Source organism: Sminthopsis crassicaudata, chromosome 5 (assembly GCF_048593235.1).
Source record: "Sminthopsis crassicaudata isolate SCR6 chromosome 5, ASM4859323v1, whole genome shotgun sequence".
Classification (NCBI taxonomy): Eukaryota; Metazoa; Chordata; class Mammalia; order Dasyuromorphia; family Dasyuridae; genus Sminthopsis; species Sminthopsis crassicaudata.
In genome coordinates this window covers 91578833-91646801 of record NC_133621.1, presented here as the reverse complement: position 1 = coordinate 91646801, position 67969 = coordinate 91578833, and the positions used below count along the sequence as shown (strand labels likewise).

The 67969-nt window shown below is 42.8% G+C and overlaps 2 protein-coding genes and 1 long non-coding RNA gene across 5 annotated transcripts in view; 2 read left to right on the top strand and 1 right to left on the bottom strand.

Annotated features, from left to right (window-relative positions):
* The window catches only part of LOC141542885 (SCO-spondin-like), an 83996-nt gene extending 55847 nt beyond the window's left edge, over positions 1 to 28149 (top strand). Inside the window, exons 70-105 of the mRNA XM_074267569.1 lie at positions 272 to 463; positions 620 to 790; positions 1037 to 1237; positions 1528 to 1624; positions 1760 to 1959; positions 2454 to 2620; positions 6141 to 6301; positions 6577 to 6797; positions 7060 to 7101; positions 7282 to 7437; positions 7932 to 8141; positions 8469 to 8636; positions 9207 to 9338; positions 9447 to 9693; positions 11488 to 11640; positions 11846 to 11892; positions 12177 to 12521; positions 13143 to 13310; positions 13679 to 13809; positions 14151 to 14281; positions 14650 to 14696; positions 14901 to 15179; positions 15492 to 15650; positions 16054 to 16170; positions 17214 to 17352; positions 17821 to 18023; positions 18126 to 18287; positions 18697 to 18824; positions 19105 to 19247; positions 19672 to 19718; positions 21654 to 21874; positions 22240 to 22335; positions 22526 to 22586; positions 22957 to 23087; positions 27348 to 27498; positions 27830 to 28149. Coding sequence (XP_074123670.1) covers positions 272 to 463; positions 620 to 790; positions 1037 to 1237; positions 1528 to 1624; positions 1760 to 1959; positions 2454 to 2620; positions 6141 to 6301; positions 6577 to 6797; positions 7060 to 7101; positions 7282 to 7437; positions 7932 to 8141; positions 8469 to 8636; positions 9207 to 9338; positions 9447 to 9693; positions 11488 to 11640; positions 11846 to 11892; positions 12177 to 12521; positions 13143 to 13310; positions 13679 to 13809; positions 14151 to 14281; positions 14650 to 14696; positions 14901 to 15179; positions 15492 to 15650; positions 16054 to 16170; positions 17214 to 17352; positions 17821 to 18023; positions 18126 to 18287; positions 18697 to 18824; positions 19105 to 19247; positions 19672 to 19718; positions 21654 to 21874; positions 22240 to 22335; positions 22526 to 22586; positions 22957 to 23087; positions 27348 to 27498; positions 27830 to 27852 — 5447 coding nt within the window. The 3' untranslated portion in view covers positions 27853 to 28149. The remainder of the gene's footprint in view (positions 1 to 271; positions 464 to 619; positions 791 to 1036; positions 1238 to 1527; positions 1625 to 1759; positions 1960 to 2453; positions 2621 to 6140; positions 6302 to 6576; positions 6798 to 7059; positions 7102 to 7281; positions 7438 to 7931; positions 8142 to 8468; positions 8637 to 9206; positions 9339 to 9446; positions 9694 to 11487; positions 11641 to 11845; positions 11893 to 12176; positions 12522 to 13142; positions 13311 to 13678; positions 13810 to 14150; positions 14282 to 14649; positions 14697 to 14900; positions 15180 to 15491; positions 15651 to 16053; positions 16171 to 17213; positions 17353 to 17820; positions 18024 to 18125; positions 18288 to 18696; positions 18825 to 19104; positions 19248 to 19671; positions 19719 to 21653; positions 21875 to 22239; positions 22336 to 22525; positions 22587 to 22956; positions 23088 to 27347; positions 27499 to 27829) is intronic.
* Positions 28150 to 35313: 7164 nt separating this feature from the next.
* Positions 35314 to 37269, bottom strand: LOC141542884 (uncharacterized). The gene is made up of 2 exons (XR_012482265.1): positions 37159 to 37269; positions 35314 to 36649 (listed from the first exon to the last, which is right to left on the bottom strand). It is a non-coding gene; the product is annotated as an uncharacterized LOC141542884 (long non-coding RNA).
* ZNF862 (zinc finger protein 862) lies at positions 36817 to 67733 on the top strand. 3 transcript variants are annotated; one of them, XM_074267568.1, is made up of 8 exons: positions 36817 to 37104; positions 44789 to 44900; positions 48050 to 48154; positions 50491 to 51191; positions 53269 to 53446; positions 60448 to 60552; positions 61604 to 63716; positions 64524 to 64645. In XM_074267568.1, the coding sequence occupies exons 1-8, from the start codon at positions 37081 to 37083 to the stop codon at positions 64528 to 64530; spliced, it is 3345 nt and encodes a 1114-aa protein (XP_074123669.1). In that variant the 5' UTR covers positions 36817 to 37080; the 3' UTR covers positions 64531 to 64645. The 3 variants fall into 3 exon arrangements, with proteins under 3 accessions (XP_074123669.1, XP_074123666.1, XP_074123667.1); XM_074267565.1 differs by having other exon boundaries at positions 36818 to 37104; positions 61604 to 63712; positions 64524 to 67733; XM_074267566.1 differs by lacking the exon at positions 36817 to 37104 and adding an exon at positions 37362 to 37480 and having other exon boundaries at positions 61604 to 63712; positions 64524 to 67733.
* Positions 67734 to 67969: the final 236 nt, after the last annotated feature.

The following is a 67969-nucleotide window of genomic DNA, read 5'->3' as shown; positions in this document are numbered from 1 at the left end:
CAGATCCGGCCGCAGCCACTTGTTAGCTGAGCGACTCAGAGCGAGTCACTCAAGCTCTGCTTGTTTGAATCGGCCGGCCCCTCCAGGGTCCTTGCCACAAAAGCCCTGAGGACAGCATGGCCCAGGGGACATGACTGAGCAGCTGGGGCCCAGGGAGGATCAGGCCCACAGCCACACCAGCAGGAAGGTGTAGGAACTCCATTCCTCTGAGTCCAAGTCCGGGCTCTCTGCAGTGTTTCCCCTCCCTTCTGCTCCTGTTCTTCCTTCACAGTCCCTGGAGACTGGTGCCCTTGGTCTGAGTGGACCCCATGCACCTTGCCATGTGGGGGAGAACATCGTGCCCGCTCCAGGGCCTGTGCCTGCCCTTCCCCTCAGCACGGAGGAGCTTCATGCCCAGGGGAGGTTGGTGAGAGCGGCGCACAGCTTCAGAGGGAGCCCTGTCCCAGGCCCATCCTGTGTCCAGGTAGGCTGGGGAGGCTCCCTTGGGTGTCCCAGATCCCCATCCTTTCCACCAGGGACCTGAGCCCTTGGTCTTGATACCTACAGTGCCCATAATGCCCTCTTGGTGCCCTGCCTGAAATGGTCCCCCTGACATGGATACCTCTGTTCCCCGGCACAGTGGATGGCGGCTGGAGCCCATGGGGACCGTGGTCTGCTTGCAATGCTTGCACCGGGGAATCGTCTCGGAGCAGGGAGTGTACCCATCCGTCTGCAGAGAGGGGGGGCCGGCCTTGTCCTGGGAGGTACCGGGAGAGCCAGCCCTGCCAGGACAACTCTACACACTGCACAGGTGAGGTCCTGAGGGCACGTCTCCAGTCCTCATTTCTCTTCTTTGCCTCTATCTCTGACCTGTGACCTCTGCTCTCCTTTTCGTCCCTCTTTCCCTCCCAGGACAGTTTTTCTGTTTTCTGAAACCAGAGTACTTTCAGCCTTTTTGTCCCACATCTCCGAGAAACGGCTTATGACCAAAAAACGTAGGTATGAGGTGAAAGCTAGGAGTAGCAACCTCCTCAGTAAGCTCATCTTTCCCCTGCAGACTGTGGGGGCGGCCAGGGACTTCTCCCTTGTGGGAAGCCCTGCCCCCGATCCTGCCAGGACCTGTCCCCAGGGACCGTGTGCCATTCTGGCCCCTCTGATTGCCAGCCCTCGTGCGGATGTCCGCTTGGCCAGCTCCTCCAAGACGGGCTGTGTGTGCCTCAGGCTCGCTGCCGCTGCCAGTTCCAGCCCAGGGCCATGGGTCAGTTTCTCCTTCGCCTTGCTCCTTCCCACCCAGCCAAAGGTCCAGTCCACGGCTGCCAGTTGGGCGTGGTTCTTCCAGACTCGTGTCCTTCCCAGGCCTTTATTTCCCCCTGGGACCCCATGTTTGTTCCTATTCCCTCGAGCCAAGGGGGCTGAGGGGGACCCCCTGGAGAAAGGGGCCGGGGGGGGGGAACAGGTAAATGAGACAAACTGATCAGGGGAACGGGGAGGCGGAGGCAGGAGACTGCCTCCACTGGGACGGCCATGCATACGAACCTTTCTTCCCAGGCATCCCTGAGAACAGAAGCCGCTCAGAGTGGGCCCCGGCCAGCTCTTGGGAGAGTTTGGAGTCTGGAGGGGCTCTCATGGGTCCTTGCGACAATTGGTGAGGCCGTTTGGGGTAGGGCTGAGAGGGAGGGCACAGGGCTTGGAGAAAGGACAGATTAGGGCATAGAGCTGGCTGGTGGGGATGCCATGAGTCCGCTGAATCTGGATTCCCTCTTCTCCCATACCTCCCCAGTACCTGTGTGGGGGGCACCCTGCAGTGCCAGGAAGTGCCCAGCTGCCCGGGGCCCGGGGGATGGACAGCGTGGGGCCCTTGGGGAGCGTGCAGCGTGTCCTGTGGTGGTGGGGAGCAGCTACGCTCCCGGAGTTGTGCTCGCCCCCCTTGCCTGGGCCCTGCCCTCCAGAGCCAGATTTGCCAAACCCAGGTCTGCAGAGGTAAGTTCTCTGAAGTTTCAGCCACTTGCACACTTCCCATGGTGCTCGGGTCCGCCTTAGCCCACCTCTGTCTTACGCCCCTTTCTTCTGCTTTGGGGATGAGTCTCTCATTCTCACCTCCACTCTGGGGAGAAGGCTGTGAAACTGGGTCTCAGCAGCTATTGAAGAAGAAGGGAGCCAACAGTGGGGGCAGAAGCCAATGGAGGGGGCATCACCTTCCTTAGGATGGAAGTGTTGCCCTGGGTAGAATGTTTTAAGGCCTGTCTGGGACTAAATGGGAAAAGCAGCGTTCATTTACTACTTATGGGGGGCTGAGAAGCACTGTTCCACGTTCGAGAGGGGGCACACAGCCTGTGCTGGGAATATGGGTGGGCATGAGTTAAATGTGTGGATGGAGACTAAAGTGGACCTGAGCCAGGCTGACAACGGGCAGCTGAGCTTTGAGGGGGGCGTGGGTGACAAGGGGTCTTGCTGAGACAGGCGTCTTCTCACAGAAGCGGGCTGCCCGGCCGGAAGGCTGTTCCGGGAGTGTGAGACGGACGACGGCTGCCCCTTCTCTTGCGCCCACGTCACCCAGCAGGTGGACTGCTTCTCTGATGGCTGTGAGGAGGGCTGTCACTGCCCACCGGGAACCTTCCAGCATGGCTCAGCCTGCCTACCGGTCAGAGCTCATTTCTTCCCCGGGAATCCTCTCTCCTCCTCTCCGGGACGTACTTCCCTTGTGTGGGCTCCTCCAACATGTCCTGAGCCCAAAGATGCGTTTTAATAATCCTTTATTTGTGGCAGACGCCCAGATATATTGTCCGCCATCCTAGAAAGTCCCACCGACCTGCCACTGCCTGTAGACTCCTGGGACTAGTAATTGTCCTAGCCTTTCCCTGGCTCCCATCCACTTTACTAGGAATGAGCCTGTTCCTCTCTAAGGGTCTGTAGTCAACATCACAAAGCTCTGCCCAGGAAATCTTAACCCTGACCCACAGGAGCACAGTCTTAGAGCTAATTGGCGGGCTTTTGAGTGAGAAATCTGATTTTTTTTTTTTTTTTTTTGTCCTGGATTCATTGATTAGGTAGTAAATCCTTTGACTTTTTTTCTCAGAATAATGTCCCCAACTGATGAAAAAAATGTTAAATTTGAGTGAAAATAAAGATATAATTTTCATTTTTCTGTCTCAGTTCAGGAGTAAGACCCCCTGAAATATATCCATAAATTCCTTGGGAAGTCCTGCTTTAGAGCTAGAAGTGATTTTTAAAGATTTTCCCTCTCACTTCACAGATGTCTTATGTCTCTTTTTGTAGCCCCAGAACTTAGCACATAGTAGGTGCTTAATAAATCCGAATTGATTGATGAGGAAATTGACACTCAGAAAGAGGAAGGTCACTTATGTAACGAGTAGCAGTGCCATTTTACAACCCAGCCCCCTGATTCAGAATCCAGCGGTGTCTTAGGAGCCCCAGGAATCCCACACTGTTCTCACTTTACCCTGCTATCTGTCCCATAAGCCCTTAGACATAGCAAGGTGGCTCAGTGGATAGAATAATGAACTTGGAGTCAGTAAGACTTGAGTTCAAATTTGACCTAGATACTAGCTGTGTGGTCCTGAGAAAGCCACTATATCACTGACTCAGTTTTCTTATCTATAAAATGGAAATAATGTGAAGATGAAATGACATAATCTTTATAAAAGCACTTAGCATAGTGTATGGTATACAATAGGTGCTTAAACATTAGTTTCCTTCCATCTGGCCCATAGTGGGCATTGAATAAATGATTCCTTCCTTAAGGATCTTCTAAGAAATTTTATTGATAGTAAAACTAGGGAATAGATAGAAGACAAACAAAAAAGAGAAGGAAAAAGGGGTTCTCTGCAGAGCAGTTGTGTTCACTCTCTACTTGTAGATTTGCTGATTAGGGCCTTAACTGGCTCAAAGCTTGAGTGCAAAAAGTTAGAGAGGGCCTTACTTCTCTCTCCTGACCACTCTCTTGGGAGACAACCTTGGGAGGTAGGTGCTAGTTTACAGTTGAGGAAACTGAGGCAAACAGCTTAAGTGATTTTTGTCCAGGACTCAAATTTCCCTGACTTCAGGCCTGATGCTCTAATTACTGAGCCACTTAGAGCCGGACTTCAGAGATTTAAAAGCTGAATTCTCTCATTTTACAAATGGGGACACTGAGAACTAGAGTTGTTCAGGTGGGTTTCTCAATGGCAGCAAATAATAGAGTAGGGATTCAAATCCAGGTCTCCGGGCTTTCAGCTTCAGAGCAAAGAAGCTATGGCACAGTGGGTGCTGGGCTTGGAATCAAGACCAAGAGCTCTTCTTCCTAAGTTCAAATCCAGCCTTAGGTACTTACTAGCTGTTTGACCCCGGGCAAGTCACTTAACTCTGCTTGCCTCACTTCCCTCATCTATAAAATGAGCTGAAGAAGGAAATAGAAAACTACTCTAGTATCTTTGTCGAACAAAATAAAAAAACACCATAAAAATGGTGAAAAACTCATTAGTAGTTGGATGTCAACTTGGAAGGATGTCTGTAGTGGTGTGCCTCTGGTTTCTGTTTTTGGCCCAGTGGTGTTTATTTTTAATCAATGATTTGAATAAAGACATAGATGCTGTGATTATTAAATTTGCAGATGACACAAAAACTAGAAAGGATAGCCAGGAGTGAGTTGGAGCCAGATTATTAGATTTTCAGTATGAGCATTTTCTTCTTGGGAGTCAGCAAATTCTACAAATTGGGGCTTGATTTGTTCTTTTGTTGATTTCTAGATTTGAGAAAGTGATGGAGAAAATGTCAATAATGCAAGTTTATGTGTTCAGATTTTTTATCCTCCTCAGAAATTGTTAAATATTTGCCAGGGGGTATCCTGGGGAGAACTGACAGAGTGAATGATAGTCAGAATCCCGAAAGAGTTCACAACAGACTAAAATATGAATCTAATAAAATAAAACTTGGCAGGAATAAAGGTGAAGGCTTTAAAAAGTTGACTTCAAAAATATAAGATAAGAGAGACATGGTTACGTAATAGTGCCCTTGGAAAGGATTTGGAAATTTTACGGGGTGGACCATGAACTCAGTACAAGTCAAGAGTGTATTATAGCAAGCACCCAAGCTAAGATGGTCTTTACCTAAATTGAAACTTTATGTTGTTGTTATTGATTCATTTTTGGTCAGGCCAGCCCTTTATGATCCCATTTAGGATTTCTTGGAAGAGGTACTGGAGGGGTTTGCCATTTCCTTCTCCAGCTCATTTTACAGACGAGGAAACTGAGGCACACAGGGTTAGATGATTTGCCCAGGATCACACAGTAATTGTCTAAGGTTGGATTTGACTTCAGAAAGATGAGTTTTCCTGATTCCAAGCCTATTGCTCTATTCATTGAGCTACTTAGCTGCCTCATGTTGAAAACTAGGGAAACAGTAACTTGCTACTTTTTCTCCTGGTCAGACCATAGGCTATTGCGTGAGTTATGGGAGCTACTTTTAGGAATGATATTATGAGCTGGAGAGTGTCCCCCAGAGGTGAATCAAGATTGCCTTGAGATCATATCACTTTCTTTTCATTCTTTTTAGTTTGACTGATTCTTGATGTCTCATAGAGTCATCAGCTTCCATTTACTCTGTTCTAGTAAAAACTACACAGACTAGTGATTTCTTTGGCTCTCTTTTGTATCTCTTTTTTCATTTGATTACTTCTACTTGTGAAGGTATTGCTTTCTTCAGTGGATTTTTTTTTTTTTTTTTTTTTTTTGCATTTGGCCATTTATATATTTTTTAGGAACTGCCTTTCTTTTTCATGCTGTTGACATTGAATGGGAAATGGTTGAAGGAAATGAAGATATTTATTCATAGTGGCTGATAGGCAGTGCACTGGATAGAGTTCTGGGCCTGGAGTTAACCCCAAAACCTACCTTCAAATGTGATTTTAGGTTTTTAATAGCTATGTGATCTTGGGCCAGTTACTTAATCTCTGTCTGCCTCGATTTCTTTGACTGAAAATAGTGCTTACCTCCCAGAATTATTGTGTGAGAATCAAATGAGATAATATTTGTAAAATATTTAATATAATACTTGACATATAGTGGGTGTTACATAAATGTTAGCTATAATAATAATAATTATTATTGTAAAGTATTTGTTCCCTAACCAGGCTGACTTTATTCCTCCCCCCTCCTTTTCCTTAGGAATGCCCATGTGTCCTGACTGTATCCCTGCTACAGGAACTGGAAGCTCACAGCCCAGAATCCAGGGCACCTCTACTCATTGTGGGGGAGACTGGGCAGCATCTGGGTCCTGGGGATGAGCTAGATTCTGGCCAGACCCTCAGAATGGGTTGCAGCAATTGGTGAGATAGCCTGAGGGTGAAAGGGAGATCCTGGAAACCTAATTTAGGGAGAAGTAAGGATAGAAAGTGGGAGAAGGGGGAAGTGGAGGAATTGAAGGGAAAAGGGTTTGAGGGAGAGGAGGAGCGGAAAGGAAGGGGAGGGGTAAAGAGGACTAGAGATTAAAATATGTTAAAACTATCTGGTCTCTTCTCTTCCTCTCTCTAGGCCCAGGACCTCAGCTGGGCTTCCTCACTCATTCTGTATCCATCTCCTGTGTTCTCTCCTTCCTCCCCAGTTCTTGCGCCCACGGGAGGCTCACCTGCACTCTCATGCACTGTCCTGTGCCTGGGGGCTTCACTCCCTGGAATCAGTGGGGGCCCTGTTCTCGCTCCTGTGGGGGAATGGGCACCCGCACCCGCACCCGGAAGTGTGCCCACCCCAAACCTGCTCATGGTGGCCGGGACTGCCAAGGGCCCCGCCGGGACCTCGAATACTGTCTCAGCCCAGATTGTCCTGGTGAGGGGGCAGGGAGAGGAGGAAGGAGATGGCCGGGATTCCTCTGTCCCCCTCCTTTACCTCTGCTTTTCTTTATGGGTCTGTGTCTCCATCTCTGAATTTCCCTTTCTTTGCTTCTCTCTCCTGTTTTTCTCTCTCTCTCTCTCTCTCTCTCTCTCTCTCTCTCTCTCTCTGTCTATCTATCTGTCTTTCTCTGTCTCTGTCTATCTCTGTCTCTATCTATGACTGTCATTGTCTGTGTTGAGTTTCCCTCTCCCCACAGGAGCTGCAGAATCCACAGTGTTTCCAGGGACAGCTCTCCCAGGTATGGCCTGGTCCCTGGTTTTCTGGCCCCATAGTCCTTTCTCCCAATCCCTTTGTGTACCCTTCTCATCACTTCTCTGCTGGAATGGGAGAGCCCTTAAACCTTTCCCGTCCCTGAGGGAGGACCCTAGGGTCCATCTCCCTCCTCAGACTGATGACCTTCTGGCCCTCACCTCTCCAGGCGGCTGGGGCACATGGTCCCCTTGGTCCCCCTGCTCCCAGAGCTGCACAGATCCAGCTCATCCAGCCCTTCGTGGTCGCAGCCGCCACTGCCTGGCCAACTGCACCAGTGGGGAATCCATGCAGCAGCGGCCTTGCAATTTACCTCTGTGCACAGGTAACCCTAGGTGTCTCCAGGCTCCCCCTAATGCAGAGGCCTCTGAGCCCTGACTGACCGTTTTCTCTCAACCCTACGTGGGAAACCAGATGGCTCTTCCAAATTCCATGATAATTTTTATTAATTTGTAATAACAATTTATTATAAATATTAATAATTTATACACAAGTACAACATACTCTTCAAAGCACTCTCTCTACGTTATCTTGTCAAATGCCCCTGAAGATGGGTTACTATCTTTATTTGACAGAGGGGAAAACTGAGACCCAGAGAGACAGAGTTAAGTTGCTGGAGACAAAACAACAAATCAGCAGTTAAGCCGGCATTAGAGCTCCTTTTGAGATTATAATTTCCCTGAGCCTAGGCCAGTGTGTCAAATAGATAAGGTTAGGATTCTGGTCCGAGCTGTTTGGGATGAGGAGAGGTTGGGAGACAGGGAAATGGTCCAGCCCGAGAGCTGACCTAATCTGTGTCCTGTCACCTCTCCCTCCCAGCCACGCCGTTGTGCCCTGGCCCAGGCTGCCCTGGGGGGAACTGCTCTTGGACAGAGTGGGCTCCTTGGACCCCCTGCTCCCGGAGCTGCGGTGTGGGGCAGCAGCGTCGCCTGCGGGCATACTCCCCCCCTGGGCCTGGGGGGCATTGGTGCCCTGACATTCTCACTGCCTACCAGGAGCGCCGATTCTGCAACCTGCGGGCATGCCCAGGTAAGGGGGTGCTGTTTGAGGGAGGAAGGGGCACCGTGAGGACTTGGAGGTCTCCTGAGTAGTGTAAGCGGTTGGAGAACCTGGCTCATGTCTGGTGGAGTGCCCAGCCTCAGCTTTCCCCCTTGCTCCCCGTGTTCAGTGACACATCTGACATCATTTTCACTGCCCCAGGACAAGTGCTGGCTATCAGGATGCCCAGTAATTTCTTATATAGAACAAGGGAGCGCCCGGTGAAATTCTTGGCAATCCAGAGGTTGCAGGGTGGAGAGGACCCTCTGACTGGGAAGCCGAGTCCCTTCATCTCCTAGGGCTCCTTTCCTCATACAGTGGCTGGCGGCTGGTCCCATTGGAGCCCCTGGTCCTGGTGTGACCGGAGTTGTGGAGGGGGTCGCTCGCTGAAGAGCCGGAGCTGCACCCGCCCCCCACCCAAGAATGGGGGTGCTCCCTGTTCAGGGGAGCAACATCAAGTCCGCCTTTGCAACCCCGAACCTTGCGGTAAGGTAACGATAAGCAACTCAAGTAAGATAATGAATACGAAGCACTTTGGAAATTATGAAGACACTGAGAGTTGTCAGCTATTATTATTATGAACAATAATTAAATTCTAGCTAGTGTGGTATAGTGGAGAGAAAGCTGGCTTAAAGTCAAGGAGACTTGGGCGAGATTGACACCTTGGATCCACACTGGCTGTGTGACCCTTAATGTAAAATTACTTAAAATATCTAATTTTAATAATTAATAATTATTTAATTAACTTAATAATAAAGATATTTAAAATTTACTTATTTTATTAAATTTATTAATTTAAAATAAAATAAATTCTTAAACAAAATATCAATACTACTAGAAATTCTTTTAAGAGAGATTTCCACTTTGCCAAGAGTTTCCCTATTTGTTAGCTTGTGTGAGTCCCAGGGCCCTTACCCTCAAGGAGCTTATGGTCTTGGGATGAGGCGTGGTGTGGGAGGGAGAGATGAGGTTTCCCTATGTCCAGTGTCTGTGCCTGGGTGTTAGGGAGAGAGGAGAGGGAGCTTCACCGGGGACCCTGCCTGTCCTCCTCCTCAGAGAAAGGCTGCCCTCCTGGCATGAAGGTCACAGACTGTGCCAGCCGGTGCCCGCGCCACTGCTCAGACCTCCAGGAAGGCATCGTGTGCCAGGACGATGAGACCTGCACGCGGGGCTGCCGCTGCCTGGATGGTATGTGCCTAGGAGACGCCTTTGGCAGCTCCTGTCCCTCTGCCCAGTGCCAGCTCTCCACCCTTTGGGAGGTAGGAAGCACTCCGCTATCTCTCCTCTGTCCCCCAGGGTTCCTGGAGCAAGATGGAGGATGTGTGCCGGTTGGGCATTGCGAGTGCACCGATGCTCACGGGTACAGCTGGGCACCGGGGAGCCAGTACCAGGATGACTGCAATAACTGCACGTGCCAGGCGGGGCGGCTCTCCTGCAGCACCCAGCTCTGCCCGCCCCCCGCCTATTGTGCCTGGAGCCGCTGGTCAGCCTGGTCACTGTGCAGTCGCTCTTGTGGTCCAGGGGGGCAGCAAACCCGCTTCCGGTGAGGCTTGACTGGCACTTTCTGTTTTCTGCCCCTCCTCCCACCCTTTCCTTACATTTATTTGGGCGTTCCTTCCCTTGTCTGCAGCTCCCTCTCTCCTGATGCTTCTCTTCCTTGTCCCCTGCATCTCGTCTCCTCCTGACATTGCTAGTCCCCTGATGTCTCTCCCCCGTGCCTTTCTTCTCTGACATCTCTTTGCCCATTGTCTGCCTCTCCCCCCCAAAAACGGGTTCAAATCCCGGATGTGCTGCTGGCTTCTTGTGTTTCTTTAGGCAAATCCTGGCTTTTCTGGACTACAAAATGAAAGGGCCAGACTACATCAGTGGTGTGCAAACTTTTTTTTAGCTCACCAGATAGCACTTATATAAGATTTGGTCTTCACAACACAACCCTTGGGGGGGAGAGGTTGAGTACTATTGTCATCCCCATTTTACAGATGAAGGAACTGAGGCAGATAGAGGTGAAGGGGACACACAGCTAGTAAGTATCTGAGGTCACATTTGAACTCAGGCCTTCTTACTCCAGGTCCGTCACTCTAAAGTCCACAGCACTGTAGGATAACTGAACATGGATACTTCCCTTCAACGAGAGTGGCTGTTTGTGTTGAGTACTTTAAAAGTTCAGGGTCTCATGCGTTTCGAGGTGTGTAGGGCTGATAGAGATGTTTTATTTATTTTCTGAGTAATATGTCTAACAGACGTTGTCTCAGGGTAAGTAAGAGATACATGAAACAAAATGATTTATGGTTTTTAAAAACCTGCAGTAACCGCGCTCTAAATGTCACAGTCACACTTGTTGAAACTAAGCTCTCAGCACATCCTGTGAGAACCTCTGTTAGACCTCCAGAGTTCGTTCCTGTTCTAACCCCATGGTCACTCCTTGGCTCTCTCCCTCAATGTCTCTCTGACCCCTCATGCCCCTTTCTCTTGCCAATATTTCTCCCCCTTTCATTCTCTCTCCCTACGCCACTGTGCCTCTTTCTTTCCTCAGTGTCTCTCTTTCTGGGATGCTGTTTCTTTCACCTTGAACTCTGTTCCATCCTCTCACATTTCCTCCTGGACCCAAATGTCTCCGTAGGGGAAAGTGAGGCAGGTGACCTTTCCCAGCCCCCCCTCACTTAAATCCAATTCACTTGCCTGTGATGGCCTCCCCTCCCTGATGTCATGGTCCTCTTCAGGAATGAAGGACAAACAACAACAACCTTTATTAAATTTCCCTTTCTTTAAGTTTTTTGAAAAAAAAAAAATCGAACTAGAAAATCATCAACAAGCAAAAATACTTCCCTATACAACAAAGGACCCAAAATGGAGATTGTTTATAAATTTATGAATCCATTACATATATAAATTAATTAAATTATTTTTAAATAATTAATTAAGCATTAAATAATTAATTCAGCCCTGCTTGTCTGTGTCCCCTTCTGAACTCCCATTTTCCTCTGTGCATTTTTAAAGGTTTCTTTGGCACTTTTTTCCTCCTTTTTGTCCTCTCCTTCCTCTTCCTTCTTCTCTTCTTCCTCTTTCTCCTTTTTCTCCTCCTCCGCTTCTCTTCCTCCCCTTCCTCTTCTTCCATTCTCTTTTCTTCCTTCTCTCTTTCCTCTCTCCAGCACATCCTCTCTCCACTCTACACCTTTCAGGCCTATCCCAACTTTCCTGACCCACTTATCTTAGCTCCTTATAGCCTCTCTGTATCACCCTGGGCCTTCATCTGTAAGTCTTCTCAGATGTGCAAGGAAAGGATCCCTGGGGTCCCAACTCATTCTCTCTCTCTGCTCTTTCCTTCAACCCCGTCCAGGTCATCCACATCGGGTTCATGGGCTCCTGAGTGCCGGGAGGAGCAGTCACAGAGTAAGCCCTGCCCCCAGCCCCTGTGCCCACCTCTGTGCCCACATGGCAGCCACCTCAAAGCCCTTGGGGATCGTTGGCTACAAGGAGAGTGTCAGCAGTGGTGAGTCCAGAGGCAGCAATGGGCCTGCTGACTTAGGTGGGGGTGGGGGTATGGCTGGCACACTGGCCAAGGACCTGGCAAGCACTGTATTACAGGGTAAGGGAAGCCCCAAGCAGGGAGAAATCTTGAGGAAAGGGTTGGGTCCTCTGGAGTTATGCTCCAGCTGTGCTTTCCAGGGACTCAGGACTGTCCCTCCTCCCTCCAGCTCCTGTACCCCAGAGGGCATCATGTGCCAGGATGTCGAATGTGCAGGTGCAATATCCCCATTTCCCCCTCCAAATTCCACCTTTGCCCCTTTTCACTTTGTCCTTTGTTGCTCCCCTGACTACAGCTCTGCGCAGGCCTGTTCCTTCCCTCTTATTATAGTTGATCTCACAGTCTGGCCCTGAAAGCCCAAAAAGCCTGAGGTTCTATTCATACCCATTCCCCCAAACCTCTAGGAGCTCCCTTTAACTCCTGTACCTCGAGGGTGGCTTTCCCTGTGACATTATCCCCATTGCCCCGGCTTCCTTAATCTCTGCCCTCTGTATTTACAGTGCCCGGGGCTTGGACACCATGGTCCCGCTGGTCAGATTGTCCAGTTTCTTGTGGGGGTGCAAACCAGGTTCGAACCAGAGCTTGCATTGATCCACCCCCACAACATGGAGGGCTGCCTTGCCCAGGCCCAGACACGGAAGCCCAGCCTTGTGGGCAGCAGCTTTGCCCAGGACTGCCTGTGTCCTGCTCCTGGGGATCGTGGGGACCTTGCTCCCGAAGCTGTGGCCCTGGCCTTACTTCTCGATCTGGTTCCTGTCCCTGCTCCTCAAATGGCCTTGGTCCCTCCTGCAACGGCACCACATCCCATCTGGACACCAGGGCCTGTTATTCTGGACCTTGCCCAGGTAAGGAGAGAAAAACGAGGTATAATGGAAAGAACGTTGAATTCAGGGAGGGAGAAGGCAGGGCTCAAATTCTCATTGTTATTTACTACTTAAATAATTTAGATGTCACTAAATTTCTCTGGGCCTCAGTTTCCTCATCTGTAAAATGAGGGGGTTGGATGGAAGGATTTCTGAGGTCCCTTCCTGCTCTGATTGACAATCTCATGTCTGTTTAATCTTCTTTCTTTCTAGTGTTGAAGATTGGGGAAGAAGAGGGAGTAGAGGAGGGTAGATAGAAAATTTCAGGAAAAAATGATTTCTACTTGAGTATCTTTTTTTTGGACTCCCCCCAAACTCTGGACTTTCTAATTTTATTATTAGTTTACTTTTATTATATTTTTTCTTTCTTTTTTATCTCTGCCTTGTAAAGATCCCTTTGCTGCTCTATAGTGGAATATAGAAGAAAATTTTATAGCTGTGAACCATGGAAAGGGAACCTTGCCAGAAATGACCTGAACTCCCTCTAAATATCCTTCCCCCTTTCTCACTGTGCTTGGAACAGGGGAACAAAGATTGAGAGGTTGTGCTAGAGTTCACTGGAAGAGGAGCCTGGCTAACCCCTTGTTTTGTTCTCTCTTCCAGAGGAGTGTGTGTGGACCAGCTGGAGCAGCTGGACGGTCTGCTCATGCCGGGTGCTGGTCCAGCAGCGGTACCGGCACCAGCGCCCAGGCTCCAGGGGCACAAGTCAGGAGACCCCCTGCACTCGTCTAGATGGCCACTTCCGGCCCTGCCACCCCAGAAATTGTTCTGGTGAGAAAAAGCATCAGTCACTCCCTCAAATCCTTTCCTCATATGGTGTGTTTATATGAGGGTCAGTTAAGTTTCCTTCTATGGAACTATCAAGTGCCTTGAGTTCAGGAACCATCCCACCCATACAAGGCAGCATTCTCTCCTTCTGGTGCCAGAACAGGGCTTCCCATATTTCTCATTCTCCCCTCCAAGGTTTCTTCCATGAGCTCTAGTTTATTCTACTGGAATCCCTCTTTTGGGTTAGACAACATCCATCACTCTTGGATCATGTGCTCTTGGGTGGTGCTTTGGGGTAGGGACTAGAAGGGTCTTTCTGGGGGTCTTCCCATCTGGTGACTGTTTCTCTAACTTCTCTCCCCCTCCCCCAGAGGAGAGCTGTGAGCCCCCATTCGAGTTCCAGGTCTGTGGTTCCCCTTGTGCTGGGCTCTGTGCCACCCATCAGCGTGCGGGTCTCTGCCAAGACCGAGCTCCCTGTCAGCCTGGCTGCTACTGCCCCAAGGTGAGGGGAAGAAGTGCAGCAAGGAGGATACATCTCTGGGGAGGAAGGGGGAAGCTGCTGTCGGAAAGCACTTGCCAGACTTGGAATTGCGAAGACCTGAGTTAAAATCCTACTGATTTTAAACTTGAGCAAGCATCTGTAAAAGGGGGCAATGATAGCATCTACCTTCCGAGGCTGAGATGGTGCTCCAGTGATCTGTGTCCGTGTCCATGTCTATGTCTGTACATTGTCTCCAGAAAGACCCTTTGAAACACCCGTAGGTGTTATCTAGGAAACAGGAAAATTTGGGCAGACGGGGACTCTGCGAATCCAGCTCCAGCTCTTCTTTTGCTCTCTCCCAGGGGTTATTGGAGCAGTCCGGGGGCTGTGTTCCTCCTGAGCAGTGTAGCTGTCTCTTGGGCCCTGATGGGGGAGTAGGGGAGCCCCAGATTCTGGCTCCTGGAGAACACATACACTTGGGCTGTAAGGAGTGGTAAGTGATGGAGGGGACGCATTGGAAATAGGGACCCATGGGAGAATCTGGGACCGAAGCTGGGTTGGAGAAACATGGAGAAATGGGCTCTTAGTCCAGGACTATGGCCAAGAAAGATGTGGGGAAGTAGGGAGAGGTACAGACATTGGTCCAATCTTAATGAGAAAACTGAATAAAGGGGTGGAATGTCCAAGATCTGGCACCACGAGTATATCCTTCTTCCCCCAACCCATCCCCGAGTACTCTCAGCCAACTGGTTCTTCATCTTCGTTCACCTGACCCCTGAGGGACGCATCCCCTCCCCCTCCCCTGACACCGGGTTATCCAGAGCCAGCTCTCCCCACCCACAGAAAATGCCTTTTCTGCAGCGTGTGCCAGGGCGGAGAAGTGCAGTGTTCCAGCCATAACTGCCAAGGTAACTCCCGGTCCCTCCCGAAACCTTCCCCGTGCTCTCCTCGCCCCAGTCCCATCCGGCCACTCTTCCGCCGCTCATATATACCAAGCCTAAGCCTTTCTCCTCCGCCCGACTTTCCCTATTTCTCCGTCTCCTCCTTGCCGGTATCTAGTGATTTCCACTAGAGCTGAGCCACATGGGAGACACAGCCCTGCCCTCTCCCAGGTCTTCTTCCCCTGAGCGGGTGGTCCGAGTGGTCGCCCTGCGGACCCTGCTGGCCGCTGGCTGCTCCGGCTCCTACCTCGCTGAGTGCCCCGTGGGAGCGTGGGCTCCAGGAGGGACCCGCTCCTCTGCCTCCCGGTTTCTCCCTCGGGGTCTCAGAGCAGCACCGGCACCGCCTGTGCCTGGATCCTGAGACGGGAAGGCCCTGGGCCGGGGACCCCGGTCTCTGCGCGGCCTCTCTGAGCCAGCGGCGCCGCTGCCCTGATCTGGGGGTCTGCCAAGGTAGCCGGGGGCCCCTGAAAGGGCAGTGGTCCTGGCGCTGGCGGGAGCTGGGAGGGAATGTCCATCTCAACCAGGCCTGAGGCCCCCTCCTCCACTTCCTTTTCTCTTCCTGGACTTTGGTCAGGAAGCTCTCCCATTGCCATGTTTTCAGCAGTGATTCCTCCCCAGGCCCAGCTATACTCCCAGAAGCTAACCAAAGAAAGCCTTGGTTTAGGGGCAGTCTCCTTTAGGAAAACGGGGACAAGAAGTAAGCGCTGATCTTTCCCCCTTACCGCTTATCCCCTAGCAATCATTCTCTCTTTGCCCGACTAGACCCTTGCCAGTGGGAAACCTGGGATTCTTGGAGCCCGTGTCAAGTATCTTGTAGCGGAGGATTCCGGCTACGTTCACGAAAGGCAAGGGGTCTTGCCAGAGAGAAATGCCAGGAACCCTGGGCGCAGACAGAAAGTTGCAATACTAATCCATGCCCAGGTAAGCCCTCCTGCTTCAGAAACCCCAGGGATTTAAGATGGAGGCTAATAACAGGGAGAGCAAGACTCCTGGGTAATGACCTGCCCAACATTTATCCTCTACCTCAGTTTTCCCAACTATAAAATGGGGGTAATAATAACAGCCACCTCACAAGGTTGGTGTGAGCATCAAATGAGACATTTGTAAGGCATTTAGTACAGCGTAGCACATAGTAGGCACTTAATAAATGCTTGTTTCTTTCCCTTCCCCTTCTTTAGTCAGGGATGGGGAAGAATGAAGGGACTACAAAGGTGGGGACTACAGAAGGAAAGAATGATGTGGTAGAGAAATTGGGGGGGGGTAGACAAGAAAGGGCTTCCCTTTGCTTTCCATTCTTTCTAACATACATCTTTTGTGTCCCCAGGTGGGAGTTGTGAGGCCCGAGGTACAATGCCAACAGCTGATTGTGCCAACCAGTGTCCCCGAAGCTGTGTTGACCTATGGGATAGAGTGCAGTGTCTCCAGGGGCCCTGCAGCCCAGGTATGACCCCCCTTCAATCAGCTCTTTACTTTCTGATGAAAAACTAGGCTAGAGGATAGTAGCCACAAAAGTCTACGTCCTGGTCTCAGCTCTTTAGCCACTGCGACAATCATCCCTGTCTGGAAATAAGTTTTGTTGCCTCTATTTTGCTTCAGAATTATCCCAACTCTCCTTTCTCTAGATGGTGGCTCAAGGAAGCAGTGTGGGTTTTTTCCATAGCCTCCTTGGAAAAATCATTTATAGATTCTGCCAATGACTTCCTGGTCCCAAAATGTTCAATTCCCCAAGTAGTTTTGAGAATGTTGCAGACACTGAAGAGCCATTGTGTATTAGGGATATGGTTCGTGAGGCTGATGTGCTCCTAGTTTCTGCTTTCTAGTTTTCCAAGAGTTCTTGTTGAATTCTAAATTCTTGACCCCATATTAAACTTTTGGGTTTTTCCAACACTAAGCTACTCTGCTCATTTGCTTCTGTATATTGTGTATCTAATCTGTTCCACTGAATGGCTTTAACATTAATTATCCAAGTGCCAATTTATTTTAGCAACTAATCTTTTGCCGTGTAGTTTAAGATTTGGTTCTGTTACATGCCTTTCTTTCCTGCATTTTTCCTGTTAATTCCCTTGATGTTCTTCACCTTTTGTTTCTCCAGATGAATTTTGCTGTTATTTTTCCTAGTTCTCTATATTAATCTTTTGGTGGATTGGTTAATATGGCACTAAATAAGTAAATTAACTTAGATACTATTGTCATCTCCATATTGATTTAGCCTATCTATGGGCAACCAATATCTCTCCAAATATGTACATCTATCTCTATCTGTGTAGGAAGTTGTACAATTATGTTCATATATTTTTTGTCTAAGTCCTGGCAGGTAGACTCCCGAGTATTTCATACTTTCTGTAGTTATTTTAAGCCACCTGTGCCTTAGGAAGATAATGAATGTGTGTGTGTGTGTGTGTGTGTGTGTGTGTGTGTGTGTGTGTGCATTATTCAGCATCCTGAATCTTCCCCTAACCCCTCAAATCTTGTTTTCCCACCAAGGCTGTCGTTGTCCTCCTGGCCAACTGCTTCAAGATGGCCATTGTGTACCTATATCTTCTTGCCCCTGTGGCTTCCCGAGCTCCAATGCCACTTGGGAGCTGGCCCCACCTGGGGAGCTGCAGTTGGATTGCCATAACTGGTATGGGGGAGGCAGTGGTGCTAGGAGGTGGTTGACCTAGAACAGGAGTGTGCTAGAACCGGCTCCAGAAGACTAATTATTAAAATTTCAGTGTGAACATTTACACTTCAGAAATCAGTGAGCAGCACAAACCAGGCTTGATTTGTTATTTCATTGATTACTTAGGAAAGTCATGGAGAAAAGTTTAATAATGCAAAATAAATTTAAAAGTACTAGAACCAGCTCCAGAAGATTTGTTACTTCGTTGATTATCTAGGAAAATGGAGAAAAGTTTAATAATGCAGATTAAATTTAAAAGTATATCACATGTACATCTATATTTGAAAGAGTCAGTTGCTAAGCATTTATCATTATGTATGTATACGCTGGGCCTGGAGCCCCTGGGGATGGGTGGGTAAGGAGAGGGGAAGTGGGACCCAGAGATTGAGATCTCAGCCTTTTTTCCCTGGTGCCTCTGCCCATCTTTAGTACTTGTGTCAATGGGTCCTTGGGATGCACGCCCTATGAGTGCCTGGTCTTTGGGCCCTGGTCAGGCTGGAGCGACTGCTCAGCCTCCTGTGGCGGGGGTACCAGGGAACGGCACCAGAGCTGCGAGCAGAGTCTCCAGGGGTTCCCGTGCCAGCTCCAGGACATGAAGCAGACAGAAAAATGCAATTCTGAGCCCTGCACAGGTGGGTACTGATGGATGGTTCTCCATTTCCTGCAAAATAGTACTTTATCTTCCCTCCCCTAGGTGCCCAGACTGCACGTGACTGGGGTACCTTGTTTCTCAGCTTCATGCCAGGTGGGTGAGTGGTCAGAGTGGAGCGAGTGCAGTGCCAGCTGTGGGGGAGGTGTGTCAGAAAGGAAGAGAGATCCACTTCTGGGAACACTATGCCCCCTGCTTTCCCCGCTGTGGCTCCGGAGGACGTGCAGCCCTCAGCCCTGTAGCCAAGGTAAGGGGAGGGAGGAAGCAGAGGCAGGCTTCTAAGTCCTAAGCAATGTAGAACAGGGAAAAGGTCAGCCTAAAGTGGGAGGCAAGGAACAGAGCTCTATATTGCCACAATATTTTTTTAACCTTTCCAACAGTTTTTAGAGATTTGATTTCATTTTATTTCAGTACCTCTTGAACTACAGGCAGGGAAGGTAGTGTATCTTCATTGTTGATTTGGAGAAACTAAAGCACAGAAGATTTGCCCCAAGTTCACGGGCAGAGCAGTGGCAGTGGCAGCTTAAAGAGTCAGGCCTCATGGCTCTCAGCTCTGTGTTCCTTTCCTTCTAGTCAGGAAGGAGACCCAAAGCTCATTCCTTCCACACCTTGCCCTTCCTCCATGAATCTGGGGTCTCCCTTGCTTCCTTCTCCAGAGTGCCCTCCTGGTCAGAGACCCACTCCCTGTGCCACCTTATGCCCAAGCCGATGCTCAGACCTACAGCCCGGCAGCCTCTGTGTGCAGTTGCCTTGCAAACCTGGCTGCAGCTGTCCTGAAGGGCAGGTAAGTACAGTGAGAATGCTGTAGGGCTGGGGATCGGAGGGCAGGAGAGGCCGTTTCTTTACATTCCCCATGTGCCAGGTGACAGTGTGTATGTGACTTGGGAGCGAAGATCTTGGATGACCTTATGAGAAGAAGATAGGCAATCTGGGGAAAGGGTGAGGGCAGAGAATGGCTCCAAGCCTAGGACTGGACACTGTCAGTGTGTGGAGGCAGCCAGCTCCAGGCTTGCCAGTCCCTACTGAGGGCATAGGGCTGAGCCACTGCCATGCTTCTGCTTTAGCTGCTGCATGCAGACAGATGTGTCCCCTTGGCTGAGTGCCCCTGCAACCAGCTTTCACTGCCCTGGGCCCTCTTCTTGACCCCAGAAGAACAAGCTCAGGAGCTACCTTCTGGAACCACACTTGTCCGGAACTGTACCCACTGGTGAGGGCATCAGGAACTCAATGCTAGGAGAATTTTTGGGAGGAATGGGGGGGGGGAAAGAAAAAGACAATAATAAAGCTAGGGACTGAATACAAGGGGAAGGGGTATGGGAGAGAATAATGGAGTAAAATGCTCGGCAGAAACTGTACCCACAGGTGAGGGCATCTGGCAAAATAGGAGGGGGAGAGAAATGGGATGGGGGTAGGGCTAGGTTAAGGAGGAGAGGGAATGGGACAGAAGGGAATGGGGGGGTTGCTCAGTAGGAATTATGCCAACTGATGAAGACACTGAGGAACCTAATAGATGGGACCTTTGGGGACAAAAAAGAGATAGGATTAAGATTAGGAATGGACTAGGTTGAGAAGAGGAGAGAAAGGGAATGGATTGGGATGCTCCCCTGAGTTCTGTGGTTCTCTTCTGCCAGCATCTGCCAGGAAGGATCCTTCAACTGTTCCAGCAGCGATTGTCAGAGTAAGAGAGGATCCTGCCCAGTGACCCTTCCCCCAGCACTATCCCCAAACCAAGGGCAGGGCTTGCTCCGAGTCCTAAGGGCTCAAGGATCTGGCTCAAGTCCAGGGTGCCTTCTTCTCAAACACCTGGGTCTATGGGGGTGGGGCTGTACTGGGGGTTATCAGTGGCCAGGAGAACGTGCTTAGGGTGTGGGGGGTCACAGGTCCTGGTCCTTCCTCCCCTGATTTGTTTAGGTTTTTTACTCAAGTGTACTTATCTTTTAAGGTCCCACTTTTTCCAGCTGACCAGAGTGACCTCTTCTTCCTCAATTTCTGTATCACTTTTGTTATTTAGCATTCAATGGCCCTCCTTCAATTATCTATCTATCTGTCCATCTGTCTGTCTATCTATCTATCTATCTATCTATCTATCTATCTATCTATCTATATCTTGTCTTCTCAACTAGATTGAAAGCTGGTATTTGGGACAGTTCTATGTGCTCTTTTATCGAGGAGATTACAATCTAGCTGGGAAGGAAAAGCATCGATATGGGGAACAGGTCGAGAGTGATACAGAGTAATATCGATTAGACAAAAGCCTGATGCAAAGAAACTTGTGCAGGTTTTCAGAGAAGGGAAAGCTTGTTGTGGGCTGGACCAACTGGGAGGATTTTCTGGAGGAGCCTGACCTCAGTTGGACGGGCATGTTTGGCTGATCAGGAAAGATGGGGCATCTGGGTAGGGAGAACAGAATGGACAAATGGAGAATGTCTCCCCTGAGCGTCCTGTGCCCTTAGGCATGTTTGAGGCTGGCAGGGAGGGATCTAGACCCAGCTGTCCAGATGAGGTCAGCTCTCCTGAATGTAATGCCCACCTGTCAGCCTCCCTCCTCCCAGGGAAGTCATGTCCAATAAGCATCCCCACAGGCCTCTGTCCCACCTTTTCTGCCCTACCCTTTCCTCTGACTTCTTGTGTCTGGGCACTTGGGGGAGCATGGTTAGTTTGCTCTCTCTAAGCAATAGGAAAGGAGCCCTCAACTTCCTCCAGACCCCTATACCACTAGCCGACCTCCTCATCCTTCCAGGCCCTGCATTCAAGGCTTCTGCTCATCTCAGCAACTCAGCCAGTTGCCAGACTGGGGTAGGCGGGTGGGGAGAAAAGCGGCTGTGGAGCATGCAGAGAAGAGTAGGGGGACTTCAGGAGAGGAGGATGAGCAGTCCAGTACAAGGGACCATAGAGATCACCGCCCTTGTGGTACAGAGGGGGAAACTGAGGTCCCGAGAGCTGAAGGAATTTCTCTGACAGAACAGGGACTCAACATCTCCTTATTCCCAGTCCCCTTTCCACTCGATGAAGGCTTCAGTTTCATGACCTCCACTGAGAACTCTGTGAGAGGCTGCATGGGAAAGTGGAGGGGTGGGTGTCATTGGGTCACAGAGGCCTGGGTTCTGCTCCTTGCTACTCAGTCTTGGCCAGGCAGGCCCCTGCGATCCTTTCTAGTTCCCACTCTCTAAGTCTTACCCGGCTCTCCAGAGGCTGGTAACTTAGCTGGAGAGACAGACAGGTAGACAGACATTCATGGAGCATTTAAGAGCATCACAGTAAGTGATGCTGGAGGCGGCGAGAGTAGGGAAAGAATCACGTGGGCTGGGGGGGGGGGGCTGGAGAAATTAGGCTAGGGCTTGAAGAATGGGAGTGACACGGACGGGTGGAGAAGTGGGTGTAAGGCAGAGGGAACAGATGTGGAGAGGTGGGAGTGAGCATGGTGTGATGAGGGCAAGGAAGGACACCCTCTGTGGAGATGGGAAGAGAGGGAGGAATGCAGTCTTACAGGGAAATGGGAGAAAATAGAATCCTTGGGGGACATCTGGCTTGGGGTCCCAGCTCCCTGGATTGTGGGATTCTTTCTGGGGCTGGGGCTAATGGAAGTGGTGGGGTTGGGGGGGCTCTCTGGCAGACTGCCCGCCTGGAGAGAGGTGGCAGCGGGTGGAACCGGGGGAACCCGGCCTGTGTGAGAAGACTTGTCAGGCAATGTATGCTGAGGAGCCGCTTCAGAGCAACTGCAGTGTGGGGCAGACCGAGGGCTGCATCTGCCAGAGTGGGCATTTCCGCAACCAGGCAGGCACCTGTGTCACGGCTGCCCTCTGCGAGTGCTGGCACCATGGGAACTTCTACTTGGTGAGATGCCCCTTCTAACCCCCAGAAATGCCATTCCTCCCACTTGGCTCTGCCAGCTTCCACTCTGACCCAATTTCGCTTTTTTCCTCTTCCCCATGTCCCTGAACATGGGGATAGGCTCTTCAACCCAAAAGCAGGGGGCTTGTTATCTGATTTGAAAGCATCCCTGGGAAGTCCTATCTCCTTCCCACCCTAGCATACGGCTCCCTTACCCAGACACCAGAACCTCTTCTTTCTGCCCTTTGGGACATCTCACTTTGACCTATTTGGGAGGTCCCAGTTGGAACCAAGTGAACAAGAGTATTTTGGAGAGAAATTTTTAGGATGGAAAGGTGCTCACTGCCCAATTATTTTCTTCCTTTCAGCCTGGGGCTGAATGGCAGGATGACTGTGAGTGGTGCAGGTGCATCAATGGGAGAAGCTTTTGTACCCGGAGTTGTCCCCCCCTCACCTGTGCTCAGGTGCGTCACCTCCCTGTGTCAGGGAGGGCCCGCTGCTCTCCCTTCTTGCTCCACCTCTGAAGGAGCTAATGTGGGGAAGGGACAAGCCACAAGTGGGGGCAAGTCCAGGATGTGGGGTTCCCTCGCAGGGTTGCTGGGCAGGCAGTGAGTGGGATTCTTTCCCATGTTGGGTCTCTGATTATTCCTGCAGGGTGAGATGAAAGTACAGAAGCCAGACAGCTGCTGCCCCGTGTGTCAGCAGGAGGCATTAGGTATGGTGAGCATTGCCTCCCTGCTCTGCCCCCCCCACCTTTTTGCCAGATTCTTCAGTGCCCTAAACCCCATGGTCCTTTCTGAATTGTCTCAGCTCTTCCTATTCTCATGAGAAATCCTAGAAAAAAAAACAGGGCCTACTTCATGGTCCCTGAGCAGTCCTTAGCCCTGGTCCCTCCTCTGCTGACACTTCTTGTCTGTAGGCCTGGTCTAGGTGTCCCAGCTCTGACCCCTTCTAACACTTTGATGTCCCTCAGGGTAAGAACAGTCAAGTTTCTGCCTTTCTACATCTTGCTCCATTCCTTACCCCAAATCCCCTCTTCCTACCTTCCCTCATTCTATCCCCATTGCCTGCTTCCCTCCCTGCAGAGGAGCCATCAGTCTCCTGCAAGCACCTCACTGAGCTTCGAAATATCACCAAGGGCTCCTGCTACCTGCACCAGGTGGAGGTGAGCTACTGTAGTGGGCACTGTCCTTCCAGCACTAACGTCATACCTGAGGTGAGTGGGGGATCGCCCTTAAAGGGGGAGGAAGGGAAGGTGGGATGCTAGGAGAAGGAGGACTGAACATAGTCAAGGGGAGGCTGAAAAAATGGGTTCCCTCTTGTCACTGAGAGAAAGTGTCATGTGAGGCAGGAGGACTGATGGAATGGAGTCAACAAGTTTTACTAATTACAGCTGCCCTACTCTGGGCTGGAACTGAGGGTAATACAATAAGAGAAGGTTCTGTTTTCCTGGAAAATTGAAGGGAACAAAAAGATAAGCTATGAAACAGTTAGAGATAAACAGTGCTAACAAAAAAAGTAATTTGGCTTCGGTTGAGGCAGGAGGATTGGCCTAAATCCTATTCAGCTCACTGTTTCTTCTATTATAATCTTTCTGAAACCAAAATAAATGATTGCTGGCAACCACCTACTCAGGAGAGCTATTTTAGAGTATAGCCTTCTATATATACCTTTTTGCCATTATTATCTTCCCAAATCAATAGACTTTCTCCCCTTCCTAACACATCCATCCTGGAGATGAATTTTGAAGACATTTATTAGCAATTAATGGAAAGAGATAAAAGTTTACAATCTCTGGAGAGTTAGAGATACCTGCCACAAAATCCAAGTAATTTTAGCCAAAGTTCCCTTTTGATATTACCCATGAATATCTAGGGCAAGTTTAGATGGACAAGGAATTAACATTCTTTACTTACAGTGCGAGAATCTGGGTTCCATGCTTCACAGTGCAACTATCTCTTTGGGAGCAAACCCATAGGTTTTTTCCCTCAGTTTGACACAGATCTAGTTGCTTTTTTTCTTCCCAAGAACATCTCCATGAAGTTTGGTTTTGTCTACTTGTCCCCAGAAAAGAATTTATGGTGTACCACATTAATATAGTTTCTTTTGTTTACTCTTTCAGAGTGATGACTGTGACATTCTTCCTCTTTTTCTTCCCCATGAAAAATTATCTACCCTCCCCAAAGGAAAACACTTATAGGTTTACAATATCACATATATATCATATATTCAATCATATCCATCTTTCATTTGTAAGATGAGGGGCTTGAATTTGATGATATAAAGATAGTTTTCAATATTCACTCTTGCAAAACCTTGTGTTCCAAATTTTTTCTCCCTCCCTCCCCACCTTCCTCTAGACAGCAAGTAATCCAAATATAGGTTAAACATGTGCAATTCTTCTAAACATATTTCCACATTTATCATTGCTGCACAAGAAAAATCAAATCAAAAGGGCAAAAAAGGAAAAAGAAAAAAACAAGCAAGCTAACAACAATAAAAAGGTGACCCCATAGTCCTCTCTCTGGATTCAGATGACTCTCTCCATCACAAGTCCATTGGAATTGGCCTGAATCACCTCATTGTTGAAAAGAGTCAAGTCCATCACAATTGATCATAACATAATCTTCTTGTTGCTGTGTACAGTGTTCTCTAGGTTCTACTCACTTCACTCAACATCAGTTCATGTAAGTCTTTTCAGGTTTTTCTGAAATCATCCTGCCGATCTTTTCTTATAGAACAATAACATTACATGACATTCTTATATCATAACTTATTCAGTCATTCCCCATCTGATGGGAATCCACTTGGTTTTCAGTTCCTTGTGGGGCATAAGATTTAGGGCTGAAAATATCTTGAGAAATCATTTAGTCTTAAAGATTCTTAATTTGGGATCTGTGCACTCATTTTTGTCATATTTTGATAATTTTATTTCAATATAATGATTTTTGTAAACCTTATATATTTTATTTTATCTATTTAAAAATGTTATTGTAAAAGGGCATCCATAAGCTTCATTAGACTGCCAAAAGGGTTCAGCACACAAGAAAGGCTAAGAACCTCTTTCTATTCCAGTCCAACCTACTCCTTTGATTATTAACAATTTAAAATCCACTACAGTTTTGCCTTTTGTTTTTACATCACAATTGTTTCAACTGCTCGCCTCCATCTAGATTGAACAGTCCTTGGTGACAAAGAAAAGCCACCAATAGAATGACCATCTAGCTCATATTTTGCTTTAGCAGGAACCCATCTCACTGGAGTAAGGGAAGAGAGTTACATTTCATTATAATGCTCTGTGGGATCTTCATTCATTCTCTTGACTTTCCAGAAAGAAAACAGATCTACGGAGATTATGTGACTTTTTCAAGGTCATTCAGCTAAAAAATAACAGAGCTGGATTTGAATTTAGGACCTTTTATTCCAAATCTGGTACCCTTTCTGTTATATGTGGTGGAGTTGGAAAACTCCAGGAGACTCAAACTAAATTGTTCTAGGGCTTAATTGTCTTCTAAGATGAACAATACTATATGATCATTCCTCTTTTCTTATTCTTTCTTGAGTTTGAAGTATGACTTCAGCTTGTTTGGGAAAATCTCTTCCTTTAGACTCTTGCTATTCAGTTGTATGAGACTATCTGTGACCCTGTGGACCATAGCTTGTCAATTCTGTCCATGGGATTTTCTTGGCAAAGATCATGACCATTTCTTTCTCCAGTGGAGTAAGACAAACAGGATTTAATCCCTCTTTGACGTGCCCAGAATCACACAACTAGTGAGTATATAATTGATAATATTCTAATTTGATAAATGATATAGCAAATTTGATAAATAATAAATTAATCAATAAATTTGATAATACAGAATTAGGTTATTAACAAAATGATCATGGCAACATTTGTGAAACAGATGTTGCCATCCAAAAGTAGAATGCGTTGCCTTTAGAGGAAGTGGGTTTCTCTCTCATTGGAAGTCTTTCAGCAAAGGCTGCATCTTTTTTTTTTTTTTTTTTTGAGGTTGGGGTTAAGTGACTTGACCAGGGTCACACAGCTAGGAAGTGTTAAGTGTCTGAGACCAAATTTGAACTCGGGTCCTCCTGAATTCAGGGCTGGTGCTCTATCCACTGTGCTACCTAGCTGCCCCAAAGGCTGGATCTTCTTGTTCAATTGTTTCACTCCCTCTTCAATTCTTTGTGACCCCATTGAGGTTTTCTTGCAGAAGATAGTAGAGTGGTTTGTCATTTGTTTGTGTCAGTGGTTTGTTCATTTTACAGTCGAGGAAATTGAGGCAAACAGGATTAAGTGACTTGCCTTGAGTCATGCTGCTAGGATCTGATGCTGGATTTGAACTCAGGTCCTTCTGATTTCAAGTCCAGCCCTTTATTGTACCATCTAGCTGCCCATAAAGTGGATAGCCACTTGTCAGACTTATCAAGAGGATTCTTGGGTTGAAATGGATGATTTTTGATATTCTGTGACTATGTAGTTGGCTGCCAGGTTCTGTAGAGCCTATAGTTAGAGTCAGAGAGCTGGACTTGGCATAAGGAAAATCTGAGCTGAATTCTGCCTATTAACATTAACTCTCACCTCTTAAGTCACAACCTCAATGTCCTCATCTCTAACATGGAAATACCCACCTTATAGGACAGGTTTAAATGATATGTGTATAAAATACTTTGTAAATCTTAAAGTACTAATTAAATGTCACTGATCCAACATGACTAATGTGGAAAAATGTTTAACATGATTGTACATGTATAATCTGTATTAAATTGTTTGCTGTCTTAGGGAGCAAGGAGGAAGAAAAGTTTGGAACTTAAAATCTTACAGTAATGGATGTTGAAAACTATCTTTACATGTAATTGAAAAAAATACTATTAAATGTGGGGGGAAAATCAGTGTTCCCTCCTTCCATAATCATCCCTCTTGTCTCAGGTTAACAGCTAGCTCCTTGAGTGTTCTGATAGAGAGACAAGTATTGCCCTATGGACTAACCTTCCCCAAGTGACTTTATCACTTAAAGATATGGCAAAATTTATATGCAAAAAAATCCCCAGAAGTGTGTGGGTAAATACTTTAGTAATTTCACAATTTTCTTCCCAATTAGACTATAAGCCTTTGGAGAACTGGACTATTGATCTCTTCTAACCTTGTCTCTCCCTAAGCTCAAAGCTAGGTACATAAAAAGATGATCAATTAATTGAATATTAGTGTAGGTTGTAGTAATCAGGAGATGTTGCAGAGGAAAGTACATTTTTTTTCTGTTGTTTCCCCTCTCTGCCTGGCTAAACATGCCAATGGAGAGTCAAAATTGGAAGGAGACTGCTACTCCAGGCTTTTGGATTTCACTTTTTGATAGTGAGGGGTCTTATAATGGTGGGAAGATGGCATAGGGGAGATACTGAGAGGTCTGGCAAGGCAACACCTTTATCCAGTCCCTTGCCCTTTCTGACAAAGCCACCCTCCTCTCACACCTAGGAGCCGTACCTGCTGAGGGTGTGTGACTGCTGCAGCTACCTGCTGGACCCTGTGAACCCTGTCCGCATCCTGAGTCTGCATTGCCCTGGGGGTGACACAGAGCCGGTGGTACTTCCCGTCATACACAGCTGCCAGTGCAGTGCCTGCCAGGGTGAGCCCAAAGAGTATTTGTGGGTGGGTTTTTAATGGGGAGTGCCTGGGCTAGATGGTCCTTCCTGTCTTCCCAGGAGAGATGCCCAGTGGGCTAGAACTAGGGCTGAAGAGTACAAGTGCAGGGTCGATTCTGGTCAGTTTTTAGGGAGATCTTCCTTATTTACCCCTAGCTACCCTCTCCCCTCATCATCAAACAAGCAAAGCCTCTCTGCCCACTCTATTATCCCCTTCTCTGCCCAGATTCATTCCTGCCCCAGCCAAACTGGATTACCTCGCCCCTTGCCTCCTTCTTTTATACATCTTTCTCTTTTCTTGGGTCTCATTCACAGGAGGGGATTTATCAAAGCGCTGATTGGTAACACACTTAACTCCACAATACGACGTGTATCATTTGGAACAGAGCTCATTTCAAATCAAGAAAAAATATATTCACAAAGCTTAGCTGAAGGAATATACTTTGTCAGAATGTGTTTCTGTAATTTGGGGTTTGGAAAAATATAGTCTGATAGATCACCCCTCTTTGTTCATAAAGCCCCAACAGGCCTATATTATATATATATGCAACACAAATGGTCCTGGGGGCTGCAGAACAAGGGTAGCCTATTCCCTAATAAAGCAAATGTGCCAGTACTTTTGTGTGTGGAATCTCTGTCTGAGGGTTCAGGGAAAGGAGGTGGTAGATTTTTGCATCAGACAGGACCATGGGACAGGAGAACAAAAAGGATGGTGTTCTTTAAACCCATAATCCACTGCTAATTATGTCATCTCAGCTAAGTTAGCTGTAATTTATTCTCTTTATTCATCTGTGAAATGAAAAAAATGGTAACGAGCATTTATTAAGTGCCTACTATGTGCCAGGCACTTTATAAATAGCTCCTTGAATCTTTACAAGAATCTCTGGCAGGTAGGTAGATGCCATTATAATCCCCATTTTACACTTGGAAAACTGAAGCAGCAGTGGTTGAGTGATTTTACTTACAGGGTGGGTAAGTACAATTATGATCCCTATTTTACATTTGGGGAAAATAAGGCAGAAAAGTGCCTGCTTGGTGCTTAAGTGCTTAGTGACCTGGCCAATGTCTGAGGTCAGATTTGAACTCAGGAGTATCCTATCTACTGAAACACCCTACCCAACCTTGCTGTCTAGGAGGTAACATGGTAGAGTGGAAAGTCCATTAGACTTAGAGAAGAGGAAGAAGGCACTAGTCCAAGCTCTGCTCTTCCAAGCTCTGATTTTGGCTGAGTACTTCACCCTGCTGACCTACCAACAACATGAGGTTTTCTAAAATCTTCTAACTGCAAAATGTTCTCTAAACTACCTCCACCTGGGACCCTTCTACCTCCCATTAACCCAGAAAAGAGAGGCCCATCCATCTGCTCTGCCCAGTGGCCCCTTCTTCCAACAACTCCCCCTCCCTTAGGTTGGTGCCCTTGTGGCAGCTCTGTCCTAACCCTAACCCTCCAGTGAAAGTTAGTCCTAGAGAGCTATAGTGGCCACAGGCAGACCAGTCCCAAAGCAAGCACCAACAAGGAGCCAGGTTTTGGGGGATGACAGGAAATAGAAACAGTGTCAAAGTCAGAATCAACAGAAAGAAATATTTTCAGTAGTAAACGTGTGATTTTGAAGACTCCTTGGCGAATTAGTTGTGCATGGTCTTTTTGATCAAAGAACACAGATTTTTATCCAACTCATTTTTTTTATGTATTGTCTTTCTTACTTTCATTTCTCTACCCCAGTTATGGTTTGCAATTAAATTTTTTGTATTCAATCCTGTAATAGATCTTATTTCAAATATAAAGGAAGTTTAAGGAATAATCATAGATTTATATGGAGATCTTAGGGGCTTTTAGTTCCATCTCCTTATTTGACAGGTACAGAAACAGGCCCAATGTCATACAGGTTTGATGATAGAAGTAATATAAATATAATAAACATAAATAATTAAAACATGGAGAACAAGATAGCATATCACACTGTATATGACTGAGAAGTATGGGAAGCCAGCCCTAAAATCTAGGGTTAACTTGCTGAGCCAGGAAACCTTTGCATAATTCAGTCCTGCCACTAATTAGTTCTATGACCTTGGGCAAAACATATAACTTCTCTGAGTTAGTTCCATCAGTTCATGTAAGTCTTCCCAGATTTTTATGAAATCTGTCTGCTCATCATTTCTTACAGCACGATAGTATTCCATTACATATCACAACTTATTCATTCATTTCCCAATTGATAGGCAACCTCAAAATTTTCAGTTCTTTGACTTTACAAAAAAGTTGCTATAAACATTTTTGTATATGTGGGGTTCTTTCCCCCTTTTTATGATCTCTTTGGAATATAGACCTAATAGTGGTATTGTTGGATCAAAGGGTATACGCAGTTTTATAGTCCTTTAGGTATAGTTCCAAATTGCTCTCCAAAATGGTTGGATCAGTTCACAACTCCACCGAAAGTGGATTAATATTCTAATTTTCTCACATCTTTTCTAACATTTATCATTTTCCTTTTCTGTCATATTCAACTAACCCATTTCTTTCAAATAATTAATTCAACCAAGTTAAAATTAATTCCATATTTATTAATTGGCATTTAACATCACTTCTGGACACAGAGATTTTTAAAAAGAGCCTTGCTTTGAAGGAATTGAGAGAGATTAATCTTGATTCAGTTGGCCTGAGAAGGTAGAATTAGGAGCAATTTAACAAGCATTTTATCCAGCACTGACAATGGGCTGGGGTACTTTGGTGGGCTCCAAGATATAAAGTCAGAGACCAGTCTTTGTCCTCAAGGAATTTACATTCTACTTTTTGGAGGTGGGATTGGGTGGATGGGAGCAACATGTATAAGAGTAATTAAATCAAAATAAATAACAGGGTAATTAAGGGCACCTCCCATGAAGCTGGGCACTCATGCTCTGATTTTGTTAAGGATAGACTGCCCTGAGTTTGTGCTAAAGGATATGTGCTTTGGGGGCAATCCCTTATTGCTCCCTGGGACTAGGAAGGTGTATCAAAGATGATTGGCAATTGAGCCAGGAAGAGCTGTCCAATGTACAGAATGTGGGGAGAGGAGAAAGGCCCGATTGCTCTCTCAACTTCTTTGAGATCATCACTTTGGAGTTCTTGCAGCTTTCATCTGGATTTCCAGTTGTGGGGAGGGTTAGCAGAATTTTTCTATCTCATACTTCTGTGCCCATAGCAGCTAGGAGATCATAGCAATAAGGAATTGTGCTTTCCTAGGCAAGCCTGAGACTATACTTCAAGTCCCTGAATGTTTCTTGCGCTATATATTCTATTTCCCAACCATGAGTAACCAAAAAGTAATCTTGAGAGGTGGATGTTTCTAGTGTTAGCAGTTGCCTGATGAGTTCAATCAAACCAAGCCTCTGTGAACCTAGAAGTTCACACAGGTAGTAGGTGCCTTGAGCCATTGGTTACATAGAAAATATTTATGACTATGATATGTACACTACCCAATACAAAATTTTCAATAAAGAAGTCACCTGCAGATTTTTGCAAACAATTTTCTGTAATATATTACATTACTACAATTCTATAATTAGCTGAAAAGCACAGAGAACACAAGATCCTTCCTAATATATTGAATTTTAAAAGCTTTTGAAAAGAGCATCTCATGTTTATGTTAAGATCACACAAAATTCTTTGATAAATGCAACCACTGAGATAATTCTGTTTGGTAATCTAATGGATTATTGATGCCAAGTGAAATAAAAATTAAATTTATTTTTGGGTCTTTTTAGTCATATCTGAATCTTTGTGACTCTAAGCTGGGGTGGTTTGCCATTTCCTTTTCCAGTTCATTTTACAGATGAGGAAATTGAGGCAAAGAGGGTTAAGTAACTTGCCTATGGTCACACAGATGGTAACAGTCAAGCAGGAATTTAACTCAAGTCCTCTTGACTCTAGGATTAATACTTTATTCATTGCATGACCTAGCTGCTTGAATATTAAATAAGGAAACCAATGTTCTTTAAACTCATAAAGGATATCCTGGGTGGAGGGTAGGGAGAGGAAGGACAAATGAAAAAGGAATTACCATTTAGGTTGTGAAGCCATTCAGATATTACAATATTGTATTAATGCATTGATTGTTATCAAACCCAAGAAAATTGCAGGGGTTCTTCCATGATGAAATTGGCCTAACAATCTATATAGGAAAGACCAAATGGATTAAAAAATGCCTCTTGCCAAAACATGGCAAGTTGGATGTCTGTCCTTTTGGCTAATATGTCAGGACATAATACAGAACAACAGAATTAGGATCATTGTGTCTCAAAATTGGAAAGGCTCTCAAATGCCATCTAATTCAACCTGTGCCTGAATATTAATCCCCTCTACTTGATAAATGGTCATCCAGTCTTTGCTTGAAGATTTCCAGTGAAGGAGAAACCCACTATCTACTGAAGCAACTTTTTGGATCATTAGAATTGTTAGGAGCATCTAGGTGACACAGTAGTTAGACCTCCCAGTTTTTTAGAGTCAGGAAGATCTGAGTTCAAATGTAGCCTCAGACACTCACTAGCTGTGTGACTCTGGACAAGTCATTAACCCTGTTTGTCTCAGTTTCCTCATCTGCAAAATGAGCTGGAGAAGGAAATGGCAAACTGCTTTAGTATTTCTGCCAAGGAAAACCCTAGATGGGTTCACAAAGAGCTGTTAAATGACTGAACAACAATAAAAATAATTAGGAACATTTTTCTTGAGCTAAAATTTGTCTCTTTTTCTTTATTTTCATAATAATATTCACTCATTACTTCTGGTTTTGCTTTCTGGAAGTAAACCAAATAAATCTAATCTCTAAATACCCCCTAGTCTGTGAACCCGATCTTAGTGTGGTATAATTTTGAACACCTTTGGGACTCAAAGAGGGCAAAAAATTAACTTCTTATGGATATTCTCTAGTTGATCAACATCTTTTTACAAAAACAATTCCTAGAATTAAACTTACTACTTCAAATGAGTATGGTTAGGGCAAAGTACAGCTATCATTATTCCTTTCATAATGTACTCTAAGGCCACATTAACCTTTTTTGGATGCTTTATCACACTTTGACTCATTTTCAGCATTAAGTTCATTAAAATCTTTAAATCTTTTCCAGAACAGACAATTTTCAAATGAAAAAATTAAAACAAATTCTAGTCATGTGAAAAAGTGCTCTAAATCACTATTGATCAGAAAAGTTCAAATTAAGACAATCCTGAAGATGACAGGAAAAGATAAGATGAATGATGCAGGGGATGTGGGAAAACTGGGACACTAATATATTGTTGATGGAGTTTTAAACTGATCCAACCTTTCTGGAGAGCAATTTGAAACTATGTCCAAAGGGCTATCAAACTACAGATACCCTTTGATCCAGCAGTGTCTCTACTGAGTTTACATCCCAAAGAGATCATAAAAAAGGAAAAGGACCCACATGTACAAAAATGTTTGTAGTAATCCTTTTTGTAGTAACAAAAAATTAGAAAATGAATGGATGCCCATCAGTTGGGGAATGACTGAATAAACTATAGTGTATGAATGTTAATGAATATTATTATTCTGTAAGAAACAACTAGTAAGATGATTTCAGAGAGGCCTGGAGATTTTTACATGAACTGATGCTAAATGAAGTGAGTAGAACCAAGAGAACATTGTATACAAGAAGATTATACAATGATCAACCTTATGGATGTGTCTCTTTTCAACAGTGAGTTGATTCAGATCAGTTCCAATAAACTTGAAATGGAGAGAGCCATCTGCATCCAAAGAGAGAACTATGGGGACTGAGTGTGAATTACAACATAGCATTTTCATTTTTTTTTGTTGTTTGCTTAATTTTTGCTTTCTTTCTCACTATTTTTCCCTTTTTGAGCTGATTTTTCTTGTGCAGCATAATTGTGGAAATATGTATACAAGAATTGCACATGTTTAAACTGTATTGGATTATTTCCTGTCTAGGAAAAGGGGTGTGGAGAAGGGAGGGAGAAAAAAATTTGGAACATAAGATTTTTCAGGGGTGAATGTTGAAAATTATCTTTGCATGTATTTTGAAAATAAAACCTATCATTAAAAAACTTTTTTCAGAGGATTTTTTTTACCTAGTTATGCCTCTTGTGCCCTGTACTTTAAAAGTTATTTTTTGTGCCCAAGACAGACTTTATAGGGTAGCTATATTGCATATGGTATAGTGTGTGACAGAGCTAGAATCAGGAAGACTGCCTATCTCAGACACTTATTAGCTGTGTGATGTTGGGCAAATCATAGCCCCATTTGCCAGTTTCCTCATCTGTAAAATGAGGTAGAGAAGGAAATGGTGAATCACTCCAGTATATCTGCCAAGAAAACACCATATGGGGTCACAAAGAGTTGGATATGATTGAAAATGATTAAACAACAATGACTTTATATATATATATATATATATATATATATATATATATATATATATATATATATATATATATGTACACATTAAAAGAAGTCAAATTTGTGATTTCATAAGAATTTCCAAGGTGAGAATTCCTTCCCTCAACTGAGGCAGACAGAAGTGTTAAATTTTACAGAGTAGTCTGAGGCTCAAAGTGATTTATCCTTGGTGATACATCTAGTAAGTATCAGAGATAACATTTGGAGTCAAGGCTTTCTGATTTCAAAGCTAGTACTCTATACTATATATAGTACCTCTCTAATATATAGATGTGTTAATTCAGAAAACTAATTTTAAATTTAAATCTATTAGGTTTCATCTTATTAAATTCACCCAATATTCTAGTCTGTTGAGGTAATTTTGGATTAGGATTCTATCATGTGATGAATTAGCTATTTATTATTCCTGGCTTGGTATCATTTTCATTTCTGATAAGCATGCTGTTGTTGCCTTTTCCCCATTCATTGATAAAGAACCAAGGACAGCTCTCTGGAGTACTCTTATCTTCTGCTTGCTTCTACATCATTAATTATTACCCTTAAGGTTTGGTTATTCAACTAGTACCAAGCCAGTTTGTTTAGCCACTTCTCTCCACAGTTCCTATAAAGGTGATATGAAAGCTTTGGTCATATGCTTTGATGAAATTTGAGTATGTTTATGTTGTTTCTCTGATCTATTAGTCTAATAATTTACAAAAAAAGGAAATGAAATTAATATGATAAAACCAAGTCTTGATAAAGCCATTCTATTTGCGAACACTTGCTTTTTAAGAGGTTCACTAACTATTCCTTTATTAGCTTACCATGGAATTTTGTCAGTAACTAAAGTCAAGATCATTCCCTTATAGTTCAAAGACTCCATGCTTTTTTCTCTTTCAGAAAATCATGATAAACGTTGCCCTTCTCTATTCCTGCCAGCAGTTCTCATATCCTTTATGATTTATCACAGAACATGTATTTGTGGTTCAGCAATCATATCTGCTGTCATCTATGTAGGAAAGACTACATACATAGATGGACAATGAATTTGCCACCCAATTGAAAAAGAGTAACAGAACAGGGGAACGAGGAAGGAGGAAGAGAGGCATGTTATCTCTGTCCAAAAACCTTCTCGAACAAATATTTTCCTACTGCAGCTGCCTGGAACCACCTGTGGCATTGGAACATTATTGTCTTTGAAAATGATTAAAACATTGAAGGAGAAGTACATGATAGAGGCAAACAATGTGTTGTCTATTTCCAGAGATGATCTATGCAAGAGAAGTTCGTTAATTACATGGCCCACAATATTCTTGAATACCACCTGACCCAGGTTAAAATGTAATTGGAAACTGTTTCACAAAGTAAATACAAATATAATAAGACATACATAGCTTGAGGCTTGCATAGCTTAGTGGTCCCCAGTTTTATTTCAGTTTGACACCAGTGATGTAAGGGACATCATTTATTTAAGACATGACAGGGAAAATTGAGATGATCATACAAAAAGGATAAAGTATAAAGGATGGAGAACTTGAGAGCTGCTTTGGTAACCACAAAATATTTTTTAAAAAACACAGGCCTACGGAAGACATTGTGGAGATTATGGAGAATGTGAGAGAACAGGGACAAGAGCTGTGTGTGGGGTATTTTGTTCTCTGCGCTGACAGAAGGAATCACCATATTGATGAGGTCACAGAATCATTGAAATGCTGAAGATAATAGATGGATTTCTCCATAGTAGAGAAGTCCAGGGTAGCTATAGAACGTGCTCAATAAACATTGTCAGACTGACTAATTAACAAGCCAAGAATGAGGATAAAGAAGGGGGACATTTACAGGGGTAAGGAATAGGAACTTAAAGAAGTCTTAATAAATAAATAAAATAAAAAAGAAGCAAGGGAAATGTAATCTTGGGGATGTTTGAAGGTCAAATATTCACTTGGTCAGAGGGAGGATGTGAAATGCACTCCCAAAACATGCAGGTGCCAGACTGAAAAAAAAAAAAAAAAAAAAGGGAACTACTTTTCCGAGTCAGCTTCCACACCCAGGGCCTATCACAGTGAGTGTCTATATGAGTATTGTAATTGCAGATGATGTAATTACGAGGGAGAAACTGTCAAAAACAAACAAACAAACAAACAAAACAGCAAAAAAACAGAAAACCAGATGAAGCTAGAGCTTCCTCGTTACTGCCCAACAACACCATCAGGCAAGCACATCCTATGTAAACCCCGGTTTTTTCATACGTCCTACCTTAAAGGTAGGAGAACACTTTTAAAACCATTTTAAACCATTAAGAGCTACACTATTATTGTTTCCAAGGGAGAGGAGAAAAGGAAAGGAGGACCTTCTCATCTCCAACTGCTCAGCGGGCCGTGCACGCAAGTCATTTTCTTCCCGAGGAGTCTCTGTCAGTCCTGACGTTCTGTACTCAGAGACCTAGAATCCGGTCCGAGCCTTCTTTGGACGCGCCCGCCCTGTGCTTCGGAAGGAATGTGGGCAGAGAGAACCTGCTGACGTCTCTCCCAGGCTCAGGCTCTCGTGGCTGAGGGCGGGACAGAGAATGTCGGCCGTGAAAACGCTGAACGGTTGCCTAGTAGCAGGAGGTTATGTGCAGAAGGGAGTAGGAGGCGCGCCAAACCCAAAGAAAGCTTTCCACCCACTCCACGCTCCGCCTGTCCGGTGGCCAATCGTGGAGCTGAATCGAAGGCGTGTGTGGTGGGAAGAAGGAGACGGTTACCTAGCAACGAAGAATGGTGCCCCGCTATGAAGCTGGGGGGGGGGGGGAAGAGGTTGTGGGGCGGGAATAGAGTTTCCCTGGCTCAATCAGGATAGCGTTTTGCAATAGCCAATCAGCGCTTTCAGAGGGCAGCCTACTTTGGTCGAACTACGCCTCCCGTGAGGCTGCGGCCGATGCCGTAAAGCTGGGTGCTGGGTGCGACGCTCGCTAAAGCCTAGTACCCCTTTTGGGTCGTGGTCACTTGCCCGTCCCCCCCTCGGTGGTCTCGGTTCCCTGAGTCCTTGGGCCGGGACTCTTCCCCGGCGCTCTCTGCTTCAGAGGCCAGTCTTCTGACAGGCCTCAGGGCTGGGAGGGAGAAAGAGAAGGGTCTTCGGGAGGATGGGGGGCGGGGTCCTGTGAAGGGGTCGGCGCAGCCCGAGGACAGCGGGGCCATGGAGTCCGGGGAGTCAGGGCAGGTAGGATGGGAAAGGACGCGGGCGCCCCCACACCTCCTCCCTCAGCCCCCTTACTTTAGGGAAGCCCGCGCCGGGTCGGCGGGTGGGTGAGGCAGCCTTGCAGGGAAGGAGGCGCCCGCCCACAGGCCCGATGGGCTAATGCTCTCTGCCGCCTCCTGCATCCGCAGCTGCTTTCTTTGATGTGCCGCAGCTTCTCGCAGCTCCTTGACACGGGAGAGGGAGCAGTGGCCAGCACGTTTCCCCAGCCCTGAGCCAGCGTCGACCTCCTCCGGCTGCTGGATGAAGCGGTCGGGCGAGTGACCTCCGGAAGCGGGTTTGGAAAAACCGATCTGCTGCCCGGAGTGTCGGCCGTTAGCAGATCGGGGAGCCGTGTCCAGTTACGTGGGTTTGGAGGGAGAGGATCTGGGCAGTGGGACTTTTAGACGGTTAGGTGCAGTGAACGTTAAATCCCCTGCCCTTCCTTGCCGAAAGCTAGGGTCTTAGAGAAAAGCGCTTTCCCTGTTAGGACGGGTGGAGGAGAAGCGATCCCACAGCAGTCTCGCGGAAGGTCGAGCCCGTGTTCAGCCCTTTCCTAGAAGGTCCTCTTAGTCTCTCCATGCTTCTCTGGTCTTAAAAACTTAGGAAGGAAAAAGGGACCACTTTGCTTTGGGAATAGAGAAAGGAGAAGAAGAAACAAGCTATTCATGTCATACGGACTGTCTAGGGCAGGAGCAAGTTGTTGAACTATGGCAGCTCCTGTTTGCCAGAAAAAGTCGCCGCTGCCTCTTCCGAAAGTTGAGATGGTTCTTTGATATAAAGAACTGCCGTTCTTCCAGTCTCCTCGGAATATCATGAATGCATTTTTGAAAAGGTGGATGAGTCCTTAAAGACGCTGCTTAGAAGGGAATGAAAGCTGAGAGAAATCCTAGAATATTGTAAAGAGAGACTTCCCTCCTTGTATCACTAGTTTGGGTAGTTTGCCCTAGGAGTTGGTGATAGGATTTTATGAATTGACACAATGTAACATGACCAGCCTTCAGGTAGCCTCATTTATTGACTGTCTAGCATGTGTCAGCTTTTTATTGGAGAGTGTACAGAAATATTTAACCCACTTATGTAACCTGGGCAAATTAATCCCCTGATCCTCAGTTTTTTCATCTGTAAAAATGAAGGGATTGGACTAGATAGCCTCAGAGGCCCCTTCCAGCCCTAGATTTATGGTTCAGTGAGTTTAGAGCTGTGCAAAACAGTTCCTGCACTCAAAGGAGCTTGTCATTTCATCTCCCTAAATTGTATCTGTGACATAGACTTTATGGATATATGGAAAGGAGATTAGAAAAAAGTTATATAGAGAGCTGTAAATACTTTGTTACACTCAGACCTTCATCCCTGAAGTCTGATTGGTTTCCATCTTGGTTTGCATAGCTCCATTTCCTTGGCATATGGACCTGGAAGGAAATAAATGACAATGTCCTGGGATATTGCTTTTTAGATTGGATATACAAATATCCTTGATACAGTTACAGATTCCCAGGGCTGTTAATTTCATGGTTGATTCTAATCTAGACTCAAAGAATAATGTTGGATAAGACTCTCTTTTTAGTATCTTTTGAAATGAGATTTTTATCCCAGAGAGTTAATGAGTGAAAGTGATTGCAAAATAAAATGCCAGTGTAAGCTGCCTTTCAAACCCAAGGACAGCTCCTGAGGCCCATGGGTGAATGTAGTAGGTGTTCTGTTCAGATGTTGAAATAGCATAAGAATTTTCTTTTCATCATTGGGGACACTGAAGAGAAATAGTTTTGTTGTTTTCAGAGTCAAAGATAGTAGTTCTCCTTTGGAATCATTCATTCATAAGCAGCAGCTTTAGGGCCTGATGATTCTCTAGCAGATGAGGGGATTTTGTTCAGAGATCTGGTCTTCTCATTCTCTGATAGTTGACATGGACACAAATCTTTCCCTAGCATGAGCATGATGATAGAAAGAAAGAAGAAAACTCCTCACATGTTCTTCCTGGACATTAACTTTCAGGAGCAGCTGAGGCAACAACAGCCTGCACTTGTTGTAGATGATAAAGCCTTACCTAGTTTGCCATGCATTGGCCTACAAGTGGGAACAGAAACAGGATTGGTAGTGAGCAACTTAGTAGATTCTTGGTGTTGTAGGAGATATAAAGACAAGATAAAGGCCCTGTTCTTTGAATAAAAAGTGGATATTTCATAATATTTAGTGTGTATATATTGAAGTTAAAGTGTTTCTAATCTGTCTTTATACCATATATAGATTAGTTTGTAATGAGAAAAATAATGTGGCTTACTTGGGAGAAAACTAATCTCAGAGTCAGAAAGTTTTTGGTTTAAGTTCCTACTTTGACACATGCTGATTCCTTGGCCCTGGTGAATACTTACTCTCCTTTTAAGGTACTAAGCTCTAGAACAGTGGCTGATCTGTATTGTTATGGAGTTAATACACCAGGAGTCTCTCACCAAATTCCTCCCCCTTCCTAGTATTGGAGATAAAAAAAGTCTTGTGAGGGAGAATAGATTTGGAGCCCGATGGACTGACTCCCGCTACCCCCCCCCCAAAGGTAGCTATGTAAGTCTTAGATCATTGTCAGCCAAAGAGCAGTCTCTAGTGCAGTGAAATTTTTAGTGGACTGGAAAGCCAATGTGAGACAACAGGTGATGTGCAAACAAAATAATATGATCTTAATTTATATCAACAAAATTGTAGTGACCAGAGCAGAGGAGGTGATAGTTCCCTGTACTTGTCCAATTATAATTAGAATATGAGATGCCATTCTGGTACCATTTTTAGGAAATATATTGACAAATTAGAACAGGGCCAGAGCAAGGTGGCCAGATGGCAAGGGACTAGAAACTATGATTAAAGATAGCACAGTTTTAGTCATTGTGGCTTTCAAATGTTTGAGCAGTTGTGAAAAATTAACTCAGTCATACAGAATTTGTGTTACATACAGGGAAGCAGGTCAATATAGAGAAAATCTCCCCAACTTAAATGATCCATAATAAAATAAACTATTCACAAAAGAGTTTGTGGGTAGTTTATTGGAGGACTTTACTCAGAGACTGGGTGGTAGTTCAGGATGTTATAGAGGGGATTCAACGTTTTAGATGAGTTAAGGTTAGATTAAGTCTTTTATTTTAGAATGCCTCTTTTCAACTCTTGATATTCTGTGACTACCTGACTGATGGGGTTGGTTTTTTTTTTTTTTGTAATAAAGTAAAATTTTACAGTAAATCCACCTTGTCATGGAGCTTTCTTGTTAAATGTTTAAGGTTTTCTCTAGCTCTTGTTGTTACTTTTATCAAGAAACTGCAGGCTTTAGAATTTATAAATTTTAAATGATTGTGATATATTGGAAGAGAATAGAGAGCCAGTTATAATCTGCTTGCTGACAATATCAATCAAAGAGTTGAAATAAAAATATGTACTAGGAATAAATTGTTTTTTTTCTAGATGGCTAGTAGATGAATACATTCTAGTTTTCTGTGATTATAGTGAACTGCAAACTGAAGTATACATCTCTGTTGTTTAGGAATGGTAAGTGGGAAGTAATTGTCCATTTTTGCATTTGTCACTGCGTTCATATCTTTACCAATTAGCCATTGTTCCTCAAATTTTTGTAACCTTTCAAAGGCTTGAAATTTAATTATATATATTTGGTTCTGAGTATAAACTGAACCTACTGTTAATGTTTTTCTTTTAAAATCTGCACTTTAACAAAAAAATAGCATTTGGGCATCCATTTTTAAGCCTTGAATATCAAATGGGTATATTTTGGTACCCCTCTTGCTTTTGAGGTTTTCAGTAATCAGGTGACACTGAAACTGTATAGAATTAAATAAAGTCTAAGAAATTAGCCTTCTATGTCTTGTTATGTTATGACTATGATCATGTTAGGTTTTTCCTTAAGCATTTAGAGTTGTGGAATTTTATTCCTAAAAGATAATACTCCTCCCCCTCTCCTAATGGATTAGCTAGAGTATTGAAGCTCTTAATGAATACTTAAAATTCTTCATCCTTTTTATGAGACAATAATTTGGATATAATGCCATTTTGATAATAATTATCAGTCATAAGAACCAAATTAGGGTGGCATTTTGTGATTTACCAAGTGTTTTACATCCCTTCTCAGAACTGATCCTTACAATAACCCTCTCATGAGATGTTAGTACTATTACAGTACCTATTTTTAGAGTTGAGGAAACTTGAGAATCTGAAAGTTTGAGTGCCTTTTCTAAAATCATGTATGGGCATAAGCATTTTGTAGATTCTATTGTATGCCAGGCACCCACTGCTAAGCATTTGTACAAGTACTAGCTCATTTAAACCCTGCAAGATAAATACTAGTTTTATTTATGAAGATCTGAGGCAAAGAGAGGTTAAGTGATTTGTCCAAGGTCACAAAGCTAGACATCAGAGATCAAATTTGAACTTAGTGCTGCCTAGTTCCAGGCTCAGCACTTTACCTACTGTATTACCAGCTGCCTCTGAAGTAAAGTACTAGTGAGTAGAAGAGATAGGATTTGAACCGAAGACTCATAGAATTTTATAAATCTGAATTTTAAATAAAAATAAATTTTCCCACTTTAAAAAAGCTGCTTTCCTTCCCTGTCTCTGAGCCTCTAGTATACCTTATATCTAGTTTGTGGCAGTAGAGCTTCAATTCAAAGTCTTGGCAGAAAAATGGGGCTAAATTCTTTTTTTTTTTTTTTTTAAGCTTTATAATAGTTTTTGTTTACCAGATATATGCATGGGTAATTTTACAACATTGACAATTGCCAAACCTTTTGTTCCAATTTTTCCCTTCCTTCCTCCCCCCCCCCCCATGGCAGGTTGACCAATACATGTTAAATATGTTAAAGTATAAATTAAATACAATATATGTATACACATGCAAACAGTACTGTGGCTAAATTTTTTTTTTTTTTTTTTTTTTTTTTTTGGTGGAGGCACTTGGGGTTAAGTGACTTGCCCAGGGTCACACAGCTAGGAAGTGTTAAGTGTCTGAAACCAGATTTGAACTCAGGTCCTCCTGACGTAAGAGCTGGTGCTCTATCCACTGAGTGTGGCTAAATTCTTAATGATGGAAATGTGCAATTTCCAAAACAAGGATTTACTCAGGAGCCACAGCATAGGTTTATTACATAAACTCATAGATCAATCTCTTCTATTCCTTTTTTTCTTTTCCTGAGTTTTAATTTTTTTTGTGTGTGTGATAAGGATCCTGAATCCCGTAGGCCTTTTCAGCCTTTAATATTTTAAAAATCTTAATGACAATTTCGCTAGAATTGTTTTACTTTGTGATTCTATATATTTTATTTTTTGCATTTAAAAATTGCATTTGAAGAGGGGTCCACTGTTCAAAAGGATCCATGACAGATATGAAAAAGACATCTGAAAAAAGATAGGTAACATTTTAAGCATCTTTTGCAGGTAAATTTGTCCTTTGTATAATATTCACAGTGAAGAGAAGATTGTCAATTAGCTCTTGCCAGAACTTCGGATCACAAGAATATGAAAATTTGAAGGAACTTTAGAGGTCAGTTAGGCTGGCCCATTTTACAGATGAAGAAATTTAGGCCCTGTGAAGTAACTTGCCTGGATTACTTGGCCATTAGTAGCAGAGCCAGGATTAGAATCTATATAGAATCTAGTTAATTCAATTCCCACTTTGTTTTCAGTTTTCCTGCTCATTTGCTAGTCAGTTTTTTTTTTTTTTTTTGGTCTTTCAAACAGTATCATGAGGATCAAACAATAGCAGATATGTTTCACTTTAATAGTAGCAGCATCTGCACTTTGGTAAAAACAAGAGCACTTAATTTGAAGTCAGGTTCTGGGTTCAAATTTTAATACTTGTACTTATTACCTGTTAGATTTGGGGTACATCAATTCACTGCACTAGGCTCAGGTTTCTTCACCTGTAAAAATGAGGAGATTGGGCTGTAATTGCTGAGGTCCCCTCCAGCTCAAAATCCTGTATCCTAGTGAAAAAGTGTTTTATCCAGGATCTAGGAACTTTTTAGGACCATCACTTAGATGCATATATACGTATATATAAGTGATGTGTACGTATAGATATTTGACTGTATATGTGTATATACATATTAAATTCATTAGGTTCTCATGATGTGCATACACACACACACATATATATATAAATACATGTACATATATCATTTCCTGTCTTTTTCAAAAATACAAAAAGTAGAAATTTCCATTTCTTTTAGTTGTAAGATTTATGCAAAGTAAACATAAGCTTTAGAACTAGAATTAATTTTAGAACTTTAGGATGAACATTTAACTTGGAGACACTGGGTATTGAGGTGGATAGAGCATTAAACCTGGAATCAGAAAGACCTGGGTTCAAAAGGTGCCACATATTTACTAGCTGGGTGACCTGGGCAAGCCATTCAACCTCTGTCTGCCTCAGTTTTATCATCTATAAAATGAGGATGATAATAGCATCTGCCTGAGGTTCAAATGAGATAATATATGTATCCTGCTAATCTAAAATTGCATAGTTTCTAAAAACTTTGAGGTATAGAATTGTAAAGTCCTTGTGGCCATTAGTCCCCTTTTTTCTTAATGTTTCCATCCCTTACCATAATTAGCACAGTGACTGGCACATAGTAGAAGGAGTTCAAGTATGTTGAATAGGTCAACATATTCATTTGGTTATCTCTTCCAAGTTGTATAAATTATTCTATTACCTAGCCTGACAGTGCAATATTGCTGCTCTTTCCTAAAAGATAATTTGCTTGCATTGATTTCTTGTCTACCAATGATATTTTCAGTTAAATATTTTTCCTTTCTCAACTTTCTTTTGTAGATTTTCCCATTTTGATATTTGCTTTTTATGTTCCCACTTTAAGTGGGAACTTAAGTAAGCTCTAGTTTTGGATTCTTATTCCTATTAGTGCTGTATTCTTCCCTCCATTAAAGGTTCCTGAGTGGTAGAATAGCATGATGAAAGTGGGTACTAAATTTAAGTTATTTGGAGATGAGAAGACAGTTTTGTTATCATTACAATTTCCTAAGCCTTTAAAGGGCTCAATCTTGTACTTTATACATTAGTGTTGAGGGGATAGAATAGAGAAAAGAACAGTTTACCTGCTCCTGGGAGCTTGCAAAGCAAAAGCAAATCAACACATCTCTGATATAGCTGGCTGTTTATATTAATGAAAAATATAAGATAAGCAAACTGATTTTTAATATATTTGAACTTATATATCCAATAAATGTTATCTTCCATGATCATCCCACTTGGGAGCTGATATCCTTTTCCCACTAATGCTTCCTTTAATCAAAATATTTTAGGAATTTTTTTGATATATCATTCAAAATCACATTTCATGGTTTTTTTTGTCTTTTTGCTTTATAATCATACCTTACTTGTAAACAATATTGTCATTCAGCCGCTTAAATGTCTGCTTTATTCAATAGTTTTGATACTGAATGACATCAGACACCTTCCAGAAATTATATCCATCCTCACAGGTCAGTTTGCCATCATTGAGAATATTTGAAAGGATGTGGCTCAGGCTAGAGCCAAGAGCAGGTACTAGGCAGTGACTAATAGGGCATCAGAGAGAATAGGTGACACAAAAAGGGAGAGGAGAGGAAGTAAAAAAAATAAACTTGAGTAAAAGTCTGTACTGATTTGTTTTTTCCCTCCTAGATGTTGGTGACGTTTGATGACATCACAGTGTATTTGCTTCAGGAGGAATGGATGCTGTTGGGAGAGCAGCAAAAGGAACTCTGTGGCTCTGACAAGCTGGTGGCGCCACTAGGTAGGAATTTGAATTTGCTTCCCTAGAGTCATATTAGGGTAACATTTCTTTATAGGAGTATATATGAGGTTGGAGAGTGTGAGGATAGGGACATTCCCCCCTTCCCTGCCCGTTCATCATGATATCTGCTGCTTGGTCATCTCTCTAGTCAACTTTTCCCCAATTGCACTGTACAGACATGGAGTTTTGGAGCTTTAGAAACCATCTAGTTCAACTTCTCCCCCTTTTTCAGATAAGAAAAAAGAGACACATTTTCAGGGTTAAAATGTATTTATTTTGACCTGTGATTTTATCAGAATGGGGAGCTCTTAGTGAGGAGGTCCCTTTACTAGTGAAGAGTCCCAGCTGTGCAGCCTTTAGTCTTTTAGAGCTTCATGGGTCGCCAAGAAGTGAAGCATCTGAGCTATAATCTAGGCCAGGTCTTCTGACTCAGAAGTCTTCCCACTGACCACTGGGCAGCAGCACTTACTCTGGGTAGGGGACTATAAAGTAGGAAAAGGGAGGAGGCAAAGTGCCTGTCGTCTGTCCCTAAGGAACTTTTAGTCTAGCAGTCATCTATATGAAAAACTATGCAACAAGCCAGGCTACAGACAAAGCTTCACTGAATGTGTAGACATAGACATACCCACCAGCCTCTTCCATCGTGATTACTTCTTTTGTCCACTTCCTGGTAATAAATTTAAGCCATATTGCACTTAAGTCTCAGCAATCCTTAATTTGATCAAATTTAGTTCCTTCCATTAAGTTCCCTTGTTTACCTGGTTTATTATCGTCTCTGTGTAGATGATCCTCAGATCTGTACAACCAGTACTAGTCTTTCTTCCTGCTTTTCTCCACACCTCCATACTCCTCATCCTTTTGCAGGGACATCTTGGACTGGAGGCTCCTTAGATATCTCAGACTTAAAATGTCATAATGAACTCCTTCTTTTCTTCTAAACCTTTCTGTCCTTTCATTTTTTTTTCTCATTAAGGATGCTCCCATCTTCCCAGACCCCTGGGCTCACACACTCATTACAGTCTGCTGCTCTTCTGCATTTACCCCAAGTGTCAAGTCTGTTGTTACATCTTCATTTTTCTCATAACTCCTTCTTTCCCCTCACATAGCCACCACCCTGGCAAAAGCTCTCACCACTGGAATATTGCTGGTCTCCTTACTTTGGTTTCTCTCCATTCCAATCCAACCAAAGCAATTTTCTTAAGTGCAGTTCTGATCATATCACCTTCCTATGATATTCCTATTGAATAAACTCCAGGAGCTCCAAGATCAGATATTCAATACAGCAAATGTTAATTAAGCACCTAATCTGTTCCAAACATTGTGGAGAGTGCTAGATATAAAGCATTATTTAATGCCCTTCACAACCCGGCCCCTTTCTATTTTTCTGGCTGCCTTGTACTTTATATCCTCACTTGCTGTTCCATGTACAAGGCACTCCAGTTTGTGATTCTTTGCTTTTATACTGGCTGTCCTCCATTTCTAGAATATTCTTTCTCCTCTCCCCTGCCTCTTAGCTTCTCTGGTTTCTTTTGACATAGCTACTACCTACCTTCTGATTTTCCTTTCTGATTTCACTCTTCTTCCCCAAATCCCTTAGTATCTTTCTCCTTGATTTTATTCTCAGGATATCTTGTATGTATATGATTATTTCTATGTTGTTTCCCCCATTAAAATGCAGATTTCTGAGGCAGCTAGGTGACATAGTGGATAGAACACTGGCCCTGGAGTCAGAAGGACCTGCATTCAAAGTTAGCTTCAGTGACCCTAGACAGGTCACTTAACCCTGATTGCTTCTAAAAAAAAAGATTAAGAAAAGTATGAGCTCAAAAATATGCACTTCTTGAGGGCAGAAATCCTTTTTCTTTTTCTTTGTGTCCCTGGTATTTGGTACAGTGTCTGGCCCAAAGTAAATATATAATAAATGCTTCTTGTTTGACGAGAGGTCCATATTGGCCAACTGATTTATTGCTCATATTTGTGCATATGCCTCTGAGGATATGAATTATTACTCTGGCTTTCTTTTTAATTATTGATCATTTCTCTGCTGTTCTTTCTACTCTGCTACATCTCCTACTCTGTATAGAATTTGCGTTGGTCTTTGAAGAGGTCCAAATGGATGCAAACAGCAGATAATGGAATAGTAATGCTGTTTGGCACTTCTGAGACCACCCTTATTCTATACATATATGAGTAACATTCTCCTTTATAATATCACAGGCATGTTCTTAGAAAATGCCTTTCTTTCCTCATTACAGTTATTTTTGTTTGCTTTATCAGGTTGTTTTTTTTTAAATTCTCTAGAGAAGTAGTTCTCTATCTGGGATCTTCAAGGGTCCATGAATAGATTTCAGGAAATCTGTGAATTTGGATGGAAAAATACAGCTTTATTGCCACTAAACACAATTGAAATTTAGCATTTTATTTAACAATGAGTTTTTAAAAAGTTATTCTGAGAAGGGATCCATAAGCTACAACAGATTGTCAAAGGAGTTCCATGACACAAAATAGATTAAGGTTCCTTAATTCTTGAATTAGTTCTCCTATAGAATCTTGGAACATTGAATTCTTCTGAGGTTTTCTCAGAACTCTTGGAAAACCCTATTGATTCCAACCCCACATGATTCCTCCAGTCTTTCCTCTTGTCATTACTCACATGGCCATCACCCCCAGGTCAAAACCTCATTCCCTCTGAATCATATCAGTATTTTCCTAATTGGTCTCCTTGCCTCAAGTCTTTTATTTCTCCAGTCCATCCTTCATATAGCTGCAGTGGTTCCCTGGTGTTTGTAGGATCCAATGTTTGGCATTTAAAGCTTCTACAATCCAGCTTGAGGCCATTCCCTCCTCCCTTTATTATAAAGCACTTTTAAATCCTCAGTAATAAGTGTGAACTGAATAGAACTTCTCTTGGAGTTTCTTTTTTGTATTTGTATCCATTAACTAACATGGTCCCTTACTTTTTGGAGTGGTGTCTTCTTTTTTTTCCCCCAACTAACTCAAAGCACCTGCTCCTTTTCTTGACTACTCACCCATGAAGAGAATCCGCTACTTGTCTCCTACTTCTATTCTCAGAGGATGGCTTCAACTTACAGGAATATTCTTCCTTTGGAACTCGGGACCTCACTGTGATTCTCTGTTCTTTGGAATAGGAACTCCCATTGCTAACCCGGAGTTGTTCTGTAAGCTTGAAGGAGGGGTAGAGCCATGGCTGGTAGATGCCCCAGGCCCGAGGAAATTCTTGAATCATCACCTGGGTAAGTTTGGACTTGCCTTTTGAAGAGGATGGAAAGCTTGGGGATTAAGAGTAAGAATAGGAATCCTGGATCTCCCCTCTGGCTCATAATTTTCCCTCTTCCCCCTAGAGATTTTTAGATCCTCTAGGTTGCATAGTCATTCTACACCAGGACCATATGAATATGAAGTATCCTTATAGCACCCTTGTCTTGGTTCAATCTGGGGACTCAAGATGCCACCAAGTTGTATAGAAACAAGGGGCTGTGCTGGGCTGTGCTTCTCTAGTTTCCCAGAATACTTTGTACACCACCAGTATATCGACGATTAAGACTAGCCAGAACAGTAGGGATGTGAGGAGCTGGAAGAATGGTAGAATAAAATATGAGGAGTAAATTCCAAAACTCAAAAGTTGCTGATGTCCGAGGATACAAATATTGTCTATGGTTCTAGCAAGCATACTGATTTACATATGGAATAGAAGAGAAAACTCACTTGGGATTTTAGATATCAGAATTAGCAAAATCCATTTAATTGAATTAAAACAGTAAGTTAATTACATTATTTTATATAAATGTATTGTTATCGTTTAACAGTAATTTAAAAGGTAAAAATTCATTGTTAATGAAATTGAAAGTTTCAAAAATTAATGTTTTGAATGCTTCTTTTAATTATTTTAATTCTTGAATCTCATTTTTTTTCCTTTGAGCCAGTTTACAAATAGCAACCTGTTTATAAATTATTGTATTTCTTCAAATGAGCTTTAATAACTAATATGATTATAATTGATTTGTGTGTTTCTTACTGACATCTGCTTTAATTTTTATTTTAGCCTGTTCTGTCTCTACTGTTAGACTTAAATTCTTGGAGGGCAAGAACTACATCTCCTATAACTTTGGAATCTACCTGGCCTTATCCTAGTAGTGGGAGCCTGGTAAATGCCAGTGACATTGATAAGCATGTAGGAGTGGTTGACTGCTCAGTTTCAGGGTTCTTCATTGTCTTCTTTGTTCCCTTTTAGTAACCATCCCCTTCAGGATTGCTTTCTGTTTAGAGATGGCACAAATAGTAGTGTTCCTCTGTATTAAGTGATTATCTTCTGCTTTGAGAGAGAAAGGTAATTGAGAGTGCCCTAAAGAAACCCTACCACAAAGAGTCATTATGCCCATACCACTGTCCGTTTGTACTCCTTGCTCCAACTTTCTTCATATTACTCAAGTTGACCCAGAGGATCCTAGTACTTTTTGTTTAAGATTTAAGTTGTCACAGGGACTAGATTTTCCTCCTTGGCTGGGCTCCCAACTCTTAATTTTATCAGCTTTACAGTAATGGCCCTCGATTGTTAAGAAAGAGGGTACAGCATATCAGCTGATATGCTTAGATTAGGTATTGATGCATTAATAAATACTTTCATTTCTCTTTTCCTTGTACCAGTTAAATATTTCTTGGATGAGATGAAGAGTGGGGCTGTTTGACACAGGCTTCAAATAAAGGACAATTGAAAGAACTGGGAGCATTTATTCTAGACAGAAGATGAGAGAGATGTATAATAGCTATCTTCAAGAATTTTTGTGCTGTCATGTAGTAGAGAGGGCAAATTTGATCTATCTTATTCCAGAAGGCACAATTAAAAGCTGGTGATCAAAATGAAAAAGAAATAGATTTGGACTCAACATAAAGATAGTTGTCTGATGAATCAAATTGTCCAGCAGTGGAATAACCTTTCCTGGGATGAATTTGGACAAAATTAGAATAGCCATCTGTGAGGGTTGCTACAGAAGAGATTTACAAGTAGATCTAAATTTTCTCTACATTTTCTTCTACTTGAACATTCTACAGCTCTAGATTCTAAACCATCTTCTAGAAATAGCTTTTTAAAACGTGCAGGAAAGATCACCAGTGCCTTGTGATATCCAGCATAACTTGTAGAGATGTGGTATCTGCCAGATTCTGTTCTTTAAAAAAGAAAGCCCTTTAACCTTTTACAAGCATGAACACCTCACTTTTTTGGCACATCTAACCCTCTGCTGAATTATTTTTATTTAATGGGAAAAGAAATTAGCCCACTTGTACAGTTGAAAAATGGGTCACTTTCAGCTTTAGCAAAAATTTCTGTGTCCATGTTCAGGATCCTTTGATTGTGTTAGACACATTACTACAGGCTCATTTCAAGGTAGTAACTCAGCTTAACTCTTAGCATTTAAATGCTTACTGAGTATCAGGCATTGTGCTTGTTGTTGGGGTTGTGAAGACAAAAAACAAAACCAAAAACAGTCTCTGCCCTCAAAAAATTTACCTTCTACTAGATATAAATTCAGTTTTTTTAAAAAGCAAATTACCTTTGTCTCTTTCTCTAAAGGAAATCATAAGAGGAGATCCATGGGAGAAGTAGACATACAGGGTCCCACTGGAGAAGTTGGGGTGCATCTGCCACCACGGAAAAAAGCCTGTGTTTCCCACCTCAGTCACCCAGGATATGACAATGTAGAAGATGATTCCATAGGAAAAGCCAAAAAGATATTAAGGCCACGTTCAATCCAGAAATCTTGGTTTCAGCAGTTTCCATGGTTGATCATGAATGAGGAGCAGACGGCCCTGTTTTGCTCTGCTTGCCGGGAGTACCCGTCTGTTCGGGACAAAAGGTCTAGGTTAATAGAAGGTTACACAGGACCTTTCAAGGTAGAAACACTCAAGTATCATGCAAAGAGTAAAGCCCACAAGTTTTGTGTTAATGCTTTGGCTGCAAAGGACCCTGTTTGGGCAGCTCGTTTTGACAGCATCAGAGAAGCATCTGAGAACGTGCTGACCAGTGCAGAGCATCTTTTCAATGCAGATTATCCTGTGCTCTATCCACCAGGATCCCTGGGTGATTATGATGGTTTGGTAGAACTTTTTCCAAACTCCAGATCTGAACTTGGGGACGCCATTGAAAATGGAACAGCATCAGCTCTCTACTTGGATTGTATTTCAGATGTGAGGCAGAATGATGTCATCAATGACATCTGTACCTCATCAAACATTAATAGTTTGTTCGATGATTCCACAGAGTTCTCTTGTCAGGTACTATGTTTGAATAATTTTTCATATATTTAATCAGTCAACAAGTATTTGTTAAACATTTACCATGTCCCAGGTATCATTCTAAGTGATAGGGATACAAAGAAGGACAAAAAAATCCTTGCTCTCAAGAAGCTTATGTTTTAATAGAAAAATAGTATGTAAAAAAGTATGCACTTATAAAATATATACAGAATAGAAGGAAGGAAATCTCATAGAATCTCAGACATTAGCAGCTGGAGGGAACATGAAAAACATTTCTTTAAGTCAATCTGAGCAGTAAGTGTTAAAGTGGGGGATAGGGAGGTTTTTTTTGGAGAGATATCAATTAAAAAAAACATTTCATTTTTGATAGGGAACTACAAAAGGTTAAACTCATATTTTAAAATGAATAAATTCATTTAAGAAAGATATTTTAATATTTTAATGTTAGGGTTAAGTAAGTGATATAAGCAGAATGATGAGGAAGAGTTGGGAGAGAAAGAGTTGTTCTAGCATTGTTCTCTTTTCTAAATAAAACTAAACTAACCATTGTATCCTCTTAGATTAAAAAAAAAGGCCAAACACTGCCAGATTTTGTTATAAAGGCATTAAGTAATCCCTGCTTGGGGTAGGAAGATGATTCTTGAAACTTTTCTCTTTTTCAAAGTGAAGAATGCCATTTCATATAGGAAAAAACTCTATTTTTTTCTTTTGTTTGTTTATTTTTTTATACATATAGCTGAATGAATCATATTGGGAGAGAAAAATCAAAATAAAAGGGAAAACCATGGAAAAAAAAACAGAAAAAAGAAGTGCACATGCTTGTCTTGATTCACATTAAATCTCCACAGTCTTTTTTTCTGGATGCAGATGGCATTTTTGACCCCAAAATCTATTGAGTTTGCCTTGAATCCATTAGAGTGAAGAACTAAAAGATTTTTTTTGCATTTTATAAATTTGACATGAAGGCAATATTATAGAAAAGTGTTTGACTTCCTTTGAAAGATTGTCCAATTCTGTTAACTTCTTATCCTTGCTACTGTTTTAGGAAGTAATAAGAAAGGCTAGCTCTCTGCATCCCCAGTTGCCTTAATGGTGAATGATCTAATTAGTGTGGGATTTGCATTCAGTGTCTCAGCAGTGAGTGATGTTACCAGGACCACTTCTTAGTCTTACCAAGTAGTATCACTGTGGACCAAAGTTTGCATGAAGCCCTACATTGTGCTTGGGAATCTGGAGACCTCCCTTCCTTTCTAAGGCTGATTTTGCTGTGGACTGTCTATGGAACTTCTGGCAAGTCATTTCTGCTTCTGGGCCTAAGTTCCTTTAAGTGTACAGTTGAAGGTTTGTCGGAGAAGTACATGATATATGATCTTTTGTACTTTTAGCTTTAGTCGTATTATATCAGTGAGCTTTCTTTACTCAAAATTCCTTCAGAAGCTATGAGGATAGCATCAAAACGAGAAAGGCCACTTTCAAGGGAGATGTTACAGGAAGAAGGGACTTTCCCTACATTGTTCTCTGCCTTATTTTTGTGTCTAGCATATGGTATGGCTTCCAGCCTTCTAGCTCCTGGGCAGTTCTCCCTTTTCCTCCTTCTTGTGAAAAGATGGGGCTTCCTAAGAGAAGCTGGTCTCTGGTTAAGAACAGGGAATACCATGGAGCTTTTCTGGCTGCCTCTGCTTGAGCCTTGCTCTCTCCATCTAGGCTCTGTGTTTATGTTGTCTGGGCTTACCTCATAGCTTTAGGGTCCACATTTAGTGCATTGATTTTGAGAAGGTTGAAGTTTCATTCACAGCTAACCTTGGTAATCAAGATTTTAGAGAAATATGGCACTGGAATGTGCTTCTATGAAGGCACGCTCTTCATAGCCATCTCTTTTTTCCTGCCTAAGCTTGCCTAGGGGGGTTACTTTGATTATATACCTCAGGTACCATGATGCTAAATAAACTATTTCCTCAGGAACTCTAGGGAGTTTTTGGGACCTTGCTGGACTTTTTTGTCCAGCAGGGGATGGGCTCTGAGAAGGGCCATATGGAGTTTGTGAGTGGTGTTTGGACTTCTGGGGATACTGAGTGCCCAATGCTTTTTATTGCAGGATCCTTCTGAAGAGGGGATGTTTCAGGAAGTGCCAGTGGTGTTTGAGGAGCTTCCAGTGGTGTTTGAGGACGTGGCAGTGTATTTCACCCGTGAGGAGTGGGCAATGCTAGACAAGAGGCAGAAGGAACTGTACAGAGATGTGATGCGCATGAATTACGAGCTGCTGGCTTCGTTAGGTAAACAATCCTCTGGTAGGGCTTCAGCAGTGTGACTCCTCCTCTTTGTTCCTGTCCTTCCTTCAGCAGAGGCACTGATTATGCTGCGTTTCATAAACCCTCCAGCTTTGGGTTTCTGCATCATATTCTTTCCCTTGGGGCTAGCTCTGTGCGGTTCAGGGTGAAAGTAGCAGGTGGCTACCTGAGGACATTCTCACCACTCCCATTCAGTTATGGAAGCCTTTGTCATAAATGTCACTAAGTTGGTCATTAGCTAATTTGTAAAGATGATGAAACATGTCTGTGTTTGCCTCTTCCTTTTCTTTTTCTTTCTTTTTTAATTATAGCTTTTTATTTACAAGATAGATGCATGGGTGATTTTTCAGCATTGACAATTGCAAAACCTCTTGTTCCAATTTTTTCCCCTCTTTCCCCCCACCCCCTCCTCCAGATGGCAGGTAGACCAATTCATGTTAAATATGTTAAAAGTATATATTAAATACAATATATGTATATCTATCCATACAGTTATTTTGTTGTGCAAGAAGAATTGAGCTTTGAAATAATGTACAATTAACCTGTGAAGGAAATAAAAAATGCAGGTAGACAAAAACAGAGGGATTGCAAATGCTGTGTAGTGATTCATACTCATTTCCCAGAGTTCTTTTGCTGGGTGTAGTTGATTCTTTTCATTATTGAACAAATGGAACTTAATTTGGTTCATCTCATTGTTGAAGAGGGCCTGTTTTCCCCTCCTTTTTCCCCACCCCCGCCAGATGGCAGATTGACCAATACATGTTAAATATGTTAAAATATAAGTTAAATACAATATATGTATACATGTCCAAACAGTTGTTTTGCTGTAAAAAAAGAATCAGACTTTGAAACAGTATACAATTAACCTGTGAAGGAAATCAAAAATACAGGCAGAGAAAATTAGAGGGATTGGGAATTCTATGCAGTGGTTCATAATCATTTCCCAGAATTCTTTTGCTGGGTGTAGCTGGTTCAATTTATTACTGCTCTATTGGAACTGATTTGGTTCATCTCATAAGAATTGATCATTATATGATATTGTTGTTGAAGTATATAATGATCTCCTGGTCCTGCTCTTTTCACTCAGCATCAGTTCATATAAGTCTCTTCAGGCCTTTCTGAAATCATCCTGTTGGTTATTTCTTATAGAACAATAATATTCCATAACCATATACCACAGTTTATTCAGCCATTCTCCAATTGATGGGCATCCATTCAGTTTCCAATTTCTGGCCGCTACAAAGAGGGCTGCCACAAACATTTTTGCACATACAGGTTCCTTTCCTTTCTTTAAGATCTTTTTGGGATATAAGCCCAGTAGTAACACTGTTAGATCAAAGTGTATGCACAGTTTGATAACTTTTTGAGCATAGTTCCAAATCACTCTCCAGAATGGCTGAATATATTCACAATTCACAATATACAACAATGTATCAGTGTCCCAGTTTTCCCACATCCCCTCCAACATTCACCATTATCTTTTCCTGTCATCTTAGCCAATCTAAGAGTGGTATCTCAGAGTTGTCTTAACTTGCATTTTTCTGATCAATAGTGATTTAGAGCACCTTTTCATATGACTAGAAATAGTTTCAGTTTTTTCATCTGACAATTGTCTGTTCATATCTTTTGACCATTTATCAATTGGAGAATGGCTTGATTTCTTATAAATTAGAATCAATTCTATTTTGGAAATAACTGCCTCTTCCTTTTTGTTACTTTGGAGACTCCACTTTTACCTAAGGTTCTTGGACCAACTAGCCTCTCAGGAAGAAAAATAATAATTATTTGTTAAAATAATTTCTTGTGTGAACTAACAGAATAAAGAATTAAAATATAGAGCAGAGATTGCTTTAATTCAGTATCTAATGTGAATAAAGCACTGTGCCAGGATCTGGGAGCTAATATACCTAAAACTGTATTGAATGTAATAGTAAGTATCTAGCAGCTTGTGTCTGAGGCAGGATTCAAATTCAGGTTTTCCTCTTTTAACCACTGTTCCATTTAGCTACCTTCTGGGGACTAAAATTTGTCTGATAAAGTGAGTTCTGGAAGGACAGGAAATACTCAGCAATGAAATTCCCAAGACACAAAGGGAAATCATTTCAATAAGTAGGAAAAATGGGATTGATCTAGAGAGACTTACATAAATGTGCAGGGAATTCAGCCAGTCAACTTAAATTTTTAAGAGAAATGTACAGAAAATAGAAGCAAGTATTTGTGTCAGTATGACCTTGGAAAATAGTAGCAAGCATGTTAAAAGAAATAAAACCTTTGCTTGTGGGGGAAAGTGAAAATAGACAGCAGAAAAAGAGAGAGCTGCCATGTGTTTCTATTATTTTTATTTCCTTGTAAAGGAGAATGATTTCTAGATTGGAAATGACAAAACAAAGGTGACTCACAGGCAGTGGATACTCAAGATACATAAGGAAAGATTAAGAGAACACTGAGCTATTTTATTTCTTTATGAAATCAGAACAATTGGTCTTGATGAGCTACATTACTGAGTTCTGAAAAAAACTGGTAAATGTGATTCCTCTGCTATTCTTCTGTCAATGATATTTAAAAGATTGTGGAAAATGAGAGAGGTATCATATGATTGTACAAAGGCAAATGTCCTTTATTGTCAAAAAAAAGGAAGAGGAGAAATTCTGCAAACTATAAGCTGTTGAGTTAACTTTAGATTCCTGGCAAAATCCTAGAATGGATCCTTAAAGAAATGGTTGACACTCTTAAGAAAGGAAGTGGTGATTTCAAAGAGCCAGCATGATTTCATCAGCAACAGATCATGCCTGATTTTTACCTCATGCCATTTTTGGATAGTAGGAGATGTACTATGGATGTAGTTTCTATTGTTTTAACAAAGCTCGTAATAAAGTATCTTATTTCTGGTGGGAAAGCCTGAGAGAGGTGGCCTAGATGGTAAGACAGATGGATTTAGAACTGGTTGAATGGCCAGATTGAAGGAGTGGTTACTAATGGTTCAGCATCAGTATGGCTCATCACTGGTCACCATTGAGCAATCCCAGAGATCTATGTGCTCGGCCTGTTTAACTTCATCAGTGACTTGAATAAAGATGTAGATTGTATACTCATCGCATTTACAGGTGACACAAAGCTAGGAAGAAGAGCTAGCACAGTGGACCAAAAGCATCTTGAAAGGCCAGAACTGAATCTGTTTAAATGTCTTCTGTTAGGCAAAATATGACTGCGCATTTAGGTACAAATGAGCTTCATAAGTATAAAATGGGTGAGGCAGAAATAGCTAGTGGTTCCAAAATATCTGGGAGTTAGAATAGGCTGAAAGTTTACTGTGAGTCATCAGTGTGACGTGGAACCAAAAAAACCTACTGCAGGCTTGGATTGTATTAGGAGGGGCAAAGCTTCCTGATATAGGACGGCGATAGTCCCACTGCCTTCTGTTCTCATCACACCTCCTCTGCAGCATCATGTTCAGTTCTGGCACCTCAGATTAAGAAGGACATTGAAAATCTTGGAAATGTCCAGAGGAGGCCAACCAAGCTAGGAAAGGACCTTGAGCCGGTGGTCTGGGAGGATTGGTAGAAGTAGGTTGAACTAGGTATGTCTAACATGGAGAATAGGAAACTCAACATGATAGGCGTGGTTAAGTATGTGAAAAGATAACACTTTAGAAAGGAATCATTAGATTTCTTCAGTCTGGTCCCTGAGGAGAGATCTGACAGAATGTCAGGAACTGCAGAGAGGTCAGTTTGGGCTGAATGTCACAAAGTCCTTATAATAAGAGTGGGCTGCCATGTTACTGGGGACCTTACAGGTCCTAGATAGACTGGGTGATGACTTTTTGGGTGTTTATAGTGACATTCCTGTCTTTGGATTTTTAGCAGCACTGAACAATGTGATTATAGTATATAGCTGGGTTTTTTATCCTTTTCAAATTGTAAAAACAAAAAGTGTCATCTAATATTTTAAGAAATGATTATTGAACGTGAGGTTCAAAAATATTTTTTAGCTGTTATGGCAATTTATCTGGTATCACAGCCTTCCATAATTCATTAAGCACCTTTGATTTGTAAAAATGCTTTTAATTCCATTGTTTAATCATATATACTTTTTCAAGGGTTAAGAGCAAAACAATAGTTCTTTGCTGAAAATATTTCATAATATTTGGTATTTGAATATGTTTAGAATTATTTGTAAAATGAGAGGTTTGGAATAGGTGAGATACCTAATTATTCTGATGTTTTCGTGTTTCACTGATACTGACCCAGTGCAACTTTTAATGTAATGGATTTCACATAGTGAATTACTCTTTATATAGACTTAATTATATTGGAACCATATTCCTAAAATCTCCATCTCCCTGCTGTATCTCTTTCCTTCTCCCTCATTCTTTCCCTTCCTTCTTTCCTCCCTCTTTCCCTTCTTTCTTTCCTCCCTCCCCGCCACCTCTCCCTCTTTCTCTCTTACATCAAATACACACCACACACCCCCTTTCCAAATATATAACCTCTTCGGTAATTTGTTGAGAATTGAGACTTATGTCAGAGAATCTGTATCGGATGTTTTGTACAACTGGGCAAGAGATTTTAAATATGAATGATTTAATATTCAGAGATTTGGGCCTGTATATCTAGTTTGTAACTAATCTTTGTTTAGGATGTATTATTTAGGATCCTATTATTGCTGTATATATTTGTATAACTTAGACATAGTGTCTCTAAGACACTCAATATAATTGACTATTAATTTCTCAAATTCTAAAAATATCTTTAAAAATAGTTTATGAAACCTGCTGTTACAGTAGAGTCTTTAAAATCTGATCACTTGCCTTAACTTAAATTTAGTAGATATCATAGCAACATAAGGGCAGCTATGTGGTACAGTAGATAGAGTTGGCAGATCTGGAGTCAGGAAGACTCATCTACATGAGTTCAAATCCAGCTTCAATCACTATTTGTTTCAGTTTGCTCATCAGTAAAATAATCTGGAGAAAAAAATATCAAATTTCTGGGATCTTTGCCAAGAAAACCACAGATAGGGTCATGAAGAGTCAGATACGACTAAAAAAAATGACTCAATCAAGCTAACCATAGCATCATAAATTTAGAGTTTGAGGATATTTATATAGTAGAACTCCTGATTTCCTTTGCTATTTTTTAAAATAAGATTTTATTGATATTTAAAATTTTTATTTCGTCTGCATTTCTCAGAATATTCTTCTTCCTTTCCCCCTTAGAGAGCTGTCTTTCAAAACACAGATTAAAGAACAGGGGGGAAATGGTTTAGCAAAAGTATCCTAAGGTAGTGGCAGGAACAGAAGCAAGAACAGGGAGCATTCTGGAGCTTAGGGATGGAAACAAGATTGAAACAGAGCACCAGGACGGAAAGTATCAGAGGAGAAAAAGATCCCTAGGAATCTCACAGCCAGTTCTGTCTCCTATTACCCAGTTTTGGGTCACGATTCCAGGACAAAGTGGAACAGTTAACAAATAGGATCCTAGCAGAGTGTTAAGCAGGAATAAGTTCTGAAGAGTACTTTGGCTCTGAGCTCAGGATCAGGGCTCTGATTCAGTTCTAGCATTTAACCCAGTGGTGTAAGCCTTCAGTGGAATAACCAGCACAGTAATCCCAGACCAAAAAGAAGCCTGCTCAGTCACTCTAAACCTGCAGAACCTCCTAGTGATTGGGAGTCCAGCAATAATCTCCTGAAATTGAAAACACAAAACATGGGTCAGGAACTGAACATGGGTCAGAAGAGGACGGTAGTAAATAGATCTCTCCCTGTATTGCACTTTGTTGTTGTTCAGTTACATTTGACTTCATGTCCCCACTTGGAGTTTTCTTGGCAAAGATACTGGAGTGGTTTGCCATTTCCTTCTCCACATAATTTTACAGATGAGAAAACTGAGGCAAATAAAATGTTTGAGGCTGGATTTGAACAAATGAGAATGAGTATTCCTGTTACCAAGCTTGGTGCTCTATTCATTATACCACCTAGCTGCTTACCTAGATTATACTACTTTGGGAATATTAAAAATTTGCATGCTCCTATATTGAGTTGTTAAAGCAATGGAAGGGTATGAAAAGACAAAGTCCAGACCAGACAGCTTTTTCTTTTTTGACTGGAAGAATGAGCAAACAAACAAAAAATCCAACCATTAAAAGTTACCGGGATGATAGAGAAGCTCAAGACACCAACAGAGAAGAGAAGTCTTTAAAATACTTATTAGCAGTGCCTAAAAGAAGAAATGCAGCTTGAACACTAGCCCAGAAAAGTTATTTTTTTAAAAGAAACTTTAAAAAAAAGAACCAAATGAGAGTGGTAGATGAAAAAAATCAGAAAAAATTGAGAACTCTGCAAATAAGATATGAAAAGAGAATTATCAATTTAGTAAAAGCTATAAAACATTACTGAAGAAAATAAACTTAAAAATAGCTCAAGGGAATAATAGCCTTGAAAATGGCCAAATGAAAGCTTCCTAGTTCACTGACATTTTTTTAGTCATTAGATTGAGTGGTTGTTGAATGCTGTATCCCCATTTCCATCTTGGATTTATGATACTGATGACATAGTTCTGTTACTTTTCTTTCTTTCTCTTCTTTTCTCCCTTTCTCTTCTGCTTTTTCCTTTCACTTCCCCTTTTTTCTTTTCTTGTGTTATTGCCTTAAACTTGCCAGTGGCCCTTATAAATACTGCTATTAGTTGTTATTGGAGTTAAAAGGGTTGATGGTTTCCATGGCTGGAGGAACTCATATCTGGCCTAGCTACCTCATTTTTTTTATAGAGAACTGCTTAGAATTTTAGAAAATGCAGTTATTCTTGCTCTTAGTGCCTACTCTGACCCAATTTCATGGGTACTTAGCAATGGAAACATGGCCATTGTTGAGTTTGCTTTCAAGCCAAATATTATTTCAGGTATTTGATGTGTGTGTAGGAGCTGTAGATAAGCCAGTAGATTAACCACTTGTGAGTATAACCTAAGTTGAATTTTCTGTTCTTGGAATAGGACCTGCTTCTGCCAAGCCAGACCTGATTTCAAAGCTGGAACGCAGGGCAGCCCCCTGGATCAAGGATCCCAATGGACCAAAGTGGGGGAAAGGTCGACCCCCAGGTGAGTCTTTAACAAATGAGCCCAAAAGGTGGGACTTGGATGTTCACACTCAAGGCTTCTATCATATTTCCTTAGCTCTCACTTCGCACCTTGTAATGGATGAGGCAGGAGGGGAGGAGCTCAAACTTGTCCAGTGAAGAGAAATTGGGGTGGAAGACAAGGGTCCTCAAAACACCTTTTATAAGGGGTCTTGTAGCTGATGAGAAGAAGTAGGCAGGAAACTACCAGACTTTTTTAGGGCCCAGATCTCTATTTGTAGAAATGTACATCTTCCCAGGATCACAACTGGAACTACTTTGGGTGGCACAGTGGATCGAGTGCCGTCCTTGGAGGTGGGAGGACTTCTGTGCTTCCTTGAGCACTTGACTAACTGGGTGATCCTGGACAATCATTTAGCAATCTCTTTAGTTCTTACATTTGTAAAACAGAGAAAACAATACTCCCCAATCTCCTAGGATTGATTGTCATGATGATCAAATCAGATAACACAAAAGAAGGGCTTTGCCAACTCTAAAGTGACCATTAAATGCCAACTATAGTTATTAGTGAAAATTCTGGGTTTGGTGAGCGGGAAATGCAATTTTTGACCTTTTTGCCTCTGATAAGTAAGATTCTTCAGGTCTCCAGGAGATCAAATGCAAGCGCCTCTTCTCTTCTTGGTTTCCTCAGAAGTGTGGAGTTGTTGCCAGTTTTGCTACCAGTATTCTCAGTGACTGTTGCTTAGCTGCTTGTTTTTGGGTTTGGTATCAGATAATCACTTGGCCTCAGTGTAGCTGCAAGCAATGAGGGTGTCAGGCTGAAGAATCTGAATAGATTGGGGAACTCAGTGGATATTTAGAGGTCATGGAAGGCCTATCAAAAAAGTCTGCGGCCATGGACATTCTCCAGGAAGGGGTCCACCTTTTCTTGGTTAGTCTTTTTTCCTCTGGTTTCATGGCAGATGTTTTGGGTCTCTGAGCTCATAGAGGTCCTTAAGGAAAAAGGTGAGACCTCTCTGAGTTTGTACAAGTCAGGACAACAAAACTGATATCATCATTTTTTTTTTCTAAAGGAAAAAAGAAGACTGTTGTTACCACCAAGGATGTTGACACACCAGTCTCTGCTGAAGAGGCAGGACTTCCAGAAGTTTGTGACTCTTGCCCCAGTCCTGGCCACACTGAAACAGGAGATATGACTGGGAAAGTCAAGAAGACTTACCGACCCCGGTCAATCCAGAAATCTTGGTTTGGGCAGTTTTCTTGGTTGATAAGTGATCCTGAAGAGACCACGCTGTTTTGCTCAGCTTGCAAAGAACGCCCTTCCCTTCATGACAGATCTTCCAGATTAGTTAAAGGGTACACAGGACCTTTTAAAGTGGAGACTTTAAAATACCATGAGGTCAGCAAAGCTCATAAGCTTTGTGTTAACACAGCAGAGGTCAAAGAAGATGCACCCCGGGCTGCCCTTGTCCCAGTGGTGCCAGAAATTTCTAGTGACTTAATGGCAAACATGGAACACTTTTTTAATGCTGCCTACTCCATTGCTTACCACTCAAGACCACTGAATGACTTTGAGAAGGTTCTGCAGCTTCTGCAGAGCACAGGGACCATGATACTGGGCAAGTATCGAAACCGTACTGCTTGTACCCAGTTCATTAAGTACATCTCTGAGACACTGAAAAAGGAGATCCTGGATGATATCCGTCATTCCCCTTGTATGAGTGTGCTATTGGACAGCTCCACAGACTCATCAGATCAGTCTTGTGTGGGGATTTACATAAGATACTTCAAAGAGATGGAAGTGAAAGAGTCCTACATTACACTGGCCCCACTTTACAGTGAGACGGTGGATGGCTATTTTGAAACTATCATTTCTGCTCTGGATGAACTGGACATACCATTTCGGAAACCTGGGTGGGTAGTAGGCCTGGGGACTGATGGGTCAGCCATGCTGAGTTGTAAGGGAGGTTTAGTAGAGAAGTTCCAAGAAATCATCCCTCAGCTGTTGCCTGTCCATTGTGTAGCCCACCGTCTCCACCTGGCGGTAGTAGATGCCTGTGGAAGCATTGACTTGGTAAAGAAATGTGACCGGCACATCCGGACGGTGTTTAAGTTTTACCAGTCTTCAAACAAAAGACTGAATGAGTTACAGGTGGGTGCAGCTGCCTTAGAACAAGAAATTGTTCGCCTAAAGGACTTGAATGCTATCAGGTGGGTAGCAAGCAAAAGACGGACACTGAATGCACTGATTGTGAGCTGGCCTGCCCTGGCCAGCCACTTGCAGAGTGTGGCGGAAGCTGGGGGCCAGATTGGGCACAGGGCTAAGGGCATGCTGAAGCTGATGAAAAGCTTTCATTTCATTAAGTTCTGCCACTTCCTTCTAGACTTCTTAAGCATCTACCGACCTGTGTCTGAGGTGTGCCAGAAAGAGATTGTATTGATCACAGAGGTAAACTCCACATTGGAGAGGGCTTACATTGCTTTGGAAACCCTCCTTCACCAAGCAGGGCCCAAAGAGGAAGAGTTTAACAGCAGTTTTAAGGAAGGTCAGCTCCATGGCATTCTCTTAGACAGGATGGAGATGGCTGAACAGCGGTTCCAGGCAGACAGAGAGAAGATGATTTTAACTGGGATTGAATATCTCCAAAGAAGGTTTGATACTGATCAGTCAGCCCAGCTCAAGAACATGGAAGTATTTGACACCATGGCCTGGCCAGATGGCATTGAACTGGTTAACTTTGGGAACAATGAAATACTTAATCTAGCCAGACATTTTGAGCTCTCCCTCCCACCAGGTTACAGCAAAGAAGGCCTCCTAGATGAATGGCTAGGCTTAAAGACCATTGCCAAGCACCTTCCCTTCTCCATGCTATGCAAAAATGCCCTTTCTCAGCGTTCCCGCTTCCCTCTGCTGAGCCAGCTGATGGCAGTGGTCATCTGTGTGCCCATCTCAACTTCTTGCTGTGAGCGGGGTTTCAGTGCCATGAATCGGATCAAGACAGAGGAGAGAACCAAGCTCTCCAATGAAGTCATCAACATGCTTATGATGACAGCAGTGAATGGTGTGGCAGTCACGGAGTATGACCCACAGCCTGCCATACAGCATTGGTACCTGACTTCTTCAGGCCGCCGCTTCAGCCATGTCTACACTTGTGCCCAAGTGCCTCCTCGCTATGATGCAGGTAGGTAAGTAAAAGAGGATGCGGACAGTGTGGTGGACTTGTAAGTGTAGTAGAAGAAAGAGAAAGACAAGATCCCAATATCTCAAATCTTCATTTTCTGAAAAATTCTGTGGGCCAACTAACCTTATCACTGGGATTCTTTAATGGCCTGTACCACTAAAGGCTGAAAAATTATTTCCTCCTCTAATAGTGTTGCAACCTGCTTTCCCTACTATTTTCCAATTGTCCTCTTTTTTTCTCCAAGACTTTTAACAACCTATATAGGGCTGGGCCCCAGAATTGATTTCTGTCTGTAAGTAGCCTCAGACTCCCAGCTGGAATAGCTTCAGAGACTCCATTTTGATGACCCTAGAAATGAGGAAGAGAAGCTCAAGAATTGAGGTGTGGGGGAGGAGGAGAGGCCAGATGAAGGGGGCTGTCAAAATAAACTGGGGGAGAACTAGGCTTCAGTAAGCATGTATCTATCCACAGTATATAACTTATAGCTCAGTTCTGTGTTTAGGTGTTGTGGGGATACAGAAGTAGAAGATAAAATCTTGCTTTTCATTGAACTTTTACTCTCAGGGAGAAAAGATGAACATGTGGGAAATGAAGAGAAAAGAATATTGGATGGAATGTAATAAAATGCTGTTGCTAACTGGTGATGACAGGAAGTGCAGCAGGAGTAAAGGATGACTTTTCTGGAGCAAGAAGTGGGTCTACATAATGTGGTTTTTACCAGACCAACTTTGGGTCTCATGGAAGAAGGGGAAGGTAGTTTTCTTCTTCACTTTACCTTTCTGGTCAGTTACAGATTCTTCTTCTCCATCAGGTGCTGAGCTCAGGAATGAGAGCGTGGGAAGTCTTTATGTTGAGGAGATAATGGACCAGGAGCCAGCCATGCAATCTTATGGGAAGCCTGTCAAGATACCACAAGATTATGTCAGAGACTCAGCTCATGGACTTAGATGTCTCACAGCATCCAAGAGACCCCAGAACTGTCCCAATGAAGAAACGATTTTTCAAGAGCAGGAAAATCAGGAGCTACCTCAGAGAACCATCTAACCAACTTTTTGGGAAAAGGCAAAGATCATGGGACAAGTTTTCTACAGAGATACCATCTTGAAAATTCCTTGTGGGTACTAAACTGCAGGCTGACCAGAGCCCTGCTCCTAAGAACTCAGGGAGATGCAGCCCTCGGAGGACCACATCCTTTTTACCAGGCTTATCAGCATGTCCTTGGTGGAACAAGTCCTTTATGGGTTAATGTGCAGGGAAATTTTTTTTTATCATGATTTCTTTATTTTAAAGCCCTAGGAACTCACCTTGTCAAGAAGTACTTGGTTTCATAATTGGAAGAGTTTCAAGCACAGGAAAAGTCTGGCTAGGTAAAGACTGTTTGGAGCTGGGCACTTAAAGTCCAGGAACCACTGGAAAGTATGTCCAGGAGGCTGCTTGCTTACTTCCATTATGGGTGCTAATGCCTTGGTAAAGAAAGAGGGGAGAACTTGACCCAGATAGGGGCTATAGTGTGAGAGAGTAATGCCTGTTTTAAGGGACTTTCAATCTATTCTATTGAGGGTTCCTCATTTCAAGGGTGGGATTAGACAGCTAATGTCAGAACCTGGCCAAGGGAGAATTCTTCCCTGCTTTTGAAACGGCTTCCTTTTGAGGTCAGTAATCCTTCAGACCTGTGTACTGCAGAAAGACCAGAGGTAGGGTGAGAGTTGCAAGGCAATGGGGTCTGATTCTCTCTCATCTGGGTACCTGACACACTAAGATTATTCACTTTCTCTTGTCTGGTGCTTCAGAGCCCTGTCGGTGCCATACCAGGCAAAATGCTGGCTGGCTGACTTCAGGGGTTTGTGGAACCATAGTCCTGTTTCTCACCCTTGACCGGTATTTCCTTCAATTGGTAATGCTTCAAAAAGCATTAACTTTATGCCTTTCCAAACCAATTAAATTTGTCATGAGTGTATACACCTGCAGTGATGTGGAAGGGCTCATGTCCTCTGAGCAAAGTGAACATTGGTATTATTCTTAGGAGCAATTTCTTTCTTGGAGGTTTAGGGTTAGTGTGGCTAATGCTGCATCTCACTTAACCCTTCTTTATCCAGGGATAGATAGGGCTTCCCTACTTTACCAAACCTTCCTTCTTAGGAAATAGGATCAGTGTGAAAGTGAGAGGACTAAACCTATCCACAGCCCTGGATTCAGCTTATTTCAAATTGGGAACAGAAGTAGTGCCACACCCATTGCCATATCATAAATAAAGGCCAAGGACAGAACACACCTGAAAATATAAGAGCCTTCTTTCTATTGCAGTCCTTGCTATTGAGGGTAAGATTCCTTTTACCTAAATTAATGCTCCTTTTCTAATAGATTTATTCCATATTCCCAAGATACATGAAGCCTTTCTGAGAATACCTATCCCTTGGCAACTTGTGCGATTTACTATGCAGACCCAGCTTTCGTGATCTGACCTCAGCCTTAGGCACTATCTTGATTTCCCTTTTCTCAGCCAGGGTAAAATCTCCTGTCATGTTTCTTTCTTGAAATCTAATCAGAATGCCTCATTCAGAGGGGTTCAGGGATTTGAACTATACCTTGTCCTCTTAAGTCTTGAGGTACCTTTTCCAGCATAACTGGATTGGGAGCCCCAGTCTTCCCATCTACCTGTGTTGATTGAATGAGTCTGTCTGGGGATATTGGGAATTAATCTCAGATATATAAATGGGTTCCTGAGAATGGAATTGGAAGAAGACAAAAAGTGAGTGCCCTAAGTTTATATGGTGAGTAGTGGTAGTCAGTATGCAGTCCCTAGTAGTTATTCAGGTAATATTCCATAAAATTCCTTCAATCCTGGGGCTGGACTACTATTCCCATTCTCCTATTATCCTCTGCTCTATTTTTTTCTTCGTAAATACCTTGCCAACCATGGTCTTCTAAGTGCCCTAACCAGGGAATGAATCATTTTGATCTTTAATATTTGACAAGGACTTAACTCTGGGAGATGAATTTGTGATAAGATATGGAAATGATGGTAGAGAAGCCTATGAGGGTCTTATCAGGACTGAAGTCATTGCTGAATTCTTAGTAGGATGCACTTTGAAAGAGGCTGTCCATTGCTGGCTTTTTGAGCTGGTTGGCCCTCAAGACTGTGGTGACTGAAAATGTTATTTATTTATAAAAAGCTGTGATTGTAGGTATACATATACATTTCCTATGTGTAGTTTGGGAATCACAGAAGAAGGTACACCTTTTCTGCTAGACATCTTAAAACTCTGTAATTAACCAAGGGCCAAGGGACCTTGGACAAAGTTTTTGCTTGAGGGCTCAGAATGAAAAGTTTTCTGACCGAACTGGCCCTGGGGAAAGCTTCAAGGCTCAAGTTTATTCTCAGCAAGACTTGTATCCTGTATCTTGGAAACCGGGCCTTGGAAATTCAGTTTAATAGATATGATTCCTCTTGGGTCTCAAATGGGATATACAGATGGAATAAGGAGTCAGCATTTGCCTTGGAAGAAGATTCAGGCTTAATCATCTTAAAGAAACTGGCTATCATGGGTATCTTTCCAGATTTCCATATTATTATATCTCTCCTTCCCTCTGACTCATGTCCACTGTCGCTGCCATTCTAACTAACCAGCACTAACCAGTAGCTCTAATCAAAAGCCATAAGAATTGGGGCTGGGAAAGAAAAGTTGCCGTTTCCTTTCTCGTAACCTATTCATGTGCCATAAGGAGTTTGGCTACGATTTGGATGTCAGCCATATTCACTCTTGTCAATCCTAGTGTGTCTGGGGAGAGAATCCCATGTTTTATGAGTACTTAATTCAGATGACAATAAGGATAAACAAAACAATCCAAGTTATGTCAGTATTTATTCAGCCTGGAATCCACAATGTTGGGTCATTGGGGGAAGGGGATCAGTGATGTCTTTTCCAACTATCCTTGTTTCAGATCTGTGAAGAACGTTGTTTTTTAAAAGATACATTTGATTCTTAAGCTTTTGCTATCTGAATAAAACAGTTTTATTTCAGTGTCTGATTTAGTCCTATACATGCCACGGGCAAAGACTCTAGGAGATGTGGAAATTGTTTCTATTTTTCTTTCTTTTCAAAAGGAGGCAGAAGGACCAAGAGAGAGAAGGTAAGAAAAGGCTGTGCATACCTTTCAGGCCTTTCTGTAACTTTTTTTTTTAAAGAATTCATTTGTTTTGTCAAAATGAATGTAGTGGAAAGAGCCTGGCCTTAAAGTCAGAAAGCACATATTCTT

Coding starts and splice junctions, on each gene's coding strand:
- ZNF862 (XM_074267565.1), top strand. CDS start 37,081: ATGGAGTCCGGGGAGTCAGGGCAG. Junction 48,155..50,490: donor ATTCTTGAATCATCACCTGG/GTAAGTTTGGAC, acceptor CTTTCTCTAAAG/GAAATCATAAGAGGAGATCC. Junction 63,713..64,523: donor GCCTCCTCGCTATGATGCAG/GTAGGTAAGTAA, acceptor CTTCTCCATCAG/GTGCTGAGCTCAGGAATGAG.